This window comes from Camellia sinensis, chromosome 12, assembly GCF_055761805.1.
Source record: "Camellia sinensis isolate YWXY chromosome 12, ASM5576180v1, whole genome shotgun sequence".
NCBI lineage: Eukaryota > Viridiplantae > Streptophyta > Magnoliopsida > Ericales > Theaceae > Camellia > Camellia sinensis.
The window spans coordinates 131,910,398-131,982,486 of NC_138972.1; the positions used below are offsets into that span (position 1 = coordinate 131,910,398).

Below are 72,089 nucleotides of genomic sequence, written 5' to 3' on the forward strand. Positions count from 1 at the left end.
TATTATTTTCTACTCTGACATGTTTTAAGTTTTTCTCAATTTATTCAAAAAATTATTTTATGTCCAAAATTATACTAAAAAATAATATATTGATAATCACGTGACATAACAATATTTTATTATATATATATATATATATATTTTTTTTTTGATTCATTTAGAAAATAAACAAATAGAGCAGAGTTTAAACAATATATATTTTATTAGGGTAATGTTTAAGTGTGCAACCCCCTTAAGGTTGCACACCATATGCAAGGTGTAAATGTAAAAAATATCATATAGCCCAATACATGGAAGGTGTAAATGCAAGGTCGTAAATGCCTTGCATACCATATGCAAGGCACACTTAAGAAAAATCCATTTTATTATATATATTTGCACCTTTAACCTATACCCAAATTCAAATCTAATACAAGCCGCTACTCTATCAACTTGAACGACACTTAAGGTGGGACTATTAGACCATTGAGTCAAATCCTAATGTCTGGAAGAAAAAAGAAAAAAAAAAAAAGAAATGCTTCGGTGTGCGATACATATCGTATGCAACCATATACAAAATTATAAAAGTTTTCACGAATTTACATAAATGATCACACAAAAATATATAAGTTGAATAAAAATTTACATAAATTCATGAAAACTTATGTGATTATGCAAATTTGTGTTGAACTTACATATTTTTATAAGATTACTTATATAAATTCGTAAAAATTTACATAATTTTATATAGAGTTACATACGGTGAAAAATGTAATTTATGAAAGTCGTCTGAAAAAATTTGCAACCTCCATGAATGGTGCAAAAAATAACCAAACATGGCGTTGTTTGGAAAATTAATTATTTTAGTTGTTTATTTAACTTTTTAATTAAAATAGTTATATTTGAGAAATTAATTGATTTTTTAAAATAATTAATTTGATAATTATTAAAAAATAATTATAAATTAAATATAATATTTTATTTTATTAATTATTTGGACCAATGTTACACCTCTTCCCAAACGAGGCCAAAGGGGGAAAGTGTAATTTATGGTTAAAATAAAGACATTACAAACCAAGCCGGGAGACAAACACAAGTATCCACAGCGCCCCCTTCACCTTTTTCTAGTAGTTATGCAAGCTCTACTGTTGCCGGCAGGTCGGTCCGGCGGCGCACCGCTAGCTCCGCCGTCATCACTGGCGGCGAAACCCTCCTTACCCCCGCCTTACCTTCACCGCCACCGTATATTCTTTTCTCCTCTCCACTCCCCGTCTCTTCCATCATCCCTTAACACTCATCTGTCTCTCTCTTCTTCTTCTTCTCTCTCTTCATCTCATACTACGCTCAGCAAGAGAACTACTTCTCTCGCCTCTGCCCCCATTTCTACGGCCTATTCTTCCCCAAATGACGATTCCGAGAAAGCCAAACTCGCTCAGGTCCTCTCTCTCTCTCTGTACCCTAATTATTGACAAGATGTGAATTTGTAGAAACGACTAAGAGAATTGTTTGTTAGGGTTTTCAGTTCACGATTACTGCAATTATAATGCATTGCATCTGCAAGGCCATCTTCAGCCCTTAATCAAATTTGAGTAATGAAAAGAGTAAAACTTTATTTGATATGAAGCATTAGTTGTAAATTTGAAGGCTCCAAAATGATTTTGAAAATTTTGAGTAAACATTTCAGTCCTTTTGATTTGGGTAAAAAATGGATAAACTCAATTTGATATGAGTTTGAGTCAAAAAGTGGAGAGGTTTTTCAGTGATTTTTACCCCAATTTGAATTTGATATAGGAGATGCCCTAAACTAAACCTCTTACCCAAATCTTGTCTCAAACTTAAATTTGAGTAAAAAGCCACTAAGGTGCTGTTTGGTGCAGCCTATTGTAAGGTAAAAGTTGATAATTAGAAAGCAGAAACCAAAAGCACTATTTTCCCAACTTCTAAATAATAAGTTTTTCTTAACTTATTTAAACTATTTTTGCCTAAAAAACTGTAAGCAAAAGCTGTACCAAATAGTCTGACAGACATTCCCAAATTAAAATAAGCTATAATCACCCCCCTATAATCCACACCAAACACCCCCTAAAATACCCTCCACTCCTTTTCTGAAATCTATGCCAAATTGAGTTTTACTCAAATTTTGTCTCAAATGAAGGGGAACCATTTCATTTACTCTAACTTCTACTCAATTTGAGTTAAAGTATAAGTTAGGTTAGGGTTTGGAGATGGCATCTGAAATTCAAAAACTGTTTTTTGGGTGGTCACAATGAGTCAACTCATAGTCATATCATATCTACAATTCAATTAACAAGTTTACAAATTTCATCAATTAGTCATTTTTAGTCTGTCCTTGATGGGTTGAAAATGCAACGCGTGTGCAATGTGTGCTTTTAAGTGGAAAGGCTGTCACTCAAGGGGCCCTAAATGATTTAGCTCATGGTACGAACTTGAATTCCCCACCAATTAGGATTATGAACTTTATTAGATGAATTTAGAAATGCCAATTTTTTGTTGAAAGTGAACATGGTTGTTTGAGTGGTGGTGTTGATGCAATTTGTGAGTTAATTCATTGGTAGAGGTAGATATCGAAGAATTAGTTCTTTTTTTTTTTTTTTTTTTTTTAGTGCATTATGCTTTTAAAGTTGAAGATTGTAGTTTCAATGTTAGCGCAGGTTGCGAAGAGGCTAGCGAGTACTGCGAGGTACTTCAAGAGGTTGGGTAGTTTTGGGTTTTGGGGACAGCTAGTGTGCACTGTTGTGGCTGCCGTGATCCTTTCCTTTTCTGTTGTTATTACCGGGAAGATCACTTCACCTGTTACATTTTATTCAACTGCTGGTGGAATTGCAGCCGCATTCATTTCAGTGTTTTGGTCATTTGGGTACATCCGTCTGTCAGACAGGCTCCGGAGAACTGCCAATGACCCTTCAAAGGTATGTTAATTTTTAAAAATTTTATTCCAATTTTGGGATAAACATTTGCCAAATTTTTTCTTCAGAATATAACGTCGTTACTCTTCCATTTTTTAAAAAAAAAAAATTGGATTATATATAAAAGTGTGGAAGAACAGTGCACTTGTAACAGAGTTGTAAATGGCTTGTAAGTCAATCTTGTGTTTTGATTGAATGTGACTGTAAATGAATTGAATTGATAAATCTCGGTGTATGTTAGATAATTTATATGTCTATGATAATGGTTGCCCAAATTTCCATAATTCTTGGAAATGAATCATCCATTAGGGCTGATTAGTACATGAGTCCCTTTTTGGATCCTACATTGAGAATTGCTACACTAATTGACTGATAGCATTCTTGTCTTATGTCATAAACAGACATGTTGTCGAACCTTATTACTAGCATTGTATTACATTAAAGGAAATTTTTTACGTTGTATGTTCTTTCATGTACTAAGCTTCTTCTTTGTCTTTTTGTCTTCTTTTTTTTTTTTTTGTTTTTTTCCCCTTGTATAATTTTAATTGAGCTTTTTAACTTCTTGCAATGCAAGCTGATGTTACATGGACTTTTATAAATTTATGAAGTACCCATGTCACTATCAAACACTTGACACTTGGGTAAAGGACACTTAGCGCTAGGGTAAATGTATTGGGATATGTGTCTGATATGCCTAGTTGGAGATGCATGCCCAACATGTGTGTACAAGTAGTTGAGTTTATTATATAACTATGCATAAGACTTCCATATACTATATTTTAGTTTTTGAACATCATTTCACTCTTAGAATATTAAAATAGTATTTTAGAAGTATGAAATATAATCGTATCTAGGTGTTCTTGATGTGAGAATTAAGTGAATAAAACACTTAGACACATCCCTGCATCTGACACCTATGCAAGCAACTTCACAAGAGGGACGCTTATGAACATCTGTTGATGAGAATCTCTTGAATTCTAAAATTAAATGGGCATTGTTCTGAATAAGAAATGCATGACTTATTAAAAAATAAAGCTAAAGAAAATTAGTACCAAAAAGTACATATATCTTCATTCCTTTAAGTTTCACCACTACAATAACTATTACAACCCTTCACCTCCGCCATCATTACATCACCGCTCCACCGTCACCACAGCCACTATCCCTCTACCTTCAACACCATTACCATTGGTGCCATAGCTGCCGCCACCACACCACTACCACATCATCCTCACCATCACAATATTAAAATTAGAAGATACAATTTGAAAATAATAAATTTCAAATTTGATCTTGTACATATCAAGTAACTTGTTTTAGTTCAATACTTAAATTGTTATCAAACGACTTTTTAGCTTAAAAAATTTAGGGTAAATTACAAATACACATCCTGAAATTTGCTTAAAATTTAGGGTATTTTAGGGGATGTATTGGAGTCAGTATCATTATTATTAATTTTCTTGTCGGCTTTGTTTTTCTTGTGTTTTTTTTTTTATTTTCCCTTCTCCCTTCTTTAATTCTCTGGAATAATTGTAAAACTATGGATGCAGTGCCCCAACATTTTTGTCACATACATATTTTGGCAAGATTAGTATTAGGTGACCACCCAATATTAGAGCTTTTGTTGCCAAAAATGATCTTTTAATTATTTGCTTTCGATGCTTATTTGTCTGGCTCATAAATATAGATTATGTCCTTGACCAAGGCATTGTATCAGATAACTTCAGGTACAGTGATAAATCTGACTGGTTGTGTTTTAGGCTCCTCCTCGAGCTGATGTTGTGAAAAGCTTGAAAAATGGCATAGCATTGAACCTTCTGGGAATGGGTGCTGCTATCCTCGGCATGCAAGCCACGGTGGGATTGTTGGTTGCAAAAGCCCTAACTACTTCAGCTAATCCTTATTACCAGGGGCCTGGGTCCAGCCCTGTTCTTGCTTTGGATGTATTCTTGGTACAGGTATTCATCTAGATTTACTTTAAATAATTCCTTCTGCAGTCTGTATGAAGTCAAAACTCAATATTGGGCAATTTCAAAATCTCTAGATAGGATTCTTTCCTAATTTTTTCAAGTGGTTTCAGTTCAATGTTTCACATCATGGAAAGATTTACCTTTTCCATAGTTTGTAAAATTCCTTCCTTTGCTTTTATTGCATCTTATGGCACCAATTAACAACATGATAGAATATAGTGTAAATTACACCGATAGTCCTTATAAATTTAGCTAAATTTTACTTTGGCCCTCTCAATTTTAACTCCGTACTTCCAATTGCATTTTGATGTGATCCGTTCGTTAGGATATGTTAAAAGTTAAAACTAATAGAAATACATGTTGTGTGGCTAAAACCATATATACTCACGTGCGCACACAAAAATAAACTTTATTGTATATTGCTGCAGGGCGAGGGGAGGCAGTGTGTGAGGGGGCTACAATAGGGCAGGGAGGAGGAGAGGTGGCAGGTGAGAAGGGAAGGGGCCTGTGATGGGGAAGGGAGGATGAGGGGAGGAGACTGGGCATGGGAGGGCTGCAAACGGCGGCAGTTGCCAAAGTTGTGTTCGACAATCAACAGAAAGAGAAAAGAGAACCAGTTTGGTGTGAAAATACAAAAGTGCTGTAAAAAACACGTGTGGCACGCACATGTTCTGTCCATCTATAATTTGTATGATGGAGGGACCAAATTGAAACACAATTGGAAGCGTGAGGATTAAAGTGAAATTTTGCTAAAACAATTGGGACTCATGGTGTAATTTACACTAGAATATAGAAGATTTGAGAGCCAAATGGAGTGATCCCTTGTTTGAGAAAAAAGAATAGGTTTGGAAAGAAGATATTAAAAGAGGATGTAGACTTAAACCAAATTGTTTACTTTTCCTTCCTATCGTGAGCTTAAGAGATCTTTTGAAACTCGGAAAAAGCAGGAATAAGGCTATCAATCACAAGTACTCCGCAAAAAGTGGGAATAAGGCTATCAACCTACTACCTCGTAAGCAGGAGTGATTTTTTTAGCAATTATTTAAGACTAGCAGTCTAACATGTAGTCCCAAGTAGGGGTGCAACTAGTGTTGTGAAAAGCGCGCCTAGGCGCCAGGCGAGGCGAGGCGCATCCTTTGCGCCTGTACAGGTCCCAGGCGAGGCGACTTGAGCCAGGCGAGCGCCTTAGCCGCAACTTGAGCCAGGCGACAGAGGCGCAAGGCGCACGACTAGGCGCGCTTGATGTATTAGCAGCTTGATCTGATCTAACGACTTCGACTGTGGACCTCGATTCCTCGATTCGACTTCGACTTCGCAGCGACTTTGACTGTGGACCTCGATTCGACTTCGCACAGGTATGCTTCGATTCGACTTCGATTGTGGACCTCGATTCCTCGATTGGACTTCGACTGTGGACCTCGATTCCTCTTCGACCTCTTTTGGTCTCCTCGATTTGACTTCGTTTTTTTTTTTTTGCTTCGACCTCTTTTGGTCTTCTTCTGATCTCACTCTCTCTCTCTCTCCCCTTCTTCCTCTTCTTATGGCTTCCATTTGACTCTGTTTTATTTTTTTTTTTTATTTTTTTTTCAATTATGTTAGGAAAAAAAATACAAAAAAATACAAATACAAAATAAATAAATAAATATAAATACAAATACAAAATAATAAATAAATAAATACAATGCTACTGGTCTTTTTTTCCCCTTTATCTGTTAGGGGAAAAAAATAAATTCTGTATTTATTAAATTCTGTATTTATCTGTATTTATTAAATTCTGTATTTAATAAATTCTATATTTATCTATTAGGGGGAAAAAATAAATTCTGTAGTTATCAGTATTTAATAAATTTTGTATTTATCTGTATTTATTAAATTCTGAATTTAATAAATTCTGTATTTATCTGTTAGGGGAAAAAAATAAATTCTGTATTTATCTGTATTTAATAAATTCTGTATTAAATGTGGATTATTTTATTTTTTAAATTCTGTCTTTATTTTATTTATTAAATTCTGCTTTTCTTATTTTTATTTTTATTTTATTGAATGTGGATTATTTTATGTTTGAAAATTGAAATGTTATGTAATATGCACTTTCATGGCTTTGAAAGTTATCCTATATTTTGTCTTGAATCTTGAATCTTGATTATTTTTTATTTTTAAAAAAATTGTCTTAGTACTACGAATGATTAGTCTATGTTAATTTTTTTTATTTTTTACTAAAACTGTGCGCCTTACTTCAATAAAGCCCGCGCCTCGCCTTGCGCCTAGGCCCCGAGAGACCTTCAGCGCCTTAGTGCGCCTTGAGCCTTTAAAAACACTGGGTGCAACTCAAGTGGGTTCAGATGGATTGAGAGGTTGGTAAAGCCCAACCCGAGTTGTGTTGAGAGTTGCCCAAGCTTGATTTGCAACTCGAACTCGTCTGTCCAACCCTGACTTGAGCATAATAAATTAAACTTGGGCTAGGCCTGAATTGCCCACAAATTCTTTTATTTTTATTTTTATTTTTTGTAGCTAGGCTGATTAATTTGTTTAAATTAGACCATATTAACATTTTTTTGGTAATATTCATTAATAACATCAAAATAAATAATTTATATGATGTGAGAGAGAAGAGAAGAGAGATGAGGATCAAGAAACTGATACACTATTATGATAATCTTTACCATTTCTATGTGAGAAAAGAAAATAGTAGGATTTTTGTGTTGTATTATTTGTGTATATGATATATATAATGAATATGATACAACGGTCCAAATTATTTTAACATTATCCAATGTTTAATTAGTTATATGTATATTTATATTTACATTTCAGGTTAGTTGCCTAGTGTCTCTGCGTAAGCCCAACCCGAATTAATTAGGTTTATGAATTTCTGCCCAAGCCTGCACGAGCTGAGCTTAGGTTAAGCCCACCCAAGTTGCACCACTAGTCCTAAGTGAGGGAAAACCTACCCTAGTTAGTTTGTGGGTTATTTGATTATTTTCTCAGGCATCTATTTTGTTGCAGGCATCAGCGAACACTATCCTTTCCCATTTCTTGGGGCTTGTTTCCTCGCTGGAGCTGTTACGGTCAGTGACTTTGCCACCATCAGAAAGCAATCCAGTTCCGAGGATTGCGTAGCCTGGTTCCACTGGATGGTAAGCAAATACTAGTTTGAGAATTTCAGGTGAAATCCATGTTTTTCAGATCATCATTGTTGACAGGAGAGGGGAGGGGATGTTCACATCTCTGCATATGATTGTTACAAACTTCAAGCTGTGTATTTTTATTCTGGGATTTTACAACCCCCCATTTCATTGTTCAGTTTAATACAGATTTATGAGTGCAATTATCCGAACTTCCAGTGAAATTAAAATGCTCTAGGAGAATGAAAATTAGCCTGTCTTTTGCCAGTTTGTTTTGTTTTGTTTTTCTTCTCTTACTGATAATGAGATTCGCTGTAGTTGGTCCAGTTGAGGAGAGTGAAATTTTACACTTTCTTAAAATGCGTTTGCTCTCTCATCCTCTAGTCCTAATTGTAGAGCAGCAAAGCCTCTTTTCCTTGGCAAACATGGTGATGAGCGTGTACTGTATGATCATAAATATTTTACACTTGAAGTGTATGCCAAACAAGCTCCTTTTGTAGATGGCCAAAATTGTTGTTTTTCCACGTTTTTGTAAAATAGCAGCATGTAATGTGTAAACGCCATGATAATGAACAACTCTCTCTCTCTTTTCCTCTGAAGATTCACTAATGACATTCGTCATTTATCATATCCGATCAGCTCCATGGAAGTATTATTTTATGGAATTGGTACGGTACTTGGTGAAGTTGATGTCAGCTATGCGTGATTAAAAAGCGCAACTGAGCAATATGGTAGAAACATATGCAAAGTGTGCAATGAGGATCTTTCTAGGTATCCAGTCTTTACTAAACTCGGCCTCAATCTCAGCTCTCACTCAGCCTCAATCTCAGATTGAGCTCTCACTTGGCCTCAATCCAGCTCTATGACAATCGAATCGCATCCATTATATGATTATGAACGATTTGTGTCTTGAATTTGGATTTGTTAAAAAGAAGAGCGAAGGAATAAGGAAGATAAATGAGAGACTAATTTCTTTTGTTTGTTTGGAATGAAAAATAAGAAAGAAATAGACATTTATCAAAAAATAATATATATATTTTTTAATTTGGTTGCTCATTAAAAAGTAAATTTCATATTCCTTTCCAAGACAGTGCAAAACACGATAATACTTTCACAATAGTCAATCATTATTCAATTTAATGGATTTTTTTTTTAATAAAAAACTCTAGTAATCATTGACCTTTTCTTTTTATTTACTAATTTATTACTTTGATGGTTGAACTGGACAGCCAACAACTTTCACCTTCCTTGTGGGCAGGTTAGTACAGCTTGAACATTAGTGATTAGAAAACCAAAGTTCAAAATACTTTATTCAACTTTCGGTTAATTAATTTTTTTACAATTTATTTAAATTATTTTTGCTCTATAAACTACAAAGATAAGTTGAACCAAACACTCCACAAAATTTTAAAATATAAGGTAAATTATGATGATAGTCTTTGTACTTTACCTCATGTGTCATTTTAATTCATATGCTTTCAATTGATTCAATTTTCACCATGAATTTATAATTTTATCTTAATTTGATCCAATTAATTACAATTCTTTAACATTTTTTTTTTATGAAAAATACGCATACAAGTATTACGTGCCATATTTTTAAAAACAAAATTATAAACTTACTCAACTCATTTAGTTAACCTCAACTAATTTAATAATAATTTTTCTTAAAAAACGCTAATGACATTATTAATTAAACCAAATTAAAACAAAATTTAAAACTAATGATCAAAATTGAACTAATTGACAATATAAAGACCAAGACGACACATGAGGTAAAATATAGAGACCATCGATATAATTTTCCTAAAATATATAAAATTGTCTCCAATAAACTGCACCACAGATGTACAGTAAGAGAAAGGGAAACATTTCAGTTCTCTGTGTCGAATCATAAATTATTGAGAATTTTTCTCAACAAATTCAAAATCTAAGCTAGGGTTTTACATGGAAAGAAGAAAAAAAAAAAAAAAAATCTTTAGACCAAAGTTCTGAGACTTGGTTTTTTTGTTTTACGTTTCAAGAATTTTGATGCTTGAATCGATCTCAGACTAACCGTAAAATTTATTGCTTTTAGAAAGTAGAATCAAAATGTTGAATCATTTCAAAAGCATTAGATCAAAAGAAACAATAAAATTGGAAACCAATAAAACCAAAACCAAAACCAAAACCAAAACCAAAACTTACAATATTGAAGTGTATGTATATAGCTAAAATCCATGAAGAGACTCACTCCGCAGAAGAATACACTCCAGAGAAGCACATTAAATAATCAAATGAAACTACTCTGCAACAAATATATAACCTTTTGAGTTTCATACCAAAACCAAGCTCGCCTCGAAGCATTTCATTAGTGGAAGAAAACCAAAACCTATCAAGAAGGCAAGAAATGAATCCTTCCTAAAAAGTGTCCAAGCAAGTGGAGGTCAGTCCGCTCCTGATGATTTACCATAGTTGATATTACGCATCAAGCAAACAGCAGCCTGAAAATACCGAACAAAAATTACAAAACTTTCAAAAAAGCCATAATCTCAATTACATGTTGCTACATAGGGGCATGAATGAAATTATGTGCTTCACCATACTGAAGAATGCAAATTCGAAAGAATCTATTTGTACAAAACCACTGAGTATAATCAAACCGGAAAAGAAAGTCCAATAAAAAACAGCAAAATATGGCTCGACATTATACAAAGATAAATCTCCAAAACAAACAAGTGGCATGTGTAACTTGAAAATATATGACAAAATGAAAAGTTCACTAGCTGCATTGCAGAATTGATCTACCGCCTTACTTGAGAAATAATTTGACACTAAATGTCATTTTGAAAGTACACAGTTTACTTATTAAAAAGTACTTGCACACGGTTTACAAGAAAAACATAATAATATACTCTTCTGCATGACAAATTCTTCTAGCAAAATTCTGCTTGACATCATCCAGAGAGACTTCCCTCAAATTGGTGTGCCTGTATGTGTAATGAGACACTCAGTTTCAGTCGTAATAGCCAAATCTTAGTATATATATTCAAAATTAAGGTAACAAATGCAACCTCAACTCGACTCAACTTAGCATTAATCCCAATTATTTGGGGTCTCAATTGGTTCTATCCCAAATCATAACCTCAATTAAGTCCAAGGCAATTATATCCTTTCTCATTACCTCAACCCATGCCTTTCTCAGCCGTCTTGTTTTTATTTTGGCATCTTATACCTGCATCACATAATTCCTTAGCGGTTCATTTATTTGTTCTAACTTGCACATGGCAAAAAAAACCTCAATCTATTCTCTTATCTTCTCTTTGATTGGTACCATTTGTAATTTGCACTGAATGTATTTTCATTTCTATCTTTTCTTATAACCACCTCAGTATATAGCAATCCCAAAAAACAGAAATTTTACTTATAGTTCAAACATCATCACATGCAGCAGAAAGTTGGATTTGGCAGGTCAATCTGTTCAAAATATCAATGTCTATTAACTCAATGTGAGAGTGAGAATACCAATTAAGCACATAAACAGGTGGACACATATATACATGTAAACGTATAACAAACTAAATTACACTTAAAACTTTATGTCTTAGAAAAGAAGCATCAACACAAAGATGTTTCTAGATAACAACGACTCAAATGAAGCCGGCCGGAAGCATCTTTTTTAAGGGCAAGAGGCAAACAAGTAGATGAATATTCATGGCTTAATATCTATGAAGCACGGATACTTCAAAAAGGGTGACGTATCCGTATCGGATACTTATCGGATACCGATACTCCTCGGATACTCGCGGATACGTATCAGATACTTCTTAAAAGTATCGGATACTTCTTAATTAATTTTTTATTAATTTTGAAGTATCGGATAGTTAATTTTGAAGTATCGGATACTCGAAATTACATATTACTTATAATATTTTGTTTAGTTCTTTCATAAGAGGAATATAGTGAGAGCTTAAGTAATAGAATTTGTCAAATTGATGTATCCTTGTTGTCTCTCTCACTTCTCTCTCGCTTTCTCACTCTCTCACGTTTCTTCTCTCTGCTCTCATTCTTTTTTTGGTGTTGGCATGTAAGGATGATATTTAATTTGTATTTTTTTTTGCTTTTAGTTTTGGATGTTTTATGAATGTTTGAGCACTTTTAGGTTAATAGGAATCCCTCTCTTTATTTATTAATTTACTTTAAGTTTTATTTTCATGCATATTACATTATTAAAATCACAAAAAAAAAAAAAAATTATGAATGTATCCCCGCTGTACCCGTATCATATTTTTTCAAATTTTGACATATTACCATATCCACATCCCCATATCACCATATTCGTATCCGTGCTTCCTAGGCTATCATTGATGACTTAAAAAAGTATATTTGCTGAAATTTTTATTTAAGAATGGTTTTTTGGCTTGGGCTTTAGCTAAGGTCTTGTGATATTCACTGATGAAGGGAAACAAGTTGAAGCTATTAACCTTGAAGACTCTTAGTTTTGTAGGAATCTTTCTTCTTTATCAAGTTGTCTTTTGCTTTAAGTTTTATTTTTATGCATACTGCATTACTAAAAATTGTTAAAATAATATTTTTTACGAACGTATCCCCGCCGTACCCGTATCCTAGTTTTTCAAATTTTGTCGTATCGCCGTATCGTATCGTATCCGTATCCGTATCCGTGCTTCCTAGCTTAATATGCTGAGAATCTATTTCAACATAAACAACTCTGATTCGTGTTAACACAAAATAACCCAAAATCATCCATGGAAAACAAACCAACATAAAAAAATATCAAAATCGTAGAACAATAAAAAAATCATGAACTAAGATAAACATCAAGAAAAAAAATTTGACCGTAAATCCAAAAGGAAAACCAAAAAAAAAAAAAAATGACAAATTTTCCATAGTACTCGTGATCCCAACTCTCAATTAACTAGCAAAATTGTCCATTGAAACTCCAGTCACTTTAGATAAATCTATTGGGAGTATAACTTCATTACCAGTACTTATACTTAAATTGTTTACAGAAGTGCAATTATTAATTGTGATAATAAAATATAAATTAAACATGGTTAAAAACAAGATTGAAAACATTGTCATTTGCATGCACAATGATTAAAAAGGGCACCTTTTTCAAGCATGCATGTTGTGTACAGTGTATACACACAAACAGAGAGGGAGAGGGGGGTTACACTTGGCCTATTGAGTTTTCTTTTCCTTGTTAAGAGGCAGTGGAAGCTTTCTCAGGATATTATCATCAATTTTCCTGAACTGCGTCTGAATGATCTTATGAGCTACAATTAGCTTCTCGTCAATTTGATCCTGATACTTCTCATAAAGCACAGGGACCGACAGACTAAGAAGAACCCCTATGGGAAAATCAAAGTAGATAATCAAATTGAATTAAAATATTCTCTAGAAAGGCTTGTGCACTTATATACAGGGAAAGGCCACGAAGAAACTCACCAACATAGACCAAAGTAAGGAAGTTGAAGAAACTACCAATGTAAGAAATTATCCACAAGACCAATGCAACCTGAAGACCAAAGCCACATTACATTGGCACATTCAACTATTGATATGCAAGATGAGTATACAAAACCCTATTGCATTGAGAAGGAAGTTACATAAACTAATCATACCTGGATAAAAATTTTCAAATTTCCCTCAACTGCAATGTCACGTGCAACCGACAATGCATGATTGATCCACACTCTGGCTTCATCGGCAGCTCTCAAAACAGATTCCTCAGAAACTTCCAGATCAGGAAGGGGAGGCAGAGGTCTGCATGTTTTATTATTAAATTTTGTAAATACCATCATTTGCACTAAGTAAAGAATCTCTCCTACAATACAAGTAACAGTACCACAAAGTGTTTAAAACTGCTGCCAAAGACCAAATAAACATTTGTGGGTCTTAAATAGGATGGACCGCTTATTTATATTTATAGATGTTCTCAAAGAATTCATTTCACTTTTGTCCTCTAAACTATTCCCATTTTTTTCTATTGCATCTCTAAACGATTATTTTCATTTATTTAGTCCTTAAAGTTTATAATTTCAGCTAATATGGTCCAATTGGAAATGATTGTTCAAATCAATAACCGTTAAAGCCTAATCTGATGAATAAAGAGGTCATTTCAAAACTTGAACAACTTATGATTTTGGTTGTCTAAATTGCAAAATTACAAATTTTGCTCATTATGTCAGGTTTACACATTTGGGCATACTCTCTCCAATTGGACCATATGACCATATGAACTAAAATAGATGAAATAGATAATGATTTAAGGGTATATAAAGGTGATATTTAATTTAACCCTCTTTCTCAAATTATGGACAAGAATTGAGCACATCAATTGGTTACATACAGAGATTATAATGATGCAAAAACACAAAAACCCACCTATTGAGTAATGAAGCAGATTTACCCCAGAAGAAGAGGACGGCAACTAGAAGCAATAGAACATTTGCGGCGAAAGACAAGAGATTGTAACCGGCCCGCTCAAAGAGGATCCACAGGGACGTAGAACCCACTAGCAGAACAACACCTCCGCACCATCTCCTCCACAACAACACATCAGCAACTGCACCCCAAAAAAAAAATGCCAAAACTACGAATGATCTCTCAAATCATAACCCCATAATTACAATTGAATAACAGAGGAGAGGATCAATTTGAATATCGATTGGTACGTACACACACATACAACGAATTTGAGAGTGCTTATATAAATCAAACGGAAGTAAATGCATACATATACATATATAAGTATAGAGAGAGATAGAGAGAACCTGCACCACCGCCAAGAGATTGATGAACAGAAATCCGACGAGAATCTACCATGGCGATTAGGGTTTCTGTTAGAGAGAGAGAAAGAGAGAGAACAGGGGGATGGCGATCAACGTAACCAAAAAAAAAAAAATTAATGTTGGTTTCTCAAACGTAACCTTAAAGTATAAACAACTTTTTTTTTTTTTTTTTTTTTTTTTTAACGTAACTATAAGTACAAATTAGCTGTTTTTGTTAATGGATATTATTATCTTTTGTTAATGGATATTAGTACAAATTAAAATTTTGACTTCTCTAGCATTATTTTTTAAAAATTTTTTCTCTTTCATATTATTTTGCTTGACAAATTTTAAAACAAAATAAAATGTTAAAAAAATATTAAGGAAGAGAGGGAGATAAATGATTTCTTTTATCTATTTTTGTAATTTTTTTTAGATTAGTTGCCTTGACTATTGCTGACATTTAGGAAAAATAGAACGGATTTTATAAATTAAAATAATTATATTAATATTTCTTTTAGTAGAGTTAAAGTAAAACTAATGTAACTAGTTTGTAAACATAGAGATAAACAAATAAAATCTAATTCTCAATATCTCTTTTAGTTATCTAGTTGAATTGTATAGTACGTAATTCCCTTGTTCATGATTATTTTGTAATCAATGTGGAAATACATAATCTTAAATATATGTTTGTTTTGCATTATTAGTTGTAAAATTAAAATATCTACTAATTTTATTAGATAAAATATCTATCGAAATCTAATCTAATCTAAATAATAACAAAAACTGCAACAAGAATGTAAGTGTCATAAATTAATAATCCTAACCTTAAAATCTACTTAATCAAACCGGCCAAAAAGCAGAAGTTACAAAATATCTTTCCAATAACCAGTAATTTTTTTTTTCCATCTAAAAAGAATTAATATTTTTCAACTAATTTATTTCTAATAAATTGTAACTAGAAACCCAAGAATAAATAAAATGAAGCAGCTTCTTCATTATATAAAAACAATCCCAATTCACAGATCACGTGCAGTAGTAGCATGAGGGAGCATTGCAACATCTCTTCTAATTCTGGTTCCAATTAAAGTAGTGCCATTAGGTGAGAGGATCGACCAGACCACAGACCACACACCACACCACCTTTTTTATTTTATTTTATTTTTTATTCTTTTGTACATACACCACCACCATCACCCACCCACCCACCCACCATTGTAACATTTTTACAGATTTTAAAAATCTTTTTAATAGTTTCCACCTATTTTCAAAACAACAGCAGGTAGGTGGAATTCAGGTTCATGCAGTTTTCTGCACTACAGAATAAAGTCGATAGTCTCACCAGAAAAGAGTTGTCATCTTCCATAGGAATCCATCAGTAAAATTGAGCTTGAAAATCCACACACAAAAAAAAGTGAAGCAAAATTCTTACTCTAAAATCTATTTCATTTCCCCTATCCCTCAAGTATTTCACTTCACAAATTTCACTAAAGGAAAAATGCCTTGCTAGGTGAGAAAAACGCGGTTACAGAACCTAAAACATAGACTAATGAGTTTAGAATTACAATTTTCAATAAAATCTCATTCTTTAACCTTGTCACCACCATCGGAGTCCCCATCGTCCTCTGAAGATTCTTCTTTTTGATGCTCTTCTCCACCGGTATTCAATTTTCTTTTCTTTTCTTTCTTCCTCTGCTTTTTCTTCAGGCGTTTTAACCGTTTCTTTTCTGACTGTTCCTCAGCAGCTTTCATTCTTTCCTCCCTTCTCATGTTGAATTCTGCCACTTCTTTTCTTTTCTGGTAATCAGCGTCCATCCTTGCAAGCCGGTCTTGTTCTTTCCGTCTCATTTGCCGATACTGCACACAGAAAATGTTCAATGAAACTGTACACAGAAAATTTTCAATGAAACTGAACTCAACATATATGGTTTAACTTTAACAATCCCTAATGCATCCAAACCAATCAGAAGTCCCAATAGAATCAACAAACTGGAGCTAAATTGCCATTTTGGACAGCTATTCAAAAGGTTTCTTTAAAGAATAAGCATGAAGCATGATACTGCTTGGAGTATCATGCACTACATTCTCTTGGCAACAAATGCCATGCACTAGATTCTCTAGGCAACAAATGAATGTGGAAAGCACACAATGATATCATATAAAAAATCTCACCTAGCTTGCAACTAACAGTGAAATTGTATTCCAATCTCAGTTAAGTACAAATGGGAACCCAGCTAAATAGCATAAATGAATTAGTACATGCCATGAAGCACAGAAATATAAATGTAATAACCAATTGGTTCCCTGAGTTTGCCAATAAGATCTTATCAATAACAATGTAAGCACTATAGATAATATTTTTTCCACGGGAAATCTACAGATCCATTTTATAGAAAAGAGTCCAGATCCTAGAAACCACATTGTCAACACCAAGAATCACGACCACTCAAATATTTAAAAGTACAAACTATATCCCAACAAACCAAATGATCTTTTTGTCATCCTCAACACAAGATCACTTATATTTCACATTCTTCTCTGCCCCAAGACACAGCATACCCAGAATTTTAATCATGAAAAGATATTATATGGCAAGGTTAGATCATGTATGGTGTACATAACAATTCATTTTAAAAAGGCCCCATTGCAATTCTGTTGATATTTCTCACTGACGGTTGAATGTACTACACATAAAAACTCTATTAACCATGTGTATCAAGATTTGGGCATAAATTGCATGCCCCTCGGGCAGCTGTTGAAATGCCATTATCAGAATAATACATTTAAAACAAGAATGCAGAGTCACAATTGGCATCACTGGAAACAAACAAGCTGGTCTAAGATGCTTGGCTAAATTGCATTACAGCAGCAGTGCATGGCTTCATCTACCTAAAGCAATGCAAACAGATAATGCTGTCTTAGGACTCTTAACCCAACTCAATTAATTCAGGTAATATATCATTGTGGCCAAAAACCTTGAAGAAAAATTACTTCAAATTTTCTTCCCAATCGCATAATTCTAGGGTCTTGCACCTAACATTGTGTTATCAAAGGTTTCACTTCTTCACGGCAGGGTATGAATGGGTTACACCAATAGCCCTCGCATTGCATCACTTTCCATGGGTTGACTTCCACTTCCACTACCTCCATTAGATTTAGTGACCTGACCTGATCTCATAAATGGTTATCAGTGGAACAAGACCAGCTGCTAATCAACAGCTTCTCCAGAACAATTGCAAGCTAGCGAATTCTATTTCTACAAAGGTTACCCATTTAGACTATTATATGTGACCAATAATGAAACAAAATCTTGCATATAGTCCTTTTACTGCCTTCGGCCCTTCTATACCTTGATGCAATTATCCAGAGGTTGACTACTTCTCCCCCAATGCCTAGCAACGGCTACACTTAGGGTGCTGAGACTCTCATCAGGCCCATGCTACTCCATCTACAGAGCTCCTTCTCTCCGACCTCATTCTTGTTATGGTTACTCGTAATAGCCCAACTTTTCCTTAACACACCCCTATAAAACCAGCAATATTGATCACAATCAATCCATGACACTTTGGCATTGACCGTAAATCTCCACATCCAAATTCTTGATCAGCAGGTATTGATGATATGACCACATTAGTCATCCTTCTACCATCTATTTTAGCATATTCCCTTAACGTAGGTCACACAAATGCTGCGTCTTGGGCAATTCGTTATAGATTACGTCTGCCTCTGTCTTGCAAATATAAGATCAGCTAAGTGAGATTGATTCACCTTTTCTTAATCATGCAGAGAATGAACATGTAAGTGGTAGCATTTACCAATCCTATATGCCAGCACAAATTACATTTACTCATTTGATCAAGTCACTACCAAGCTTAGCCAACATGTGTCCAATCAAGATGTAGCTTATAAAGCATCTGCAGCTACTGTTAGTACCATAAGGTGTACCTACATAAAACAACTTCTTCTTTTGTCTCTCCCTTTCAGTGAGCTGACATCCATGAGTACATTAGATGACTTTTCTCCATGAATCTCTGCTAATATAGCCCTAATGCTACAAAGCTACCTACCCATAGGCAAATGTATACAAGTGGAACAAAGCAAAATGAAGCTTGGCACAAAACAATAGAGTGACTATTGATGAATATTGATAAGAAATTTTAAACAACAGGTTTGGATAACAAGTGCCCCTAAGGAACAAGAAAAGAACAGAAAAAGGGAAAAATACAAGACATTTTACAAATTTCGAAACACTTTGCACCTACTTCAAAACAATATTTAACCTCTTCACTACAACCTTGATGCAAACCAGTGCCTTCGGGCATTGATTAGCATTTGCCTTGAACAATGCAGATTAACTTCATTTGGGTAAAGTTACTTGGATATTTGGGTTGAAACAAAGTATGAAATAACCAAATGGTTAGACAATCTAAACAGTTCACAGCTTGATTTAGGGCCTACTAGTATAACTTGCTTCACAATAAGAATATCTAGCACATAGTGAGAGTTGGCGCTTATTAAATTCCTAATAAAATTGCCTGAAATTTGCAATCTTATGACGTTCAAGAGATAGTGAACATGTGAATTGGTTAGAATAAATTCAAATAAGAAAGTCAAAAGGAAGTCACAGATATCAAAAGAATACGGGCAAGAATAGTAATGATAAAGCATGGTATGGGAAGCAAGAAATCAACATGTTTGTCACATATGCATGCAGAAGTAGGCCCCTGACTAGACCAAGATGATGGAATCTCGCAGAAAATGTTTTGGCAATATGAAAAAGAGTACAGTGACTCTCAAAGAAAAACCCATTTGGTTTAGACTGAATCAGATACAAAGACAATCAGTAACCAAGTAATCTGCGACAATGTGACACAAGAACAAAATGCTACACATAAGACCATCTTCAATCTTTCACCAATTTTTTCATCTAATTTAATTCCAAATTTGACTAATAAACTTGATTTGATATAAACTAATCCAATCATTTCATCAAATTTTCATCAAAATCTTTTTAAAAATTTCCGTCTTATCCCGAATTTCCTTTTTCATCAAATTTGATGGGAAAAAAAATATATCTTCAATGTTTCATCTTTTCAAATTTTCATCAAATTTAAATTTGATGAAGGATTTGACAAGTTCTCAATTTGATGAAAAAAAATGACACTGCTGATTTGATGAACATTTGATGAAAGAAAACGTCAAGGATTGGAGATGCTTAATAGTTGCAAAGATAAAGTCCAGAATAGGAATTTGTATTTGTTGATTTGGGTTGCCATTCCACGGAAATACAGCTACAGAACATTTGTAACTTGAACTCGAGAAAACCATGAGCAGAATTTCTTATAATTATACCTAACAACAAATCACAAATCTGAGAGTACACTGACAGTTACACACTAAATTTGTGTTTCTGTGTAGGTATGTATTTACATACATATATATACATCAATAAATAAATACAACAAATAGTTTGATCAATTACCTGATGAAAGTCGCCGGAGCCCGAACCGGCAGAGCTGCCGGAGGTGTTGCTGACGCGAACGGGAACGTGTTCGAGGATTCGGCGAAGCTTGATCTCAAGGTCTTCTTCTTCGGGATTAGGCCCTGTCGGCACGAACTCGACAAGCGCGTTAGATCCTCCGGCTGACGAAGGAGGCCGCGGCGGCAGGGCAGGAGTCAGCCTCTCCGGTACCACCGCCACCATCCGCATGTCTCCGTCGGAGGCGGACGGCGGTCTTCCCGATGACATTTGCCAAGAAAAAAAAACCCTAAACCCTAATCTCGAAATTGGATTGCGAGGCTCGCAATAGTTACAGGGGTGTGAGGTTAGAGTGAGGATTGAAGCTCGATGAATCTACACGTTTTAGCAGGCGAATTTGAAGCGCCACTGGGAATTTGCCGACGATGAGTATCCCAGAGACAGAAGAGACTCTCCCCCAATCACAGAATCAGCGACAATAATTCACGTTTGTTTCGGGAAAATTCTATTTACACGTCATTATTTCTCTCGCTTCACACCATTATCCTATATTTATTAAGGCCAAGTTTGCGGGGACTAAATAAGTGTATTTTTTGGTTTTTTATAAAATATGAATTGAATTTGGATTGGGTTTGAAGTGATGTGTTAGAGAGGTGATGTGACTTAAATAAAATGATGTAACTTAAATAGAATAGTAACTTTTTGACTTTTTAAATTTTTTGAAAGATGTCAAACTTGGCCTAACTACTACTATTATGCCCTCAATGAAATTACCTTTTAGGCAAAACCCTAAGGCCTGTTTGATTAGGGGATATGAAGACTTGGATTGGATATTATATTCGATGAAGTTCATATATTTCATGTTTGTAATTTTTTTTTTGAAGGGCATATAATATCCGGTGGGATTGTATATCTCCCAAAAGTGGAAGATATACAATACCACCCCCCATTATATCATATCCCCTTAGTTGAGATATGATGTAAAAAATTCAATTTACCCTTTTGTCTATCTAACATAATATAATTTAATATATTTTTTTGAATTTAATATAATATAATTATTGAATTTAATTTAATATTATTGAATTTAATATAATATAAATATTATTGATTTTAATATAATATAATATTATTTAATTTAATTTAATATAATATAATTTAAAACAAATTTTGAAGCAACATGCCTCCTTGTAAGCTAAGGATGAAATTAAGGCCTAAGATGAAAGGATGATTCTGTCGGGTATTGCCAATCCAAATCTGAGGTAAAAGGAACCATTCTATATGCTGATCTGGAGAACCTAGATGATGAAAACTAATTTGTGCTCCATTGATGCAATGTGTGTATATCTGTTTAGTGCCGTCTGCTATACTAACTAAAGCTGGGGTTGTTAAAGTCGTGCTCCATCCTGGGGGAACTACTTGTTGTTCAATATATGATTTACTAGCTCCGGTATCTATCATGGCATCTATACTAAGGGTTTTTGCTGCAAACTTGATTACACAAGAGATCTCGACTAAATTTGGTTTAGGTATAACCGGATAATTAAATGGTAAGGATGTAGTATCTGGTTGGGCTTTAGAGTATTGACTAAAGGGTTGAGAATCAACTAAGTTGACTAATTCTAATGAATTCATATGTTCTTCAATCAGTTTGTCTTTTAACGGGTACTTATTGTGAAATTGTTCTAGCTTCTGTTTGAGCTGTCTATTTTCTGATTCTAAACATTCTATGTCAAAACTAGTCTTAGTTTCTATCTCGTGTATTTGTATCTTAAGTTCTCTTACTTGCAGTTCTAATTCTCTAATGGTTAAATATAGTTCTCTGCTTTCTAGACTATGATCTTCCTTAGTATTTCCTAAGGCTATCTTATGTGTCGTATTTAATTTTTCTAGACAGACTATACAATAGGTTATACTGCATAATAAACATTGAGCTCGTTTATCTTTAGCTGGAAACCAATTACAATAGCTGCATCTAGTGGTATCAAATCCTAGTCCTATTTGAAAGTTATGCTGACATTCAGTATCTGCATTACATTCCATCATAAAGAAAGTTTCTTGGGAAGGTGTTAGTCCTATTTCTTGGTTGAGTTGTCCTAAAAGATTATCTATATTAGTATCACTTTCTGAATCACTATCTGAACTTATGGCTTCTATTTGATATTCATAATCGCTGACTATACTATATACTTCTGAATCATCACTAGTTATGCTAACTATATCTTCTTCTAAGTCTTCTATAATATGTAGTCTTTCTATCTGTTTATTATTATTTGGTCTTTGTCTTTTTGGGCAGTTTTTTGCAAAATGATTGGGTTCTCCACATATAAAACAATTGCATTTTTTACTGCTGGGTTTTCTAACATATCTTTGTTTTCTTTTATCTTTTTCTTCTCTGGGTAATTTCTTATAATTTGACCTATTAAAAGTTCTACTTTTCCTAATGAATTTTTGTTTTTTCCATGGTTTTCTATACTTTTTCTTCCAGTATTTTTCTTTTCTATATTTTCCATATTTTTTGTATTTTTTCCTATTATGTTCATCTTCATATTGCTGAGGAGTATATATTACACTACTACAAAAGCCGTAACTTTGTTTTTTCAAGTCTTTCTGTATTTTAACTTCTATACATTTTTCTTTGAGCTTATAAAATGTAAAAATTATTCTAGGTCCTATTCCTAAAGTTCCTCTTATTCTTAATTCTCCAGTGGCTATTCTTGCTGGTAAACTTGCATAATAAACTGACCATTTGTTTTCTATCTCTCTTCCTAATTCTCCTGGTAATTTTCTAAAATATTTATTTCCTATCTCTTCATCAAAGCTTTTTCCAGTTCTTGCTGCTATGGCTAAGTATTCTCTACTAAACGGTACAATATATTTCCAACTTCCCAATGTCATTTGGTCTAACTCAGTTAATGCTATGCTTTGAGCGGAGTCATTTCCTCTAGAAGGATCATATCCTATAAGTATTTCTTTAATAAAATTTGTAAAATTCCACGGGTTATTTCCTAATTCTTTGAGCTGTTTAATTGTTTCTTCATATTTTCCCTTGAAAGTTAAATAAATATTATAAGCTGAATCTCCTAGAAGTGTCTCCATGTATTCCCACATATCTGTTGATTCATAGGGACTAGTCATCCATGCTTTTACTGCATCTTTTTCCCATCTTTCTATTACTTCCTGCCATATCTGAGGGTCGAATCTAGCTAAATCTAAAAGGGTTCCTTGATTATGGACTGGCTGTAATTGTATACTCATATCTAGTTGTCTACGCTTTCCATGAAATTTATAGCTTTTATCTGGGTCTGCTTGACTACGTCCTGAGCTGGCTAATGGTCTTCTTCCTCCTAGTGCATACTGCATTGGTTCTATTGGATCTTCTACAGTTGGTTGTGGATTATTGGTTCCTGAGCTTTCTGTAGTCATATAAAAAGTTTCTTCTAGGTGGTTGGGTTGTTCTGGTATTCTAAATATTTTGCTGGGATGTATATTATCTTCTATGATATCATCTACATATTCCGTATGAAATTCCTGATCCAAAAATGAAACTGCTTCGTCATGGGTATCTCCTCTGGCTAAGTATTCATAATATCTGGCATCTAGTATTTTATTCATGTCTTCTAAGGTGAATTTTTCTAAATTTATCTCATCAATATTATATATCTTATTTTGTGATATAGTTTTTTCTTTTGTCATTACGTAAAGCTGATTTATTTCACTACGATTATCTTGATTTTCTTCCCTATCTATACTGCTAAATTCATCATCTTCAGATTTTTCTGGTGCTACATAAGTATACTGAGTAAATCTTACTGCATAATTTCCGTCTGCTGTTTGGTATAATAAATTATCTTGAGGGGCTAATCTCTTTTGTCCTAGAAAATCTCCTAGTTTCCAATCTAGTGCTGCATTATCTTCAGAATTAAATTTTTTAGCTGGTAATGCTTTTATTCCTTTTGCGCCTAATAATTTAACTATCTGATCATTAGTAAGTCAATAGTGAGTATTGCTTTCTGAGACTGCTAGACCTAAAAATCCTGTGCAAACTAACTTTTCTCCCTTTTTCATTTTATATCCTCTACTTTTTATTCCTATTTTTATCTTTTTATGAAAGGTCGAGGTTGGTAGTAAAAAGTCTGGTGTAAAATAAACTATTCCTCCTTTTGAATTCATATCTAGTTCATAACTTCCTAAAATACTTTGTCCGACATCATTAAATCTATCATCATAGAGACATATAAATACTTTAGTTCCTAAATTTTCTCTGGTTAAAGCCTTAACTCCTACCACTACTAATCCTAAATGAGTCATTTTAAGGTGTTCATTTACTGCATATTTATAGCTTTCTCTTTCTATTAAATTTAGCTCTATTTTCTCATCTTTTTGAGTCACACTAATCATTCGTTCACCATAGTGTTTAAATAAATATTGTTTTTTATGAATCTTACCTAGCTTATACACATATTTAGCTGGAATTAATTCTAACTTTTCTTTTTTAAATTTTTCTATCTGCTGTTCTACATCTATAAATTCTTCCACTTTAACATCTTCATCTTCATTACGCTTTTTACTACTACTTCCTTTTATTAGCTGTTTGAACATTTTTATTTTCTGTAAATTCTACACGCTGGTTTCCTAGGTAATTTAAGTTTTTCAAAATATCTAGCTATATCTTCTTCGTTTACTTGAGATTGAGGTTTGTTGGATTGTCCTTCTATTCCTTTTTCTTTCTGAAGTACTATTTTTTCTAAAGACGCTAGACGATTTTCTAAACTATGTAGTTGTTCTGATAGGTATTCAAGTTTTTCGCACAATCGAATTAAAAATAAAATTTCTATATTATTTTGTCTTACTGATATTTTATCTGATTGATTTATTCCTTGATAAGTACTAATTCCTTCCGGATTATTATGAAAATCTTTTGCTTGTTTTAAAATAGTCTGGTAATCTCTATTAGCTTTCTTATCACTACTCATAAACTAGGACCTTACAAGTTGTTCTAAAATTTTTAATTTTTGTTTTAAATTATCTTGAAATTGATTAATTTGTTCTATTTGTTTAGCTATTTGATTTGTAGCTGAAATTAATGTTTCTATTTCTAGCTTAGTAGGAAATTTTTCTAAATTTAAATCTATTCTTTTTTGTAGGATAGAACTACACTGATCTTGGATATAATCTAATTTTTTTATCTTGATCTTTAATTATACTACGATTATTACGGAGATGATCTATAGATGAAATAAAAAGATTACTAATTTTATCTATATCTTTTTTAATATTTTCTGTAAAATTAATCTGATAATCTATGATGCTATTTAGCTGAGGATTATGTTCACTATGAAGCTGATGTGTAAAAGTTTCTTCAAAATTACAACGGAAATTATTTTTATTTATGCTAAAGCGACGGTTATGGCTGCTGAGTTCTAAATCTAGATACTCTACTTTTTTCATATACAAAATTAACTCCTACTATAAAATTATTACAAGCTACTATAATATGAAATTTATAACTAAAATCTCCAAAAATAAAAACTACTCTATTACCATAAGCAAAATGCATAAACTAATTTAAATTGTCCTAAAACCGAACACTACTCTGATACCAAATTTTTGTGAGTGGGGTTGAGTTAGTGGTTTACCACTATTTTGAAATTGGGCTGAGAATTATCTGACTAATTCTACAGTTATAGATCTTCAAGCTGTTGTATAGCTATTTTTAAGGCTTCTTGTTTTTCAGTTAGCTGTCTATTTATTTGAGAAATTTTTAAACTGTAATTTTCTAGGGATCTGCCAGGAGCTAATGATAAAAGAAACTGATTTTTTAAACTGTAATTTTCTAGAGATCTGTTAGAAGCTAATGTTAAAAGAAACTGATATCTGAATTTTTGATCTTCTAATTCTTGTATTAGTTCAATACTAATTTTAATTTTATTCCTAAGGTCTTCGTCTAAGGGCATATACTTTTCTAAATTTTTAAAATTTAATTTTTATTTCTAAAGTCTACGTTTTAAGGGCATACAAATTTTGATTTTTTGAAATTCTTATATGGACAATATTTCCTTAATATTTCTACTCGGGTTGTACTCCTTTTGTTCTAAAATTCTTTTCTATGGTAAAAACTATTTTTAAGAAATGTTTGTTTTCATTACATGTACTCCCACCTTGAGACTAAGCCTCGTTCAACATAGTATATTTTTATTTTCCATTTTTTACTTTTACTTTTCCCTTTCTGCCTACAATTCGCCCTCCAACGCCTAACCACGGCTCACACGGGCTTTTCAGCTAAGGTCACTCAGTAACAAAATAGAAAACTGAAGATACTACGAAGGTTCAAAGCATGTAATATAAATGAGCAAACAAGCATTCCATAAACATAGTTTTTCCAAAAAGAAAATAAATTTTTGGAATAAAAGAGTTACCCTTTCGAAATATTTAAGGAAAAAGAGAAACTACTTACGCTTCATATTAATAAGAAATATACTTACAGAGATTATATTACAGACTCTGAAACTCTGAAAAACTTAGTACACTTAGAGGTTTTTTGAGAGGGGTTGGAAAATTTACAACGCAGAGTGAAGTGGTGTTTTTCATTCTGCTTTCTTCGTTGGCATAGAAGCCAATTTATACAACTTAAAAGAAAGATAAAAACAAAAACAAAAATCCTAATCTATGTCCTATGACTATCTTTCTAGACTTTAGGCTTTTTAGGCTTTTTGAAAACTTTTCCAAACTTATGCCATCTTTGACGGAGAATTGAAAATTGTATGCATATAAAGACAAGACCTATATGTATACAATTATATGCTTGACTCAAATCACTATTCTGGATATAGATAAATTTTATCAATAAAAGATTAGGATAATGATATCGGGTATTACTTTGGGCCCCATCGCATATCATTCAATCCTTCTTTTTTGACAAAATTTTGACACTATAATTTGTATAAAGATTTTCACAGCTTTTCTTTAATAAAGTAGGATAAGAGATATCTACTTTATTAAAGTAGTGATTGAAAGAAAATCTTTATTACTGACAGACTCACAAAATATCTACAAAAATCTTTTTTGTCTTTTCTTGGCGTGCATTTTTATGATATCTGAGGAGAATCTCTATCTTCTATGGATTTTGTCTTCTTTTGACGGAGAGCCAATTATTGATGCTGACCCATGGAGTGATGCTTGTAGGCGGATTCTTGAATGTTATGCAAGATTGAAAGAGTCACGTAGTGATACTACAAGATTATATTATATTATATTATATTAATATAATATAATATTATTGAATTGAATTTAATTTAATATAATATAATTTAATATAAATTTTGAATTTAATATAATATAATTATTGAATTTAATTTAATATAAATATTATTGAATTTAATTTAATATAATATAATTATTGAATTTAATTTAATATAAATATTATTGAATTTAATTTAATATAATATAATATTATTTAATTTAATACAAATTTTGAATTTAATACAATATAATATTATTTAATTTAATTTAATATAATATAATTTAATATAAATTTTGAATTTAATATAATATAATATTATTTAATTTAATTTAATATAATATAATATTATGAGGACAATCTTAAAAATTACTTGTTATATTCCACAATATATTTTGTAAAACAAACATGCATAACATATATCCAATCTTATATATTAAGTTAACAAACATGACTTGGGAGATATACACTATCCAATATCTATATCCTATTTATTATATATCCTGATTAAATCCCACATCGTATTATATCTTCCATTTTATATTCAGCGAAACAAACGGGGCGTAAATCCCCAAAACACACACCAGACACCGGTGCCATCAATTCCAACAACCCTCAGCCCCATTGTTGCCGAATTTGGATCATCGGCCGCCCTACCCGGCAGCCCCCAAAACAACGTCGTTTTGGGGGTTTTTTTTTTTTTTTTTTCTTTCTTCTTCTTCCTTCTTATTTTTTCTCTCTCTCTCTTCGATGATCCAAAACCAGAGGGGAGGGGAGGGGGAGAAGAGGGAGGGGGAGGTCCGATCGTCGCCGTCGCAGCTCGTCTCCTCGCCGCCGGCCGTCGCAGCTCGTCGCCTCGCCACCGGCCGTCGCAGCACCGCCGCACCGCCGTCTCCTCCGCCTCCTCCTCCTCCTCCTCCTCCCCCTCCCCCTCCCCCACTGGTTATGGCCCCCTCCAGTCCGGCCCACCGGCGGCTCTTCTTCCCCTTCCCTCCCCCTCTCTCTCCTTCCCCTCCCCTCCCTTCTGGTTCTGTCGAGCTCGACGAGGAAGAAGAAAAGAAAAAAAATCAAAAAACCCCCAAAACGACGTCGTTTTGGGGGGCTGATGGAACGGCTGCCGAAAACGGCGGCCGAGGATCCTTGCTCCCATTGTTGCCACTGCCCCGGTCTTTCCAGTCCCATCACTACCTCCACCTTCTCGCAACAACCATCCTCAATGACCTACCACTATCATGTCTGTATACTCTAACGATCCACCACCATCGCACAGTTTACACAAGAATTTCAATAACCAGGCAGTTTTGTTTCCTTCAAATCGATTGAATGCTCGAAGGTCTGCGATGACGAACTTTTTATGCACCAACCAATTGATCAGACGCAGAAAGAAAGAGAGAAAGCTGTGTTTGAAGAGAGAGAGAGAGAGATCATGCGACAACGAGATCGCAATGGGTAGGGTTGCGGCGGTTGTGTCACGACAGTGGGGGGCTGCGACGGCGGTGGAGCAGCAGCACTAGGGGGCTGATGGTAGTAAAGCAACCGGGGTGAGAGGTGGTGAACAGAGGGGCTGGGTAGGAGGTACCGGAGGAGTGTTGAAACGAGGAAGGGAGAGGAGTGGCGGTGGCTGGTAGACAAGTGTTGGGGTTAGGGTTAGGGTTTCTTAGAAGATATGTGGGTAATTTGGTATTAAATGAAAATTAGTAGGGTATGTTAGGACAAAATAAACATATTCTTGTGGTATGAACTGGGTAAATGATGTATATTGACATAAATGATGGTGCGTAAATAGAATTTTCCTTGTTTCGGAGGTATAAATGTTAATTTACATATATATCCCTATATTGCTGTCATATAATAGATATTCACCCCCCAAAAGTTTATATACTGTTATATGGAAAACTCTGCAATTCTCAAAACGGAAGTGATTGAGGGCCCTAAATTTCGGGGCTCGAATGCCCCGAAATTCCACTTTAGGTAAAAAAAAAAAAAAAAAAAAAAAGGAAAAAAGAAAGAAAAAAAGAAAACAGTTTCCAAAATTGGAAATTAGGGGCATTAGGGGTAAATTTTTTAGGGCCACCAATCATTTTCCTTCTCAAAATAAGAGTCAGATTTTATGTCAGTACGTGGAGGGAAGATTAAGTTCATAAATTTTAGAGTTCATAAATAAAATAAATTTGTATCATTAATTATTATTTTTAAATATATAATTATGAATTTATAGTATTATTCCAACTATATTGAATACTTGGCAAACTTTATAAATTTAGATTTCATATAAGATTTGGGGAAAAAAAAATTATTTCAGAAAATTGAGGCCACTTTTCATAATATTGAATTTTTTTTTTGTATTTTTTTTAATCAAAAATTGTAATATTTAAAAAAATATTTTTTAAATGTACCTAACATAGATACACTTAAAAAAATATCAAATTTATATAAAAAATCTTTAATAAATTCACAAGAATATGAAAATATAATATATATATATATATATATAGATATTTGGTTGTATTTGATGAATTTCTTAAAGATTTTTAAATATTTTTTCATAAATATTTTATTTTTGAAGTACATTTAAGTTATGTGCATCTATAAATTAAAAAACAATGATTTAAAATATTAAAAAAATCACAAAAAACAAAAAACATGAAAATTTAAAATAAAATAAAAAAACAAATTTTAAAAAATCAATCAAAATCAAATAAGGTGGTTAGTTTTACACTTTGTAGTTAATTTAATTTTTATTTGCTTAAAAAAATCAACTAATAATGTTGTTGCAATTTTAAATTACAACTTATCTAACTCTTTAAATTTATTTGGCCCGAAAAAGGTAAATTTTCTTAAACTACAATTTGTAACTATTTTCAACTTATTTTGAACTCTTAAATACATATGGACGTAAAAATCTCGTATCTTTTGTCATATAATTATAATTTTTGAGGGCATTTGGCGGTGTTTGGGAAGTTTATTTTTTGGTTTTTTTTGGTTTTTTTTTATTAAAAGACAAATTGGTTACAAAATAAAAAAAAACAAATCCAAATAAAATATCACATCAAACCCCATAATCATTTCACTTTTTCTCTCACAAACTCACATCCAACCACAAAAAAATCCAACTATCTTTCCAAACACAAAATTTTTTTTCTCTAATAATATCTTACAACTAAAAAAACCTACAAAAAAAACTCACTTCTCAAACACCCATATATTTGCACAATAAAAAAAGTTACGTAATAACTTATTTAACTAAATATGTTCAATTTTTTTATATATAGATTATGAAAAATTGTACCAAACATATTTACAACTTGCTTAAAGTGTTTTAAGCTAATAGCATAAAAAACTATAATCATAAAAGGTAATTTATAAGTGATACCTAACAAACCCTAAAACTAACATAGATAATAGATAGATACTAAAATAAACAAATATATTTTAGTTGAAAATAAATGATAAAATTATTATTTTTTTATTTATATGATTAACGAATTATTAATAAAAAATAATCTAACTGCTGTGTAAATCTAAATTTGAGAGAGATGAACGTAAATATATTAAAAATGTGAAATTAGCTATATATTTTAAAATTTTAAGAGAAATGAATGTAATTTATCAACATACGTAAGATTATTTTGATGGGTGAAACTAACATGGTGAAAAAGAGTGAAAAAGATTTGAAAGTTTATAAAATGAAGTTAATAAGAAATGTATAAAAATTTTAAATTTAATTAATATGTGTTTTAAAAACATACATTAATAAAAATTCATTGTCCAATCAAATTAAAAAAACCATATTCAAATTTAAAGAAAATTACACTTTCACTATTATTAAAGTATTAGTATTTATTTTTGGAAAAATTAGTGAAATAGAGCTCTCCAACTTTGGGTAATAAGAGAGATCTAATATGTTTTTGTTTTATTAGTTAAAGTCTTTCGATGAAATTTCTCCGTAATCATACCAAATAAATTTTGAAATTTCTCTGCGATCATATCAAAGAAATTTTCCTGTAAAAATTGAAATTTCTCCGTGCGGGGCAAATTTTTTCAGTGTCAAATTTTTTTAATAAAAATATTAAAAGATTTCAACTACTATAAAAATATTATATATTTTTATCTTATAAAATTTTAACATCAGAACGATAAAAAAAAAAATTTCTCCAAACACTTTATTCTTAACGACGGCTCATATTTTTGAATTGTGTTAAAGCGGCCTGAGACCCCATAGCTTGGGTTTATTTATTTTGGGTCGACCTTATTGAAACTAGCAGCCCACTCAATCTAGGATCGGGTCTCTGCTTAATAGTCCCGTTTGAAAATAGGCTATTTTTGCTAATGTTTGGAAACCTATTTTTGAGGCTAAAAGTTTCAAACATTAAAAAAGTCAGAAGGTCTCAAAAATTTTAAATTAATAATTTATATTTAAAAAATAAATAAAAATAAAGGGGTAAAGCCGGCAGCAGTGGGCAGCCCTACACTGTCATGACAGTGTGTAGGCACAAAATTGTGACAGCCTAGTCTTTGAGGTTAAAATGGCGATTTTGCCCCTTTAGATTAATTTTGAAAATGTGAGGTTAGGGACAAAATTGTCATTTTAACTTCAAACACCATTTCAACATCTATATAATAAGGGAGAAAGGTTTTTGAATCTTGATGGGACTTTTGTCTATGTGTCAAAATATGCACCATTAAATTGATTCAATCCAATGGTTGAAAATGTCTCACTTCTATTTGGACTTTTGTTCCTTTATCAAAATATAGACCATTAGATTGATTCAATCCAAAGGCTGAAAATTCAATCCAAAATGTAATCACCCTCTCCTTCTCTCCTTCACCCACAACCCCTTTCATCTCTTTCTGATTTCAAAATTTGAACACACGTCTCTCTCTCTCTCTCTCTCTCTCTCTCTCCATCGGAGCCCATTCCGGTGCTTCCCTATCGAAGCCCAACCCTTGCCGGCGACCGAACCCCAAACCCCTATTACTTTCTTCATCTCCTCTCTTCTTCCCTCCCTCCCTCCCTCCCTCTGCCATCCCAATCATCATCAACAGTGGAAGCCCCAAACCCGCTTCAATATTGACGAATGGAGCCACTGTGCAAGGGTGATTTTTAATTGGGGATGAGACTGATATCTATTAAAGAATCTGGGCTTTGATTTTTCAGGTGAGCAATGGGGACTGATTTTTCAAATGGAACATGGGCTTTGATTAAATAATGTTTATCTATACAATGGGGACTGATATATATATATATATATGCATTTGTGTGGGCTTTGATTCAATAATGTTTATCTATACAATGGGGACTGAAGGCATTCTAAATGTTTATCTATATGCATTTATGTGTATTATATATATACATCTGTGCAGGGAAATTACGGATTTGTGTGTATTTTATGCATTTATACATATATATATATATATATATATATATGTGTGTATTTGTGTGTATTTTATGGATGTACAGGGATGGCTCCATGGTTTTTTTCAATTAGGTCAAAAAAACTTACATAGAATCTTACATGAAAAGTCAGAAACAAAAGAAAAGTGTTTCTCTTAGTTCATATCATCTATTTGGATTAGTGAATAGGGGAGACATGGTTTCTTCTAAAACCCTCTTTTTGAATTTTGGAGAAAAAATAAAAAACTCTGACACTTATAAAATTTTGTTTTGATGATATCGTTTCTTTTCTCTTATCCAAGGGTTTGCTTAGAAATTGTTTATTTTATTTTATTTTTGTGACTTTTTAATTATTTACGAAAAGACTTATATAAAATAAATAGAGAAAATGGATTGATTTTTTGTGTTAGCTTTTGGCTTTTTAGCTAATTTCCAATTCGGCAACAAATTTAACTTAATAGGTTGATAGAGTAATCTATTTTGTTTACTTATTGATGTGACACTTAGGGCATGTTTGATTAGTAGTATTATAGCATAGGATTGTGATTATTAGTTCATCGACTCACAATCCTATGTTTGATTGCAAATTTTATTAACCGAATTCAATCTAATGAAATTAGCGAATATTGAGAGGGGTTGGGATCATAATTTCAAATATAAAAGAAAATAAAATAAAACAAAATTCAATGAATACATAATAAATGGTTATGTCATGAATTTGATTGGATAATGAATCCTTCACTAATTCATGGGATTGTTAATCATTTTATTATTAATAGGCCTTATTACGTTATTAAAGTGGTACTATTTCAAATTTTGAGTTTTATTTATTGCATAAAACACCCATTCATAAAATATTGGTAAGATTTATTAGTTTGTAAAATTGGTAACATTGGTAACATTCGAATTTGATTTACAAATAACATGCTATTAAATGTCATTAATTACACAACCAACCAATCATTAATTACTGTTTTACTCCACAAAGGAAGAATCTGGTAGAAATACTGTTTAGGTGAGCAAACGATGGAGAAAATGGAAACCTGGGCTTTGATTTTTATTAAGTATTTCAATAATGTTTCAATAATCTTTACTCTAATTTTTAGATATCTTTTGTTTCAATAATCTTTAATTTCCCGCATGTTTCAAAAATCTTTTGTTTCAATAATATTGACAACAGGTTTGTCCAATTTAATTGCTTTATTGATGTTTACAGTTTGTGATTGAAACATTGTGTCTGAAGCATTGTGGACTTCCTTAAGACCTTTCATATCGAAACAAGGTAGAGATGTGGTAAGTATGGAAACCTGGGCTTTGATTTGATCATTATTATTCTGTGATTATTTATTTGGTTCGTTGTGTAGGAAATTTATATAAGTCGGCTTTTTTTTTGTTTTTTTGTTTTTTTCCTTACAATTATCATTATTTGGATTTATTAAAATCAAATTGGGATGGGTGGGGTAGGGGGAGCAACAAATCAACTATATTATATGTTTTTTTTTTTTTAAACATTTTGTCTCAATTAAATCTAAAGCACATTTCATTTTTCTATTTCAACAAATAGGCCCTTATCAGAATTATAGAATTCATGAGTTAATTTTTTAAATTAATTGATTTTTAAATTCATACTATGGTATCATACTGTTTGGTTTCTTAAATTCATACTTTGGTTTGAATTTGTGGTATTATATATTGTTCAATCTTTAATTAATCTCATTAGCAAAAGTCTTTGTATTTTCATTGTTCTCTGATTGGTTGTTGACAGTTTTGTTGTTCTAGATTAGTTTAACCGGATATCTTTATGTATTCAGATTCAAATTATTATTTACTAAATTTGATATTTTCAATTAAAGTGGGTCATAATTTATAAATTTGACGAAAATGGGTTAGAGAGATGAAAATTGATAAGACAACTCTATTTTTCAATCCTGATAAGACATGTGAGTTAGGTGGCAATAGATTTAAAGGCTGAGATTAATTTCAGATTTAGTGTCTTTTTATATTCACCGTTGGATATAAGCTTGAAAGTTGAAAACATTTCATACCCATCTCAATGTTGCTCTCACTTCACCTCCCAAAATTTCATCATCATTGTTTCTCTCTCTTTTATTGCTACTGTGGTTGTATTCAAACCCATTCATCATCACTGCTTCGGTGGTTCTTCGTTGCTTCACTAGCTCTTCGTTGCTTTGGTGGTTGTCGTCGGTAGCAGCAATATTGTTCACCTCCAGGTAACACCTCTCTCTTCCCCTCAAGGTCTCAGTCCCTCCATCTTCCCAACCCCACCTGAAACTCCCCACTCTCAATGTCTTCATGTTTTTTAAATCATTTATGGAAATTTTCTTTGTTGTTTAATCATTTATAAATTGATTGATTTTCTTTGTTATTTTCTCTCATCTTATCAAGTGGATTAATCAATAAATCGGAATTTTTTTTTGGGTCAAACAGTTTTTCGAGATTAATCATGAAATCAGATAGTTTTTGGCCAATAAAGGGCTATTTTTGGCTAGTAATGGCCTTCATATGTGTTTGTGTTTGTGTTTCTATGGGTTTGAAAAAATTTCTATTCTGTTTTGTAAAAAACCTAGGAAATCTTTTATTTTATTTTATTTATCAGCGCAAGAAATCGGATAGTTTCACTACAATTTTTTTATTTTTTTTATACAGTTTGGTTTGTATCCACCGTATTGGTTTCTATTGTTTGTCTCATGTCTTAGATGTGTTCCAAGCCTTACATTTTCTATAAGATGTGTTCCGGGTCTTAGATAACGTGTGTTGGATCTCAATTAGTTTGATTGAAATGTGTCAAGTTCTAGAATTAATTAGCTTCATTACAGGAATTCACTCAATTTTGATTCGAGTCTGATTGTGTTGGAAGTGTCGTTAAAACCTTTGGTAAATATAAGATATATCTTTGGGGATTGGCTTTATATATTGTTGTTCATGATTAAGACGTTTTCCTATGGTAAACATAAGATATCTTTGGGGATTTATATGGTTTCAATTGCCTCATCTTTGCCTTCCTTTACCTTCAGTTATATATTTCTTAGATCTCGCTCTCTCTCTCTCTCTCTCTCTCTCTATCTCTTGTCTTTTCTCCCCTACAAATCATGTTGCGCATGGGTTTGCTTAGTTGGTGAACTTATAAAGTAGTGAAAATGTTTACTTCTTTTCACCTATAAAATTGTATGAACATGGCAAAGCATTATTTAAAATTGTATGAACATAACAACATTCTTCTCCTCTGCTTTGGCCAGAAGGCCAATGGAAACAGGAGCAAATATGGCTATTTGCCATCTTCTTGAAGGGATGATTAGATAGAGCACTGAGCAGATAACCTGTGTAATGAGGTGTTATTTATAATTTATTGCCCATTATAAACCCAGCTAAATAAATTTAGAAAATTTAAGAATCATCGTTCTTGCGTTTTTGTTAGATAACCTGTCATCATTTTTCAACTTATAATAAAACCTTGCAGTATGATCAGCTTCTCTTTTTTTTTCTTTTTTTGTTTTGTTTTGTTTTTTTTTTTTTTCATATGCTTAGACTTGAATAAAATTTTAATTGGCAACCTCATCCCTACTCAAGATTTTCTTGGTTTTGTTTAAGAAAATGTAATCTATTAAGGGTTTTAGCTAGAGATTTGGAAAGATAAAATAAAAAAAGTGAGTAAAATATGAATGAAATGTAATTTAAATTTTTTCTTCTTTTTCATTTTTATTTCGTTTTTCAAATCCATATTCAAGTTCATGATCCAAACACAGTTTAAAAGAATTAAATTGTTGGTGTTTAGTTTCTCGCACAAGATCATAATGAGCAAGACATTATTTGCAATTTATCAATGCCTGAAGTAGTGTATCATAACTTTTCTTAAATTGAGGAAGCAAAACCAATTTATAGAATAAAAAAATAAATTAAGCAAACCAATTTATTTTTTTTTATCTTTTCCTTTTTTTTTTCCCTCCCAAAAATGAAACAATCTTGGAAAGTCAATTCTTAGATCTTTTAAGGTTAATAATTCAATAATGTTAGCTTAGTTATATCTTGGAGACGTTTTAGTGGTTGACCGCCCGGTGGAAATATTTTGTGAAATATTGAAATATTTCTTTATCATATCTATCTTTTGTGAAAAAAATGTTAGCTTAGTTATATCTTGGAGACATTTTAGTGGTTGACCGCCCGGTGAATGAATTATTTTTTATGAAATTATTTGTTGGCTTTTTGACTTTAGCTGTTGAATTTATGAAATATATACTTTTTGTTTGCTTTTCTATCTATTTGTCCACTTTAAGTGCAGAAGCATATATTTCCACCCTTTGCTAGGTTGGGGTAATGTGGCATATCTAAAAATTGTATGATTTTTTAATTTGTAAGAAAAATAGTAACATTCATTAATATTTTCTTTAATGTTGTTTGGAGTTAGATTGTGTTACCAATCCCTGAAAATGTCAATATTTCTTTGATGTTGTTTGCAAACATCCATTTGTAAATAGGTCAAAGAAAGTTCGAGATTGGTTTTTGGGCTCCAACATTATCATTCAAATTCAAAATACTATGTATAATTTTTTATTAGAGGGATAATTCTTCTACCTTCTCTACTCTTCTTTCTCTTTTTTTTTTTTTTTTTTTTTTTTTTTTCTCATCTCATATGCAAAATAAGCAACCACCTCAAACTGAAATCCTATTGTTGAAGCATATCATATAGTCCAATCCTATTGGTGAGTTGGCTTTAAAATAAAGTGCTAACCACTATCTTCCCAACTTTGTCGATCTACTCTAGCCTTACTTGATCTCCCTCCCTAAAGCTACAACTCCCTCTTCTCTTTCAGGCACAATTTTTGTTCTTTGTGGTATCATTGTTTGTATAATTTTGAATATTTTTTACGTGGTTCATGAAATCTATTTGTATTTTTTGTAACCATTCCCATTACTGATATAATTTTTTTATCTATTTTTTTTATTTAATTTGTATTACAGGAGAATTTGTAATGTCTCTTGGTTCTTCGATTGTAAAATGGTGAAGCTATGTCAAAGGTATGCCAATTTTGGTATAGATTTTTTCTAAATCAATTTCTGAAATTTTCACATTCAAAAGCTATTGTAAATAATTGATGATCTACAATGGAATTCCCTCTAGATGATCTTTTGCATTATTCTGCAGAAAATAATTAAACTAACTCTGATTATGCTTTTATGAGATCATCCAAATAATTGAAGATATTCATTGACATCTACTTTTCATATTATGCTTAATGAATTATTATTTTTGTTAGTTGTTGATTTTGATATTTTTGATTTTTTATTAGTTGATGCGCTTTTAAAATTTTTTAGCACATTAGTTGGTTTACTTTGGTTTTATTGAATTTCTCTCTTTATGGGTTTGGTAAGTTGTTGGTGAGGTAGAGAAGGTGTGCGGTAGAGGAGGGAAAGACAAAGAAGGTGGTGGCAATGTGATGGGGGAATAAATTTGAAAAAAAAAAAAATATTTAGTTTTAGAGAAAATTCTATATAACAAGGAAAGGTAGTATTTGATCCAATGGCTAGGATTGCTTCTCCCTTTCATCCAAAGTCCATTTCTGACACTGATTTTGAAAATGTATTGTCCTATGTGGCAATTTGGATGGTCTAGATTAATTTAATCCAATGGTCTATTTTTTAACACTTCACCCATCTCAGATTCTAGATATCTCTCAACTTCTCCTCAGCTTTGCCCCTTCCTCCTACTCACCACCTTATCAAAGTCTAATTTTTGTTGTCTAGGTTTTCTAATTTTTGCTTTCACTATTTTTGTGCCTCTTTCATTACAAAATGAGCTTTTCATTTTTTGGTTTTTTCCTTTTCCCATTATGTCAACTAATAGATCTCTAAAAACATTTCTATTTTCAACTCAAGCTGTGATGAGATCCTTATGTGCCTTTGTTCTCTAATTGGATTTTGATTTGGTATATGTTTACAATTCTATTTTGGGTTTGTTTTTAAACATTTGTATTCCTAGCATTGTTGTTTAGATCATATGAGAGCTCCTTTATTTAGATTTGTATTTGTCTGCTTGCTTTTCTTTTCTTTTATTTATTTATTTTATTCTTTGTTTTGGATTTTGTTGTTAACCATTTAGAGTGAACTTTGTGACACCCTAAACGTTTAATTAAATACCACATAAATATTTATAGCTATATATAATTATGGTTGCATGTGATGATAGATTATTAAATAAATAAATATATAAATCTAATTTGGCATTGGGTTATCAAATATGGGATCAATTAGGGATTATTATTTGGGGCCAAATTAACACATTTATGGAATTATAATACTAGTTGGGTCAAATTAAAGTTAAAAATAGTAAATAAATAATAATATTGATAACAAGAATAATAATTATAATCGGTAAAGTAAAATAAAATAATTAATTTTACGATGATAAATGATAAGGTGTAATTTAATTTACATTAGGAACACTGGAAAATTTAGCACCAAAACAATAAATAAATAAATAAAAAGAAAAGAAAATTTGTAATCTATTGTTGGCCCAGCAAATGTTTAGTAATATCTGTTGGAAATGGTTATAAATTCTGGGTAAAATTGGAATTTTATCCTAAGTTCGGTCTATATTTTAGGTGGGCCCCGTGCGTCGATTTTCACGGGTCAAAGTGGTAACGCGTTCTTTGCCGCGTTGTGATTCACGTGGTATATTTGGTTGCTCAAAACCATAACCGAGTGAATGAGAAATTGAAGCCAAAGTGTGCTCCATGGGAATGGAGTTTTGGTGAAAATTCTTTAAGGTTGTAAAATGGCTTGTCCCACATTAATTTGGTGGGAGGTTTTGAATGGGTTTATAAGGCTTGGGTTTGGTACTTGGAGTGTGTCCCAAGGGGTACCCAAGTGTTTTAGAGGGAGAGGTTATGGGCGAAATGGGCTAGACCTATTGGACCCAAAAATCACCACACACACGCCGCCGCCGTCCGTCTGGTCGGGCGGGCTGGGCGTGGGTGCGTGGTGTGAGGTTGGGTTAGGCTTGTTCGGCCCAATACTAATTTTTTTGGGAAAAAAATATTTGAATTTAATTTTATTTTTTGGTAAAATAAAATCCATAATTCAAAATTAAACTGGTTTGGTTTTACTGTACATCCAAACTTCCCGTTTTGTTATCTGTTTGAAATATAACCCAACAGATTCAAATCTGTTTGAATTCAAAACCAACAGGTTTCATACCTGTTCAATTCAAAACCAATAGCCACCTTTACATCTATAAATAGACTAGCCTCCCATTTGGATTTAACTCCAATTTTCGTACTCTATCCTCTGATATAAATCTCTGTATTTTGCTGCATTTATTTTCTGAAAGAAAGAGTGTAAACACTTAGTGTGTTCGTAAGGCAAACAATTTGTAGTGCTGATATTGTTTGTAATAGATCATTTCATCCTAGGAGATAGACGTCCAATTTCTGAAAGCACCGTGGAGAGGACGAATCTGTCTTAAGGACACAGTGTCAAACACTGGACTTGATCAGATTATAATTCGAAGAAATTAAATCAAGTAAGTTATTTAATTTATTTTCAGTGTTTTATTATTTATTTAAATCATATTTTAATTTTATTTTTGTAACAAAATAAAATCTGTTTTTATTTATTTATTTTTATTTTATTTCGAGTTTGATTTTTGTAATCAAACAAATTCTCTCATTTTCTTTATTTCTTTATATTCTGGTTGTTGTTTAGTACACAACAAAATTTAATTAATTTAAATACAGTGAAGTTTGTCCAACAATATCGGCCCAAACAAATGGCCCAAGTATTATATTTATTTGAGAGATCTGTACTTATCCAAAAAAGATTCAAATCTCTAATTTGAATCTATAATTAAAACTTAATCTATTAGCCCTCTATAGAGAGGTTACGTGTCACTCAATCAAGGCTCAGTTAGTAATATATAAGGAGCAAGAGTGTTGTGAATGAAGGAAGGAAAAACGAAAGAAAAAAAAGAAAGAAAGAAAGAAAAAGAGAGAGAGGTACGTAAATATTGAAAGTAAGGAGCTTATAAGGTTGTGATAGTGGAGTAAGGTTAAGGGTCAATAGTAAGGTGAGTTATATTATACTTTGATTTACTATTATATGTTTTACGAATGTTTGGAGTTACCATAGCTTATTTTATGCAAGTTATATTAATAAAAGTTATGTTTTACAAATATTTCAGTTATGTGGGTTACTTTCTAAACTCTATTTACTTAAAAGGAAATCCATGGATATGTTTGTTTAAATTTTAGTATATATTTGACTATAATCTTATAAACAATTATGTTTTGTAAGTACCACCACGGGAGTTCCACGTCTTAGGGGACTTAAATAACCATGGGCCTCTGTTTGGCCACTTTGTGGTCCTCTATTTGTCATGGATTCATTGACCTCTGTTCTGACTGTCACTTCTGTGACGTCTGTTCTGTTCTGTTTTATACCGTGGTTATGGTTATTTATTTACTTGATTTCTGTATTCTGCCACGTTAAATAAATTGCTATTCCAAATTAAATTATGTAAATATTTTAGCCTAACTAATTATCTATGGTTATTTTGTATTCCCTACACTCTTAGCATAATATTTTTCACTCTGCTGCGTGTTTATAGCTGTTATTCTTTTAGGTGACGAGATGTAGGGGAAACCCATAACCCCACAAAATGGAACCCGCACATGGATTGTTGTTGAACCACTTTTTTTTTTTTATATCTTTTTAGTTTTGCTTCCTTTTTGTCCTACTCGGGGCCGGTCACTAACTAATAAAATAACTAAAGCCCTAGAGATGTATTTTCTTTTTCTTAAATAGTAAAATGAAGTAAATTTTCTGTTTCATTATTTTATTTCCGCTTGCACAGTTTGCTACAAATAACATAAGTTAGTAAATTGCGATTCCAACCCTAAGCCCTGGGGTTAGATCATGACAAACTTTGTTGCATTAATATCCTTAATTTGATTTTCTTGAGAAAATTGAATCTTTGAGGACTATTGAGGTTTAAAAATGGAGTGTGAGCCTAACAGTGAGTTTAAGGAATATCAAATGTTGATAATATACGTTTCATTTTGGTTGGGGAGTGCCTTTAGGCACAGGTCCTTCGCTAGATTAGTTTAAGGACTATTTTGATATATTCTTCTTTTGATAATTTACGCATCTTTCTTGCTTATTTTTTCTTTTTTGGTGAGATGCTTTTTTATTTAGTCACAAAATTTATTTATTTTTTTTAAAAGTGGTTCAACAACTTTCAAAGTGTTGACATTGCAGTTTTTTTTAGTCCCAAGATGGTTCTTGAATAAAATTCTTATCAACTGGTATAGTTCTTGAATTTTTTTTAATTATTTATTTATTTAACAATTCAAATATTAGTATGATTCAAGACTATAAAACAATTGATGCTTCATAATATTAGTATTGTTGTTAAATTTTTACTTGATGTTGCCTATAGGTTGTGTTTTGTCAAGTTTATATGTGGCTCATAAGCTAGTTTTTTGACTTTTTACGAAAAAATGTACAGAAAGTAGAGAGGTGGTGTGATCCAAATAAGCCAATAAGTCAATGTTTGGGTTGATCCAGATGTTTTGGCTGTTGTAGATTTTGTGAATGATTTGATTTCTTAGCTTTGTTATCCCTTTGGGGGCTGAATTTTTGTATGCTTTGCATCATGTTGATACTTTTTAATAAAGTCTTCTTATTTATGAAGTAGAGAAAAAAAAAATCATGTTGAAAGCTCCTCATGTTCGAATAATTGAATGCAACATTGTGGTCTTTTTTTTAATTCCGACACTGATACATACTTAGGAATGTAGTAATTGGTGTAATATCAGTTTTGCCATGAACTACTAGATTTGTTATGTTCATCACAAACAAAAAATTTAAATTTGTTCTTGCATGCAGGATTTTTTTTTTTTTGATTTGCATATTCCGAATTTGTTTTCCAATGAAAAACTGGATAAGTGAATATTGACCTAAGGGCATAACAAGATGGTTGCTTTGATAGCCATGGATCTCATGGATTTTTTTAATTAGTTTAAATACATTCGTAATTTCTAAGCTTATTTCTTTTAATGGGATTAAGTGAGAAACAGGGGATAATGTACTATTAATGATTGTGTAAGATCTTAGATTTGAAATATTCAAGTAGTCTCATCACTGTCTAATGAAATCATGCATGATGTAGTCAATAATTTTGTTCAATTGACTTTTATTTCAATGCCTATTTATTTAGTAAACATGCTTACTTCAATTAACTTTTCTTATGTGGCTTTATGTGAACAAACTGTAATGGTTCTTTAGATCAGGGAAGTCGAAGGAATTGAACCAATCTTTTATAATACTAATTCACAGATTGTAGTGATGGATACATTTGGTAATTCTCAAAGGCATTTGGAAATATTGTCCTTTTTTTTAAACTCTACGGACGTAAAAGGAAGTACAAGACTTCATATTGCTTTTCTTATTTAATTCTATAATACTCCATTACAACTTAAGGCAAATTTTTTTGAAGGGAATAAACCAATTATCTACAATACACTTTCATACTTATGAAGGTGAGGAACCTTGACTAGGTGTCCTGTCTTTTTAGTTTTAATACAATAGTTTGTTTTGCCTCTTAGCTTTTGTCGGCAACAGTTAGTTTCGATTGTTTGGATTTTCTCAAGTGTTACATTTTTTAATGGTTATTTTTTTTTTTAAATGGGGAGGAGGGGGGGAAAGGTGGGGGGGGGGGGAGGGGGTTAGCCTTCTAAGGAATCATGTATTTTGATCACATACTTATGAATGTGATAATTGCTATTATTTAGTTTGATAATTGCGGGTAAATTGGGGAAAACACTGGTGCTTTTATCAAGAAGAGCTATGTTAGAAATTTTTTTTTTATGTTTAATTTCTCTTAATTCATAATTATTGATTTTCCTGTTTCTCATAAATATTTTGAATGAGTTTTCCTGTTATGATTTCTTTTAGCTAATTTTTTAAAATCGAATTCAAGTGTTGGAGTGCTTTGTTACAAGTAATTGATCAGCATTAGAAACGTTGTGGTTGTGTTGCTTTTTTCTTTGTGTGTTAATGACTAGTCTTTCATTCTTAACTGAATGATTTGTTTTTTTGTTTTTTAATAAGCTATAATGATTATTTTTTTGTACCAAAATGTTCATTCACCATTCCTCTTATGCATGGAGTATGTCATTTCGAATTGATTTGTTATAATTGAGTTCTATGCAGTGAAATTGTTGTCATTCTGAATTGATTTATTTTAATTGAGTTCTATAGTGCAATGAAATTGTTGTCATTCTGAATTAATTCATTTTAATTGAGTTTTGTAGAGTGTGAGGTAGCAAAAAAATTGTTGAGAGTGCCTTTAGGCACAAGTTATAAATTTTTATTTTTTTTACTTTACAGTTTACTATTTTGATTTGCAGTAAGGCTGGGGAGAGTTGTTATTTTAATTAAGTTCTATAGAGCGTGTCGTACAAGTAAAATTGTTGAAAATTCTTTAAGAAGAATAAAAAAATGTTAGACACCACAAATTTTAACATGATACGTTTAAATTACAATTATATTTTAATCACAATATTATTTACACCGTGCCTTTAGGCACGGGCATACACTATTTTTCAATACAACAATTCAAATAAAAATTCATCCCATCTTCCCAAATACAAAAACTAAAATAGCCTACTAAAATAGCCAAAAAGCCTCTAAAATAGTTACTTCCCAAGCACTCACAATATTAAGATTTTTTTTAAGGTTTCTGGTATTAAAATCATATAGGATAAAGGATATATAATATTTTCATAATGGTTGGGGTTCCTCAATATCTTTTCAGATAAATTTGGATACAAATTTTTCAGTATTTTAAAATTTCTCTGGTTTGCTAAATTTTTTTAATTTTCTCTGTGTCTTGAAATTTTCTTTATGTTTGAAATTTCTCTAGGTTGAAATTTCTGTGATTTGTTCATAATTTTCTCTGTATTTTGACCAATTTTATCTAATTTACTCACAATTTTCTTTATATTTTGACAAAATAAGAGAAGATTATATTTTGACTCAACCAGAGAAAATTAAAAACCGAATATACAAAGCAACCTTCGTTTACATAATCTTCTCTTAAAAATTCATTTCCTATCTTTGTGTTCCATACATTAATTGAAATTGCTCTGACCAATAACATCACTGTGAACAGTATTAATTGCTAATCTTAAAAACTCATGGTTCTCGTTGAGCAAAGGCGATGTCACTATGTACCCGACCTGTAGCAATTGGTAGCATGATAGAGGTTAGATTAATTGGTAGAGTCATAAACCCTTTTCCAAACACAGGAAGTGAATTTTTATTTTGTAGCATATATAAGCACTGCCAAATAAAGCACCATGTACATATCCTTTAACTATAAATCGCATTCTCAAACTATAATGATATAATATATAATTTCAATTTCAATTTCAACTTCCACATTTATGTTTTACAATATATTTCTTTAAATTGGGATTATTATCCAGTATTCTAATAGAAAAAGCATACACAAAATTCATCAAAATACTGTAATGGCAACTGTGATTCCAACAACAACAAGTTCAGGCGTTAGCGACACGTCCTATGACGCTACATACCTATGGCGGCGGAGGGTTCATGAATGTGTTGTTGTACGTAGGCGATCTTGACAGGTTGAACAGGCTGCGCCAACTTCTAGATTTCCGGCGACAGTGGTGGTAGAAGAGGAGAGATAAATTATTGTTTTGGAGAAATTAGAAACCATAGAGGGAAGAGGAATAGACAGGGGAGAGGAGGAGAGAGAATGAAAAAGTGAGTGTGATATATGAGTGTAGGTGAAGGACTTTAATTTATAAAGAAAAATATTATAGACTTCTCTAATTATTAAAAGTTTAAAAGAGATATTAGACATATCCCTTTATCTATTTTAGATAATAGATAGACACTAAAATAAACACACACACACATATATATATATATATATATATATATTAGTTGAAAGTAAATGACAATATTATTATTTTTTATTTATATAATTAATGAATTATTGATAAAAAATAATCTAATTGCTACGTAAATTTAAATTAAAGAGATCAATGAAAATATATTAAAAATGTGAACTTAACTATATATTTTTAAATTTTAAGAGAAATGAATGTAATTTATCAATATAGGTAAGATTATTTTGTTGGGTGAAAGTAGCAGTGTGAAAAAGATTTGAAAGTTTGTAAAATGAACCATTTTTTTAACACTTAGGTTGAAATGGTTAAAAGTATTATTGTATATTTAATATAAAATGAAGTTAATAAGAATTGTAATTTTTAAATTTAATTAATATGTGTTTTAAAAACATACATTAATAAAAATTTATTGTCCAATCAAATAAAAGAACCCTATTCAAATTTAAAGAAAATTACACTTTCGCTATTATGAAAATATTTGTATTTATTTTTGAAAAAATTAGTAAAACACTGCTCTTCAACTTTGGATAACAAGAGAAATCCAATTACTATGCTTGGTTATCATTTTTCAAAAATACTTTTCAGAAAATTCTACTTTCTTATTTTTCGTATTTTTTTGTTTTTACTGAATTTTTTTAATATTTTGAACAATTTTTTTAATTTTTAGACATACCTAACATAAATATACCTAAAAAGTAAAAAAAAAAAATTGAAAAAAACCTTTTAAAAATTCACTAAATACCAAAAATACAAAAAAAAAATATGACATATTTTTTTTTTGTATTTTTATGTATTTATTAATTTTTAAAAATATTTTTTCACAATTTTTTTACTTTTTAGAAACATCTAAGTAAGGTGCATCTAAAAAAGTAAAAAAAAATGTTTAAAATTTAAAAAATATTCACTAAAAACAAAAAAATACGAAAACCAAAAAACTTAATTTTCAAAAAATTTAATTCAAAAAACTCAAACCAAACACACTGAATATATTTTTGTTTTATTTGTTAATGTCCTTCGATGAAATTTCTCTGCGATCACATCAGATAAATTTTCCTGTAAAAATTAAAATTTCTCTATACATGACAAAAAAAATTTATATCAATTTTTTTTTGCGAAAATATTGAGAGATTGCAACTATTCTGAAAATTTTATGGCCTCGTTTGGGAAGTGACTATTTTAGTAGGTTATTTGGATTTTTGGTTATTTTAGTAGGCTATTTAGTTGTGTTTGGGAAGATGAGATAAATTTTTAGTTGAGTTGTTGTATTGGAAAGTGTGTTGAAATGATGTTTAAATTTAAAATGATAAATTTGTCCCTAAAAATATATTTTTTTAAATTGATATCAAAGGGTAAAATCATAATTTACTTATTGATGGAACAAGTGCTGTAGCTGACAGTGTAGGTTGTGCCTACACTGCCGGCTGTGCAGCCTATATATATATATATATATATATTTTTTAAAAAGCTTCCAATAGTGTTGTTTTTAGACTTTTTTCTCAAAATAGGTTATAATAACCTCATTTCTGACTTCCCAAACAGCACCTATATATCATTATAAAATTTTAATATCATAAACTTTTAAACAAATTCCCCAGTCCATGTTATTCTTAATGACGATTCATTAACCGGCCTCAGATCTCATAGCTTGGGTTTGTTTATTTTGGACAGACCTCATTGAAACTAGCAACCCACTCAATCTGAGATCGGGTCTTTGCGTATAGTCCCGTTTAAAAATAGTCTATTTTAGCTGACTTCTTAGGTCTCGTTTGGGAACAAATTATTTTAATAATTTTTTAACTTTTTATGAAAAGATATGCAGAAAAGTAGAGAAGTGATGTGACTAGTTTTAGTTGACTTTTTGGCTAAAATAGTCAGTCCCCAAACGAGGCCTTAATATTGAATTTTTTTTTATAGTATTAAATTTTTATATGATAAAAATTTTATAATATTTTTTTAGTGATTGGAGTCTTTTAATATTTTTTCAAAGAAATTCCGATCAAGAGAAATTTTGATATAAATTTCTCTGTGCTTTAAAATTTCTTTGGTTTGTTTAATTTCTTTAATTTTCTTCGTGTCTTTAAATTTTCTCTGTATTTTGAAAAATTTTCAAGTTGAATTTTTTTTGATTTGTTCACAATTTTTTCTATGTTTTGACCAATTTTATCTAGTTTGCTTACAATTTTTTTTGTGTTTTGATTAAACCAAAAAAGATTATGTTTTAACTCAACAAGAAAAAATTACAAACTGAACATACAGAGCAACCCTCATTCACATAATCTTCTCTTAAAAATTCATTTCCTATTTTTGTTTTCCATACATTAATTGAAATTGCTCCGACCAATAATATCATTGTGAACAGTATTAATTGCTAATCTAAAAAACTATGGTTCTGGGTGAGCAAAGACGGTGTCACCCAACCTGCAGCAATTGGTAGCATGATAGAAGTTAGATTAATTGATAAACAGTCATAAACCCTTGTTTTTTTTTTTTGCTTTTTTTTTAGCATATATAAGCACAGCCAAATAAAACACCATGCACGTATCCTTTACTATAAATCGTATTCCCAAACTATAATGATATAATGGCTTCGTTTAATAGAGTTGTGAGAAAGTGATTATAGATTATAACTTAACATATTATAACTTACAACTGTGAACACATGCTGAGTAACCTGTTTGGTGTAACTATGAGATTATAAATTTAAGTATCAAAGTAGCGTTTGGTAAATAACATGTAAAATAATTTTTCACTGTATAATTGTCATTTTTGACCGCATAAGATATAAAATTTGTGATTTTATTTATAATACATTTTCTTCTTCTTTTTTTTCATTTTATTTTCTTTTCTTTTCTTTTTCACCTTATTTTCTTTTCTTTTTTTTCTTCTCTTCTTTTTTTTGTTAATTTTGTTAAATTTATTAATTCATTAAAATTAATATTCATGTTCTAATTTATATTAATGTTGTGATTTCATTACATGTTATTTTTTATATATTCATTTTAATTATTTATATCTGTATTTCTTTTCTTTAGTATTATCGTTAATTTTGATTTTAGTATAAAAATTATCAATTTGCTCATCAATTATTAAAATTAGTATCAATTATTAATTATTATTATTATTATTATTATTAATTTGTTCATCAATTATAGCTTTCCGCTTAATACTTCAAATTAATAAAGGGCATTTAAGTAATTTGGCAATACTTCAAATTAACAAAGGGCATTTAAGTAATTTTGCACCTCAAGTTTTAGTTTTCTGTTTAAGCTGAATGAATAAGCACCCCGGAAGCTACTCAGCCAAAAATCACTTTTTGGCTTAATTTAAGTTACAGAAAGTGATTTTAAGCTCTATCAAACACACCAATTGTAACTTAAATTAAGTTAAAAGTTGAAATAAACAGCTTTTAAGCTGCACCAAACAGGCCTAATATCTAATTTCAATTTCAACTTTCCACATTTTATATTTTACAATATTCAATTTGGGATTATCATTCAGTATTCTAATAGAAAAAAACATACACAAAATTCATCATAACACTGTAATGGCGACTGTGATTTTGACTTCCGACGCAACAAGAAGTTTAGGCGTTGGCGACGCGTCCTATGACGCCGCATACCGGCTGCGGAGGAGGGTTTGTGAATGCGTTGTTGTACGTGGGCGATTTTGACAGGTTGAGCAAACTTCACCGACTTTTGGATTCTCGACAACAATGGTGGTAGAGGAGGATATAAAGATGATTGTTTTGGAGAAATTTGAAACCCTAGAGTGGAGAGGAAGAGAGAGGGGGGAGAGAGAGAGAAAGAATGAGAGAGTGAGTGTGATTAGGACTGTGCAAAATACCGTCCAATCCGTTAAAATCGCACCGATCCGCATCAATCCGCACTGCTCTAACCGCTAACTGCGATTTAAACTTTAAAATTTATAATCCGCCAACCGAACCGCTCCGCTCCGCCATAGTTAATACATACATATTTGTTAATTTCTAATAAAATATCAATGTAAAAATAAGTGTGAAAGAGATTTAAGATATGAAATTTATTACAAATTAGTGGTTATATATATGAAACATATTATATAAAATTACTTTGTGTTATATATCTAAAAAATATTATACAAATTAGTGTTATATATTATGCAAATGTATGATAATTAGTTAAAATATTGTTCAATCTGCCAATCCGCCAAAACCGCCCAAATCGCAATTTGTCAATCCGCTAACCTGCCATTCGGTTTATAATTTTACTCTCAAACCGTCCGAACCGCACTGCGTACACCTCTAAAGCTCCGTTTGGGAAGTGGGTTGGCTTTTTGATTTTTTTTGCTATTTTAGCCTGGGTTAAAAAGCTTGGTTTGGGAAGGTTTTTTTTGACTTTTGACTCTTTTGACTTTTATGTGAGAGAAGAGTGTAATGATTATGGATTGGATGTGATGTTTTGTTTGTTGTGGCTAAAATAGCCTATTTTATTTTTTGTGACTATTTTAACTCCAAAACCACTTGTCAAACACCACCTTAGTGTGATGTATGAATGTGGGTAAGAGACTTTAGTTTACAAAATAAATATTATAGACATCTCTCGTTACTAAAAGTTTGAAAGGGATGTTAAACTAAATATCTATTTTATCTATTTTAGTTTGGCCATTTTTTTTGTTAGGGGGATGATAATTGATATATATATTTTTGTAATTGATTTAATAATTGTAAAAGAAAAGAAAAGAAATTATAATTTAAATATAACATTTTATCTTATTAATTATTTTAAGGGTAAATTATAAATATATATTCTGAGATTTGATTAAAATACGAATTACCCCATGTGATTTTAAAAATTACATTCCACCCCTTAAGGTTTCTAATTTTATAATAAATCGTCTATTTTATTAATAAATCATTAAGACAATTAACAGTTTTTAAAGATGTTAAAAATATGTTTCAATTAATAATTTAGATAATTTTATTATTGTATAGAAGAATAATTATAAATTTTATTTTTTTAGTTAATTTTGTTAAATAAAAAATTATAATAAGAAGATATTTATAATTTTTTAAATCAAAAAAATAATTTATATTTTAAACAAATTTCAAAAAATATATTTATAATTTACCTGATTTTAATTTATTTTATGTTTATTAATTATTTTAATCCAAACCCAGCCTCCAACAAGGCCATAACATTATTACATTAGCGTTACCGGAAAATAGAGAGAGTGAGAGAGGAGAGAGAGAGAGGAGTCCCCGTTAATATACGCATCGTTACCAGCGAGAGAGAGAGAGGGATAGCTCAGAGCTGTGAAATTCAACAGATCTTCGATCCAAGAATTGTCGAAGAAGAAGAAGAAATGCTGCCCACCGCGTCAAAAGGCCGTACGGCCTCCAACGTTCGAGCCAATCCCGTCTTCCCTCAGTACCTCCGAAGAATCGTCAAGGTTCCAATTCTCCTCTCTCTCTCTCTCTCTCTCTCTCTCTCTCTCTCTATATATATATATATATATGCATACATATATATTTATATATATGGCTATAACAAATTTCAGGAGTCGAACTAGATCTGATCTCCACCTTAATCATTTTTTTAAATATTTAAATTCAGACAAGAATTGAATTTTTTCTCCCTTTTTTTACTGCTAATTTTCCATTACTGACAACACATTATATAGGAAGAAGTGATATATCTATTTGCAGTGCGGTAATCAGCTAAGGGATTCTGATACTGAGTTTAGGAGCTCAATTCTGTGATCTAAATTTTGGGGTTTTGGGGTTTTCTGTAACGTGTGATGCTTTAACTAGTTTTGTGAAGTAATTTAGATCTCCAGGCGGAATTTGAGTGTGTTCATATGATGGAATATCCATGAAAGATTTCTCATTTTTTTTGGTTGTATCTAGTGATGATTAAATGAATTTTTATTGTTAAATTAAAAAACTGTATACGTAAGAGTTTAAATAAAAAGAAAATAAATTATTATCACAAAAAGGCAATTGAATAAGTGGAAAATCTTTGAAGGATTAAAATTAGTATAGCTCAGTACTTGACTGTTAGCCCCTCCCAAACCCAAAAAAAAAATTAGAATTGATGAGGTGATAATTAAAATGGGTGTAATTATGGTGTAGCTTTTGTTGTTTCCTTTGGCGGTATAACTCACCCCTGCTTCACTTTTTAAATAGTATTACCTTGGTGAGAGAGGTTATGCTATGAATAGTGTATGTTGTTACACAAACATTTTAATTTATATATCTTAAAACAGAATATAATGATACATTGAGGAATTTCATCTTTGGAAGGGTGGGAGAACCTATCTTCACTAGATCACTTCAGCATTGTGAATTGGAGACTGTAGGTGAGTTTTTGAACTTCTTTATGGGATTGCAGTTGATAGGAATGGGGTGGATTGGTTGAGGTGGAATCATGGCAGTGAGATATTCTCAGTGAAATCCTATCAATGTCTAGTTTCCATTCCTTCAAAGAGAATTGAAAGTTTGGAGTACCAAGTAAGTGGCAATTTCTATATGGATAATGGATAACTACTTTAGACGCCATTCTTACTATGGATAACTTCTAAGAGAAGAGGCTTCAAACTCAGTTGTTGATTATTTGTGATGTAGTAAAACGAGTAGTGGAGCTTGCTCTTGGCCGTTTTTGAGGTTCAGTGAATGATGCCAACTTCTGTCTTTATGCTCGTAAAGTGTTTGGGGGGAGTGTGCATGGTGAAGAGGAAGAAGAAAGAATGAATGGTGGCACTTTTGTATATCATGTGGTGCTTGTGGCAAGAGAGGAATTGTGCACTTTTGAGGATATGGAGTGGGGGATGCAAAATATAAAGATGTGTTTATTGCACAGTTTTTTTTTTTTGGGTGGAAAGGGTTTATTTAGTTATTTATTTTTTGCGAATCCTCTCTTGCTCTTGTTGATTTTATAGGAGAGCTCAATTTTTGTGTTGAGCTTTTTTAAGTTTTATAGGATTTTTGTAATTATACATGTGTAAAAAGGTTGCACCCCTTTTGACTTTTTTAATAGAATTTTTATTTATTGGAGGAAGAAAAAAAAAAATAAAAAAAATCACCTTGTTTGGTTTAGTTTTTGAAAACTGTTTTTTTGTGTTTTTTTTTAATTTGTGTTTTTTGGTCTTTTAGTGAATGTTTTGTTTGTGAAAAAAATCTGAAAACATTTCACTAAAAACAAAAAAAATGGAAATCTGCTACCTTTTGCCTTCCAATGAATATTTCTGGGTGTTAAAAATTTAATTGAAATCATACACAACTTGTTTTCTCACGTGAAATCTCATGCATTCACATGTATATCAAAAGTGTTCAATTACACCTATTTTTCTTTTTTATTTTCTCCCTTCTTAATTTATTTCTTTCGGCTGGTTATTTGTAGTGGCAACAAATGGATATCGAATATACTTTTTGGCAAATGCTTCATTTGTGCACCTCGCCTAAAGTTGTGTATGTATCCATCCTTTTCTACCTTTTTTATTATTGTTGTTATTTTGGTTTAATTGTATTAGTTGTGGCGGTGGTAGTAGTTATTCTTATTGTGAATGTTTATACATATAAGAGTTGCCTTGTGGATGGTAGAGAGAGAATCAAATCAAATTTTTTTTTTTTTAATCGTTGGGTCAGATTATTGTATCTGTTAGAAAGGTAGCATAATCCTTGGACTCTAAAGTACTGGCTTGTGGTGATCATATAGCATTGACTGGACCACCTTTTACTTTGAATAAGTTACACCAATATGTTGGTTGGACAAGTGCATATCTTGCTCTTTAACGTGAGCAGAATCAAATTTATAAGCCTTTAAAGGCTCAACTTTCGGTTTTGTGTGACCACACTGTCATGTATACTCCATCTTGGTTAGGGATACATATCACCTATCTCAAGTTGTCTAGAATATACTGGTCATCATTATTTAAAGTGAAAAAGTCTGCCATTGGCAACACCTTGTTTACCTGATAGGCTGTTACTTGGGCTTGTGGGTAGTTGCAGGTATCTGGGGTTTACCCTGGTGGGGTGCATCCAAATAGTGGCCGTGTCTTAGAAGGGTTCCACGTTGTCAAAAAAATTAAAATAAAAAAAAAGAGAGAAAAAAAAAGTGAAAAAGTCCGAAGTATGTGTGCTTTGACATACTAAACAGTTTATATCATTCAAATGGATCTTCAAGGAATAGGGTCATGATTTTTGAAACGGATATATATCATTTGGAGGATTTGTGGTCAATAGGTAATGGACCATCTACTTTGGTTATTTATTATGATGTTAGTAAATTCTGAGTAACTGTTTGAAAATTTACAGAGAAAACATTTCAAATCTGTCTAAGCATATTGATTTGATATTGCCCCTTTGTTTAGGTGGCACTGGCACCCGACCATGCCGCCCAATGGCGGGTTTTTATCCACTGTACAACTGCAATGTGCTTGTTATAGTTTTTGTTGAAGAAGATAGACCTCTCTCTAGTCACACTTGCTAATGGAAAATGTGGACTTCATTACCCAATTGAAGTAAGAGGCTGGAGGTCCATTATCTCCATCAACATATATAAGTTCTGTTAGTCTCTAATTTTTATTTATGTCTCCAATTGTTGCCAAATTGAAGAATTGGGCATATTGAGCTACCACTGGAGCTATTTCTCTTTCCCCAAGGTGTATATCTCTGTTATACCGGCATAGGGACCATCTTATTCCGCATGCATAGGGGAGTCGACAACACCAACAACCCCTCCCTCCTCCCTCCCCGTGTTACCCTTTAAAAAAGAAAAAGTTATGAAAAAATGCTTGCCTCGATGTTGGTTTAACATCACTGTTTCACTCTCAGATGATTTCTTTACTGCCATTTAAACAGTGGAAAGCATTGTTTAAGTGATGTAGGTTTACAATATTTTCTATTTTGAATTTTGATTTAATTTTTTAATCAAACTGTAGGATAGAAAAGATTGTAACAGAAGTAATAATAGTTTAATTTTTACCCTCTGTGGTTCGTTTTATTCCTTTGATAGGTTACTGGACTCATTGCAACAGAAATAATAATTAAAAAGTTTTTTTCTTTTTGCTTGTTTATATACTCCCTTCTTGTTCCTTTATAACATACAACATTGTTGAGAATGTTACACCTAAAAAAAAAACATTGTTGACAATGAGAGCTTTTACTAGTGTTTGTTTAGCTATGAAGCATGGGTACTTTGACAAACATGCCTTACTGTACCGCGTACTTATCAGCGTATGGTACTTCGTATGGTATTTTTGCATACGTACTAAGTACACGAAATATGTATCTAAATTTTTTCTTCTTAATTTTTGACGTGCCCAGACGTACCTAGTATATATCCAAGCCATACCGTATCTCGGTCGAAACAATATTTTCTCCTACTACTGAAATAAAATTCCTTTCACTAGACTTATTTTTTATTTTTAGTTTTATGCTTATCATGATTTAAAAATTAGGCTATGGTTTGCAAGTTATTTGGTATAATGACATTTAATTTTGATTTATACCTTTACTTTTGGCATTAAATGTTAATTGTAGGTTAGATCTTAACAAATTAAATCATTTAATTAATTTTTGCATTACTCCAAATTAAAAATAAATATTTTTGTTACAAATGTACCAAGCCATACCTGTACCTTACTTTTTTTTGAATTTTGCGGTATCGGCGTATCCGTATTGTATCAATATTAGTATTCATATTTACCCGTACCCATGCTTCATAGATGTTGAGGTAGCAAAGCTATCCCATTGATTTTTATTTCTAAGTTTATCACCATCAATCTTGAATCTTGAAAGATTTTAAATTTTGTGAGAAGTGATGGGTACTTCATTCTGCAGTTGTAGTTATCGCTTAAGCCATCATTGCTGAATGCAGTTATGGTAATTTCTACTAGGATTGTAAGTTCTTGTTAGGTTACTTTGACCTCTGTTGAATCAAAATCATATGGAGACTCATTCAGTGTTTAACTGAATGTTGTCTGGAGAATTCTAATTGTATTGGTTCTGATTTTTTGCATGTGGAATTATATGACTATACAATGGATGCAGCTATCAGCACACTAAGTACCATAAGCGTAAGTCTGCCTTTGATCTTCTAGCTGTCATTTAGTTTGTTTTGATGAATGCTTTAAAGTGAAATTTTAATATGTTGAAATCCTAACAATTGCAATTAGATGCTTCAAGATAAAATTATTTTAAATGCTTAAATAAAATACAATAGCCAAATCAAACACAAAAACAAGAGTCTCCTCGTTGGAAAGCTCTGACATTGGGCCAACCAAGCAAGATTCTACATGCAAAGTGAGCATGCTCTTTCTTACTGTTAAGTGAAGTTTACTTTTTAAAGCAGGCATTTTTATCCTGTAAAAGTTAGCCTTGAAGAGATTGACTACCTGTAAATTCATTGAAACTGTGAACTTCTTTATAATTTTTCAAATATATACACATATGGTACTATGATTTTATTTAGACTTAATTATAAATATATTTGAATAATGCAAGAGCTAACAGTTCCTACCCATTCTTTTGATAATATCCATCAATATTATTACTTTCGGAAAATTATGGTAAAGTTTTTTTAAAACACTTTGAAATTCGTAATTTAAGCTGAATTTGTAATCTTGTTAGTTTGTCGATTTTGTCTTCTTTGTTTTTTTGCCTAAGTTGGCATAGCTTCTGGTGAGTTAAGTCAAGTCTCTTTTATGCAACTTCTTCACTTGATTTTTGCTTGCACCAGAACTTGAGGATTTAGGTGACAACTCATTTGTCAAACTCTGTGGACTAAATTTTCTGCTTGAGTTTGCTCCTGAGTGTTATGTGTCTCTATAAACTAATTGAATGTGGAAATTCTAATTTTTTTTTTTTTTTTGTATGAGTTGGCATTAAATAGTTTTTCACCCTTTTTTTTTTGTCTCAGAAACTAAGAATCAATGGGCACGTGATGATCCAGCCTTCATTGTAATCTGCAGTTTTCTTTTGGCCGTTTCTACTTTGTCTTATTGTGCTGCGTAAGTTTCCCATATATTCACCAATCATTGCTAATTTCCGTAAAATTGATGTTTAAGAATCACAAAGTACAATAACCCTGGTATGTTTCCTTTAGCCACCGAAATCTGGTTTGCAAGGGAATCCTTGTCAGTTTTAACCATCCAGAGGGATTCGGAAAGTTTAAAGGGTGCTTTATCATCGATCCACTAATTCTTTTCAAATTAAGTTAAATTTGTGACTCAAAATTATCTTTTATTGTACTTTGAGAACTTTCAAATCTGATTTATCCAATTTGTTATATAAGCATTTCCGTGCTAATTTTTATCCCGTTTTGCTGTCTTATATGCATTTCAGGTATGACCATAGCACAACACATGCAGTTTTTGTCATTATTTCAGTATTGCTCATTCATTTTTTACTTATCGGAGTAGTTCTGGCCACATGCTGCTGGTAAGAGCCACGACTAATATAAAATACTTGATTACTGCCTTATAATTGGAGGTACTCTTGTATTGTAGTTAACTACACCAACATAGTCACATTACTCAATGCCAGAGCCAAAATTGTGGGTTTCTAGGAGGGGTAAACTAGGTATTAGGATTTAGGCCTAACCTTGATACTGTTTGCACATGTTCATGCATTATATATAATTGTAAACTATTATGACGCGTTTTCCTTTAATCGAAAAGAAAGAATTTTATGACAAGAGAGAAAATTACCAATTTGTTTGTGGACTGGTAAGAAAAAAAAATTCTGACAAAAGAAAAAATTGCAAGTTTAGGGCCTCTTCTGACGAGGAGGGCATACCTTCACCTTACACCATGCCCAGAACGGAAACAAAGCAACAATTTTGATAAATCACATCCCAGTAGCTAAAGAAAACCTTATGAAAATAAATTCACTTGAACCTTGAATTTTATCAGCTATACAAGGTCATTCAAGCTTCCAGTGTACTGACAGATTCCACTAATTTTATCAGCAAGTGAAGGGGGAGTAGAGTACATCAATGCCAATACCACACATAATGCTATCCTTATCCTTGTAGTCATTCTGAAAAAATTCTGTTTGCCAATGTGTATGCAGGTTCCTGACAAATAATTATCTTCGAGAGGAAGCTCCAAATAGTCATGTGGTGGAGCAACGAGTTGAATGGCAAGTTCAGAACTTTTAACTTCCCATGTTCAGAGTTTTTGTTGAAGTTCAAATGAACCTTTTTCTTGTCACTTTTATGCTTGTCTTTGTGTGGGTTTCAGTAATGCAAACTGACTAATGGCAACCCATATCTGTGACAATTTTTAGTTTTAGTTATTTATCAAAAAAATAAAAAATAATAAAAAAAAATCACTTTGTTTGGTTCTAGTTTTCAAAAAATTCTACTCTTTTTTTTTTTTTTTTTTTTTTGTATTTTAATGTTTTCAGTGAATTTTTTTTTAATATTTTAAACATTTTTTTTTTCATTTTTAGACACACCTAACATAAATACACTTAAAAAGTATAATATTTGTGAAAAAAATATTTTAAAAATACACTAAATACCAAAAAATACAATAAGAATATGAAAATTCAGTACATTTTTTTTTATATTTTTATTAATTTTTAAAAATATTTTTTCACAAATATTTTACTATTTAGATACATCTAAATAAGGTGCATCTAAAAAAGTAAAACATTTGTTTAAAATTTAAAAAATATTCACTAAAAACAAAAAAATACGAAAAATGAAAGATACAATTTTCAGAAAACTGAATTTAGAGAAGTGAAACCAAGCACATTGAATAGTCTTAGGCGGTGTTTGGGAAGTTTGTTTTTTGGTTTTTTTTTACTAAAAGATAAATTGGTTACAAAACCAAAAAAAACAAATCCAAACAAAATATCACATCAAACCCCATAATCATTTTATTTTTTCTCTCACAAACATTAAATCCAACCACAAAAAAACCTAACTATCTTCCCAAACACAATTTTTTTTTTCTCTAATAATATCCTACAACTAAAAAAATCAACAAAAAAACCCACTTCCCAAACACCCACTTAGTTTATTAACATGAATTATCTTGCTTTATTTGAGCATTTCTGTTCTAATGATTTTATTTATTTATTTTTTTTGTGCTGATTCACTTTGTTTGGGTCACCCCTCCTGAAGGCTGTATGCTTTTGATGTACACTGCAACTCTTTCTTCCCGATGTTCGTCATGCTTTATGGTAATTGTTGCTTGCACCTGTTTTTTCAATTGCAATTTGTGCACCAGAATGTTACTGATGTCTTTAAATTTTGTGGCAGTGATACATTATTTTCTATCACCACTTCTGGTTGCTCATGGTTTCATCCCAGTTTTGCTATCAAATTTGCTTTTTATGGTGGCTGCATCGTACTATCATTACCTTAACTTCTTAGGTTATGATGGTAAGTTCAATTTAATCTCGCATGATATTGCTTCCTTTATAAATGAAATGAGGAATACTTGGGTTTGTATGATTGGATTGAGCATTCCCATGTACATTTGGCATGGCAAGCATGTGAATTTAGAAGTTCCGTGATGGGTTCTGTTACTTTTACATTCTAAAAATCCCAGTGAGATTATGCTAGTCGATTGACATGTAATTTTCAGTTTTCATTTTAATTTTTAATTTTTTTAATTTAATTTTGCTGACAAAAAGAATACATGCTTTTATTTATTTGGACCGAAATTTATCATGGCTACTTCATTGACAAGGATCCTCAAACATGGCTACAAACAGTGTCTTTTATCCATAGAGAAGCCTGACAACTGTATGGTGAATATGATCTAGACTTGGCTAGTATGGTTAGGGTGCAGATGTTGAAAGATCTGAATTTCATTTGTATAAACACACATTAATGTGTACTAATTGGGCGTTGTAAAAAACTTGTGACAATATTCAAGTTCGAATCTCAATTTGACAGATCCAACCCAAACCTTACAGAGTTCAAATTCAATAATATCCCTGGAAATCCAAATTGATCAGTCTAGACAAATATAAAGAATAAGGATTTAACATACAAGTTAATACTAGAGTTATATCAAATTATATATAGCTTGTTATATCCTCACAACATACAGTGATTGGATCTTAATCAAATTGAATATATATGTAGATTTGAGTTCGATTCTGTTATAGCTGGATCTCTTCAACTGGATTCTGATTTGAACCAAACGCTCTAAATTTTTGCCACCAGATTTGGATTCAGGATTGGATATTGATTCTCAACCACTGCCCTGTTTGGTTTATTTTACTGATGGCCTTTCTCATCTTGTATTTCCTTCTGCAGTATTGCCCTTTCTAGAGCGAACCACTTTTTTCTTGTATCCCATTGGCGTTGTCATTGTCCTTTCACCTATCTGTGAGTGTTACATGCTAGCCCTGATTCTGTTTTTCACTTTGTGAATTGTCACCACGGAAAATCATCTTCTTGTTTTACTTTTGCAGTGATTTTGAGTGGTTTCAATCCGTCAAGATACTTCATGAACATGTACTTCAGTCAATGGCAATGATTCACCATGGCTAATGCAGGAACACAAGATGGCACATATAATGATGACGTGGGGGTGGAATTAGTTGAGACAGTGCAGGAACGCAAATAGGCTTTAGTGAATGTATGATTGGTTCTCTTATCCGTGTAAACGGAAAGCAAGATGACCATGCGGTTTGTTGTTATTGTCTATAGTCCTTTTAATTGCTGCGAACGAAAATCCAAAACAAAGTGATGTCGTAGGCCTAAATTGTTTTTCCCTGTGGCCGAGAAAATCAATCAAGTAGTTTGTTGAATGTAATGATTTTGCCTCTTCTCATCAAATATATATTTTTTCTCTTTCGTTTTTCACCCATTTAGGAAAGATTAAAGTCTTACTATCCCAGTTAGAAAATTTTTAACTCTCAGATCAACCTTTAAATGCCATGGTTTATTTTGGTATTTACATTGTCTTTCATTTTACAATTTATGCTTTGGACTGAACCAATTTTTGATGAGACCATAAAGCTGGTATTGCTTTATGTTAGTACCCAAATCTTGCTAAACGGCCCAGCTAAGCTGTCAGGTTGAGAATTTGTTTGTTTGTTAGTTTTTGTTTTCGTTTGTGTGTATATACATATATAATATATTGCATTGCTATGGCAATTGTATCTTAAGGTAGTGTTTGGTTCACGTAGAATGGAATGATCATTTTAAAATGTTTATTCTCACATTTGGTTCACTAAAAAATTATAGAAATGCATTACACATGAAATTATCATTTACCATTGTAATATTGTGTTTGGTTTACTGAAATGAAAATGAAAATGAAAATGAAAATAAAAATGGAATGGAATGGAATGTTTATCCTTTAGCCTCCTGATGAATGACCATTCACTTATAATGGTAAATGATAATTCTATTATAAAGTGTGTTTTTTTAATCATTTTTTAGTGAAACAAATGCGATAATGGATATTATAATGAAATGATCATTCTATCTTACTTTTATTTCAATGAATCAAACAAAAATAATGATTTCATAAGAAAGGCTATAAAATTTAACCAATCTGTTTTCATTCCAATAATTTTACTACCTTCTTATTTTCATTTTAACAAGCTCAAGGAACATGGCTCCCACCGAATGGTAGTTAATTAGGCTAATTCAATTAGTTAATCATGTACATTAGGGTTTAAATTCCGACTATGGACAAAAATTGATACTTTTTTTTTCTTATTTTGTTAAGTTGATTATTGGCCTTCCATAATTGTTAAATTATAATTAACCATATGTAATTATTTACATAATTGTAAATAATTTTTTTTTAATTAACCAAAAAAATAAAAAAATAAGATAAACGAATGGTTCTAAAAATGCGTGTTACAAAAGAAAGTAGGACATACATATTAGATATTATTTAAAATTTGATTATTATAATATTATTGTTTTGGCTGACTCAAAATTCTGAATCCGATGATGGAGGAGGAAATGACAATTTGTGGTTGGGTTGGGAGGGGCCATCCCATCATCATGTTGTCCATGTATAGATGCTTTGTTTGAAAAGTTGTTCTGCACAAGTGGTTATCCAAAATAATAAAAATAAATAAATTCAAAGGTTGGTGGAAGAGAAAGTGAAAGGTGACACTGTGTTGTTGATGATTCATACCTAAAATTTCAATTTTTTCCACTGAGTGCTATGAGTGGATCCATCTAGGGTTGATGATGATTCATACCTTAAGGTTGGTGGAAGAGAGTGAAAGGTAACAATGGGTCCATTACTATTTTCTTTAATTTAGAAAGCAAAATTGCATATAAAAATCTTTTGGATTTGCTTGGGTAGCATTTTTCTATAATAATATTATAATGTGAAGAGAGTTGGTGAGAATTTCCCGTCTCCAGTAAGGTTATTTTATTTAGCTGATATTTTATTAAGGGTCCTATCAATTAAAGATTAAATAATGCTAACAAAATTTGAACAATAGTACACATTTTATATGCTTATCAATTACCGTCCATTGTTGCCAGTGACTTCTTATATTTATTACCGTCAACTCGTTGAAAAAATTACTGAAGAATACGGACAACATGAACAAATAAATAGATAGATAAATAATAATACTAACAATAACAATAATATAATCTTCCAAAAAAATAGATAAATAGGGGCTATCGTCTCAAAATTTTAAATTTGAATTTATTGTTGGGTGTCTCATTTTATTTGTCAACATAATGAATTTCACTTGGTTACGTATATATCTCCAATACATCAAAAAAAAAAAAAAAAAAATACAAATAAAACAAAATAATAAAAATAAATCATCATTGCTTGATCTAAACTCACCAACCATGCATTGCAAAAGGTGTGAAAACTTCAATATCAATTACATTTTGTACTGGGTCTTCAATGTAGCCCCTGTTTTGATGGAGACAAGTGATCCAAAACACACCATGGAAAAAGATGTGAATTCTGAAGTACTATACAGTCAAAGAACAAGGAAGAGGCTTCCATTAATCAACCATGTTTGGTATCTTTCATTTTCATTCTCAAAGCCCAATAGCATAGATCACAACAACAAAAACAAAAACAAAAACAAAATATTAATAATGTTATCTAAAATATTACATCATCACCACCACCACCACCTCATTTGTCTTATTGAGAAAGAAAGGACACATAGCTCTCATTCCTCATTAGAAGATTTAAAAATTCATCACAAAGTTTGAAACTCACATAATCGGCCACAACCCATGAGGTGAGTCGTGTCCAGTTCTATAATAAGTATTGCGTGTTCTTAAACTTTTTCAAATTAGGGTTTTTACTGATCAAGTTTGCTGGCAACAACATCGACGACAAATCTGTATCGGACATCATTCTTCTCAAGCCGCTCAACAGCGGTGTTGATGTAATCCATCTTCACCACTTCGATCTGAGAAGTAAGACCCTTTTCTCTGCAGAACTCAAGCACCTCCTCTGTCTCCTTCATGCTCCCTATGAAGCTCCCTGTTATGATCTTCCTCCCTTCATTCAAAATTCAAACAAAACAAAAACCCACCATCATTTACCACAATCCCACTCCAAAAATCTCATTATTCACTCAATTTTTGGGGAAAGCATACATTTTTGTTCAATTTTATACAATTAGTGAAGATAAAAGATGTAAATTTATAGCAAACTAAGAAAGATGGAAAAAAATACAATTAACCCTATATTTTTTCAATATAACATCTTTTTTGGGTGGCTTGTGATGTTCTAAATTAACGCACTTTCTAACTTTTTATAAAAAAAAAATGTGTAGAATAGTAGAGAAAGTGAGAAAAAAAAATAAAGAAGAGATGTTGATACATGTGATCCAAATAAGCATATACAAAAACGGTACATTTTTTTAATGCATGCCAAACAAGCACTTAAGACTAAAGCCACTAAAAACTAAACTAATGCAACGGTGTGTAAATATTGAAATAAATACAGATAAATATATATTTTACTTCAAAATATATGACTATTATTTTTTTATTCATATGACTTACAAATTACAAATTGCCGTTAAAAATAACCAAACGATTATGTGAACTAAAAAAAAGATGTCAGTGTAATTATGTCAAAAAGCATAGAATAATTATTTTCTCTCTAAATCTCATGAGAGGTAAGTGCAATTTACCCTAAATTAAATTTGAACAAGTGCAAATACATTCATGTTTATATTATATGAGAGAGAGAGAGAGAGAGAGAGTGGGGCTCACCAAGCATGACCACAGGGGTGAGAAATTGGAGTGGAGTGTTAATAACACCCGTCAAGATCAACTTCCCATCAAGCTTCAACAAAGAAAGGTATGGCTCAAGTGGGTGGAACACTGGCACCGTGTCGATTATGTAATCCAGTGAGTCAGCGATTTCTTGCATCCGAGTCGCGTCAGAGCTAATCACGTAATCGTCTGCACCGAGGTCTTCCAGAGCCTCCTCTCTCTTCCTATCAGATGAGCTTATCACTGTCACGTGATGTCCCATAGCCTTTGCTATCTTCACCCCCATGTGTCCCACCCCACCCAGGCCCAATATGCCTCCTCTCAGCCCACTCTCTTTCAGCCCAAAGTGAACCATTGGGCTGTACACTGTCACCCCGGCGCATAGTAGTGGCGCCGCCTGTTCTACTGCCATCCCTTCTGGAATGTGCACCACAAACCTACCCACCAAAAAAATCAAAATCATTGGAAATTATTTAGTATTAAATAACCTAAATTTTAAATTTTATTTGAACAAATATTGAAAATAATAACTAGAGAAAGTCTATCAATAGATAAATGGATAAAATTTTGTTCATATAAATATTCGGCATTCTATTCTGTAATTAATTTGCATCAAAAGAGTGGTGATTGAGAATTCTAAAAATAGAGGTAGCAATGAGAAAAAATTAAAAAAAAACTAAAACATCACATTAATGATGGGCCCATTCATTGAAACTTTTTTAGAGCCCTTAATTTAAAACTCTCAAACATTTTTGTTATTGTAAAACCCTTTTAAATTTATGTAACTATAAAAGCAAATGTTCCTTATACATTTTTAATGTGATTCATCTTTAAAAAAATAAAATGAAATTAATTTGAAGGGTAAGTATGTCCTTTTAGTGTATTTAGATAATGGTAATTATATAATTACATAAACATGACATTCAATTTGTGAAAATTTTCATAGAAAAATCACTCTTTAAAGTAACCGAATTTTTTAAAGAACATGTGCACAAGAATTTTGGTGCAATGTGGCTTGAATGAAAAGATCTTGGGTATTCGCAGGAAAACGGGTTTAATTGTATGCATCGCAGACACATGATGAAGCATGGAGGTTAAATTGGGGAAGCGTTAGATTACTTTTGATCAGTGACCATGGAGCCAGCAAAGCCACCTTGGGTGGGTTTACCATCGGTGTAGATATCATTGTAGGACCAGATCTTCTTGTTGCAGTATTGCTCTTTGTCTGATTTGCAAGGTCTACAGTTTCTGCAGCATCCAACGATGCATCCAACTCCCACTGTGTCTCCTATCTTGAACTTGCTCACATTGGATCCCACCTCTATCACTTCACCAACCACTTCATGCCTTAAGTTACAAAAATAAAACCAAACGTTATTATAGATAAACAAATGTAGAACTTTTTGGGTGATTAGATTATTTAGAATATATATTAATAATATTTGATTAACTTAATTTTTTAAATAAAATCTTTTTTTATGGATAGTACAAAATAAATGGTGAGCTCACTGGACACGAGGATTTTTTTAAAAAAATATTAATTTATTAATAAAATTAGATTATAATTAAGATATCGTTTGACAAGTAATTTTTTTAGCTAAAAAGTTATTAATAAGATAAAAAAACCAACAACTTATATAAAAAAATCAAAAAAAAATTTCTCCCTAATTTTTACATAACTTTTCGTAAAAAACTTATAAATCATTCCAAACATACTAATTTTTTTATATTATATTTTAGCAAAAAAAATTAAAAAATTACTTAAAAAAACTATTCCCAAATGAGGCCTTAGTCGTCATTGCTTCTATCAACTCTAATCCAAAAAAAAAATAAAACTCTAATCCTCAACTATTCTCCACCATATTTTGTAAGGTGGGACTACATCTGCACGGGCCCAAATCCAAGGTCTGCCACAAGAGGCCCTTATGCTCCCTAAATACTTTTTATTTCTTATTCCTTTTTTGAATTTATATATATATATATATATATATATTTTTTTTTTGAGTTATGTATGCTTGACATGTGAAGTAAAAATTATTTTAATTATAAAAAGATAAAATAAATTAAAAATTAATAAAATAAAATATTATATTTAAATTATAATTATTTTATTTCTTTTTTTAAAAATTAAAAAAATGAAAAAATTCATCCAGAGATTTTTTAACATAAATTAAAACAGTTAAAAAGCTAAAAAAAATCAAAATCACTTTCCAAACCAACACACTATTATATACAGAGAGAAAGAGAGATGGGGCGAGAGAGAGAGAGAGAGAGAGAGAAATACCCAGGAACCATGGGGTAATTGGACATGCCAAGATCATTCTTGATCTGATGAATATCAGAATGGCAGATTCCACAACAAATCACCTTGATGAAAACATCTTCCGGACCAGTGTTCCTAACATATATATAGCCACACACATATACTTTTTCATATCAGGGATTTGATGAGAAAGATGATCAGTGCATGCAATATACATCAATCACATAAAATTAAAAAAACAAAAAACAAAAAACAAAAAATAAATGGAAAGATCGATCTGTTTCCAAATCACTTTGTCCTAATACAGTTTCAACGATTATGTCTCAAAATTCTTATATCTGGAGATTCTCATCAGAATACACAACAAAGAAAGTGAGAAATTCGACAAGAGAAGGACTTGGATTACCTGAGAGTGTAAGTATAAGGAGAGAGTACCCCAGAAGGGTCTGTTGCAGCCCATCCTGTTGTTGTTCTTTCGTCCTCCAAGCTACCCATCTGCTCTTACTTTGCCAAGAAAAGTTGCGTCTAGAGGAAGAGAGAGAAAAAGAGGGTCTGTTGGGTAGCAAGAGAGAAGAGACCACTGCTTACTTAAAACAGAGAGACCACTGCTTCATATATGTACAAAGGAAAGGAGGAGGACACTGTTGTTAAAGAAGAAAATTATTAAATATTTCGAGAGTTTTATTAGAATTATTTATTTGGTATTATTTCCATTGCTTATCACTATTACCGAAATCACCATTGACTAAGATCTCCTCCGGTCACCACATCGGTATTCGGTAACCTTCTAACCATTATTATTATTATTATTATTATTATTATTTTAGAATCATTTTCGATTATCATTATTTTTAATTCTCGATATTCATCTTCAATCACCACCAACTACTTCGGTCCTGTTTGGTAGAGCTGTGGGAAAGTGCTTATAACTTATGCCTAAACAGCTTATAGCTTATAACTTTCAGCTTAAGCTGATTTCCAGCTTATTCTTAAAGCATCTCCTGCCCCACTTAAAGAATAAGCTGTTTTCTGACTTCCACAAAGCTATAAGCTATAAGCTATAAGCTAAACCAAACATATCAAAATAGCTTAAATTAAGCTGAAAGCTGAAATAAGTTGAAATTAAGCGGTACCAAACAGGACCTTCGTAGAGTTGACAATCACCTCCCAACAAACACCTTCGTCTATCATTTGTAACAGCCAATAATCACATTTTACGGGGCCATCCATTTCCCTTTCTTTTTTTAAAAAATACAAATTTAAAATACATGTACCAAATATGTTTACGTTCTTTTTCTTTTTTTTTTTTTTTTTTTTGATAAAAATATATATAAACGTATTTAGAATTTTTTGTAAATTAAAAAAAAAAAAACTACAAACGCTACCAAATAACACTCAGTACTGTCATTTTTTTGCCTCGTAGTCGTAGCATGCCTCTAATTTTTTAATTTTTTTAATTAATTTAATTTTAAATCTAAGTAAAAAACTTAATTTGATATAAATTATTCCAATCATTTTATCACATTTTTATCAAAATCTTTTTAAATTTTTTTTTCTTATCTCAAATTTTCCTTTTCATCAAAATTAATAGGAAAAAAAAAATCTAAATAATGCTTCATATTTTAAATTTTTCATCAAATTTAAATTTGATCAGTTTTCAATTTGAATTATTTCAAAATTTTCATCAATTTGATTGAATGAACATTTGATGAAAGAATTAAAAAAAAATTGAACAGTTTTTTGTCAATTTTTTTTTTTAGATTAAAAAGAAAATATTCATTGTAAAATCGATAAAAGATCAAATAATTAGACGGAAGAAAATGTGAATGATTAGACATACTCTTAATTACTTAATAACAATGAATAAGAATGTTTTGGTTATAAATTTTTTATTACTCTTATATAATTGATATAAAAAAATTGTTAGATAATGTCTCAATGGGACCACATAATTAAATGTGGTGTTATCATTTTTAAGAAGTCTACAATTTAAGTGATTCAATTTAGTTAATAGGCTTAAGGGTATATGTGTTATGAACCTAATGTGTAGATACTAGTTGTATAATTTCTATTTCTATGAGGGGCAGAAATAGAAATTAAAACATATTGGTTAAAGTTGGTTTTCATTCCTTTTGAACTTTCACAACCTTTCAGTTTTGAAAACCAATAAATAGAAATTAAAACCAATAATGGTTAAAGTTGGTTTTCATTCCTTTTGAACTTCCACAACCTTTCAGTTTTGAAAACCAATTACAACCTTTAAAAGGTTATGGTCCCTAAGTGGAAAAGAACACTGCCATTTTTCTTTCTAAATCCTCTCAAGGAGAAACATAAGGCACCAAAGGGGAAAGGATTAGAAGGCAATAACATAATCAATAACAAAGAGTTCATTGATAATCACACTTCCGTTTAACCGTTCATCAATGGATTCAGGTATGTCATTTTGTCTTGATTTCTTGATAATACACATGGTAAATGATCCAAAGTGTAAGGTTTATATTCTGAAATTTATGTTAACAAAAACTACATAAGTAATGATCCTATGAGTTTATAAAATAATAACAAATTTAAATTTGTTCACATATTTTAAGAGCATGTAAACAAAATATAAAGCCTATGTTTGAGATATGGGTTGATTTTTTTATTTTTTGGCTATTGGGATTAAAAAATCTTAATTGGGATAAGTTTTTTGACTTTTATGGGAAAAAAATGAAATGATTATGATTTGGATGCGATATTTTATCTTATTAGCTTTTTAATCTATTTTAGATTGTTTTGAAAATATGGTTAAAAGTTAATTTTTTTAATTTTTTTGACTTTTTAAAAAAATATGTAAAAAAATGTGACAGATAATGTGACTAAAAATTAGTAAAATGCTCTCAAAATAGCCGTTTGTCTTTTTATGATTAAAATAATAAAAAAAGTTAATGCCAAACATATCCAAAATATAATTGGTTTAAAATTGTAAACTCCTCATCTAAAAAAATTATTAGCTTCATCTAAAATGATAAATTATATATTTTGAATCAATCAAAACTTATATGTATTAAAATTTTAATAATGTCCGAATAAAATCGAAATCGAATAAACTAATGAAAGAAATAAAAGAAAGATAAGAGAAAGCTGGACACCTAAATAAAAGTGACATTTCAGCTAAAGGACAAGGCATGGGGTAGGCAGGCCAGCATCTTCCATATATACTTTGCCTCCGTTTGGGAAGTGGGTTGGCTTTTTAGTTTTTTGGCTTTTTTGGCTATTTTAGTCTGGGCTAAAAAGTTTGGTTTGGGAAGGGCTTTTTGACTTTTTGGCTTTTTTGATTTTTTTTGTGAGAGAAGAGTGTAATGATTATGGGTTGAATGTGATGTTTTGTTTGTTGTGGCTAAAATAGCCTGTTTTGTCTTTTGTGACTATTTTAGCCCCAACCCAACTTGCCAAACACTCTCTCCCCAATTCCATATCTTGTCTCATAATGGACGACTTTAAATAATAGCTTTAAACCAAAAAAAAAGCGAAAAAAATCGGTCTAGGGTCTCCCTCTCACTTTTCGTAATGAAAGAAATTTATAAAAGTATTTTTTGATGTCTAAGATTCCTAAACATATATCAGAGAAATTTTAATCCTTTATACTATCTTCATCATCTGACCCGCGTCGATGACCACCTCCGTGAAAACGCAGAGGCCACCATGGACGTCCCCTCCGACCATATTCCTTACCTGAAGAAAGCCTTCGACAGACTCGAGATTGTGGTTGGCTGGCTTCCTTCAAGCTTCCGCACCTGATTGGATCATTTACGACTTTGCTCCTCACTGGTTGCCCCTTATCGCCACCAAACTCGGCATGGATGATGATGATAAGGACAGAGTCGATCCAGCGATTACCGAGTCGAGCTGGACATTCGGTGCTGACTTGGACAGTGTTTACTTCTTCGGCAACGATAGAGACAACAGTATACTAAGCGAATTTGGTTGGAATCTTCGACCCGAGTCGGCTGTTAGACGAAGCTTTGCATTTGTGTAGAAAATGAAGTCAGGTATGAGGATCTGGTTTTGCATGGTATTTTTTGAATAGAGAAGATGGCCAGTGATGCCATTTGCTAGGTTCTCCTCCTCCTGGTAAGAGACTAGTCATGTTTGAGGTTTGATTACTCAGATTTTCTTCAACGAGAAATTATTTGGTGGATTAAGCAAGCTCCTGGATTTTCTCTGGATTGTGGAGTCTAGAGAAATTCTCTGGATTGAGAGAATTTCTCTGGAAATATGTTTGGGAATTTTCTCTGGGTTGTGGAGTCCAGAGAAATTCTCTGGGTGAGAGAATCTCTGAAAATAAAGGGCAATGTACTTGATTGACTTTGGGTTACCAGTTGATTGAGATGATGACAATGACTTGGCAAATGGTCATGATCCGGTGCTGAAGAAGTTGCAGAACTCTCCCATTAATGGAAGACTGAAGCGGAAATTTAGGCCACGAATTGGATACGAAACACAATGATAGAAAGAATTTTGAATTTTGTGCTTTCAGAGACCCTGTTTTATTTGTTGGACATCTTTCAAAAAAATATGTGTTGATCGTAGACAAACCATGGATGGAAGTGGTTAAAACTTTTGATGCCCCACCTGTTCACAGACATATTCATGGGACATAACTGTTTGTTGAAGGTGGTTTTCTAACAGCTTAGGTGGAAGAGAGAGAGTTCAAATGTAGGAGTTGAAGATCCCATTTGTCTGAGAATTTCTCTGGGTCTGGGGAGGCCAAAGAAATTCAAAATTTCTCTGGACCAATTTTCTCTGACTTGAATTTTCTCCGAACCAATTTTCTCTGGATTGATGTTGAGGGACCTTAGACATCATGAAAATATTTGATATCCTTTATACTATAAAATCATAATATCATAGACCTTAAAAAAAATACTCTAAAAAAAAAAAGAAATCAAAAACAAAAAGCCCTAAAACATAAAGGTTGTCAAAAAAATTGTGAAGGTTGGTAAATGCTAACAAAAAGAATTTAAATAGCCACACACATCTGATAAATAAATAAATAAATAAACCACATATGAAAACAAAAACAAAAAATTGTAATCAAACTGAATCTAAGATTATTAAGAAGAATATTGTTATTGGTAGAGCTTTGTTCAGCATTGCCTCTTTCAACTATCAAAGTTTATATATGTCCTTTTATTTTGTCAATTAATTTTGAATTTGGTGCATTCAATAATTTCAACATCCAATTACATTTGAATTTTGAATGATAATTTAAAATTAAGAGATATTTTGAAAAAATGATTAAAAATTACTTTTTAATTTTTTTTATAAAAAAATAAATAAATAAAAAATAAAAAAATAACTTTTAATTCACTTCGCAAAATAATTATAAGCTGACATTGAGTATCTTTCTATCTCTCATCTCGTTGTCAACTCACATGTGATCGAGCGCGTCCACCCATTGCAAATTGCCAATTGACGGACTTAAAAATTAGGTAACATCAATAATGCTTGGGACCCCCTTTTGGGGTCACCCCCTCACCCCCTTTGTCACGTGGCGGGTGGTGATTGGAGGAGCAGGAAAAAAAAGAAAAAGAAAAAGAAAAGGTAACCAATGAGAGAGAGAGGGGGTCAAAGGGGTGGAGAAAAAAGGGGGATGAATCATTGTTGAAAAAACTAATATCTATTTTGTATTTGGTAAAAATATTATTTTTGAAAGTTTCAAGTCATATAGAAAAAAAAAAATATACTGCAAAAGAAAAGTCTTATCAAAACCAACTTTCTTGTTGGTATTGTTGTAAATAAGACAATAAATGAAGTAGGA

General features: G+C 31.6%; 5 protein-coding genes across 13 annotated transcripts; 2 read left to right on the top strand and 3 right to left on the bottom strand.

The window, feature by feature from the left end:
* Positions 1-1,002: 1,002 nt before the first annotated feature.
* On the top strand, positions 1,003-8,268 carry LOC114318881 (protein TIC 21, chloroplastic). The gene is made up of 4 exons (XM_082899886.1): positions 1,003-1,415; positions 2,652-2,909; positions 4,667-4,864; positions 7,883-8,268. Exons 1-4 carry the CDS (start codon positions 1,029-1,031, stop codon positions 7,994-7,996), a joined length of 957 nt encoding a protein of 318 aa, XP_082756012.1. The 5' UTR covers positions 1,003-1,028; the 3' UTR covers positions 7,997-8,268.
* Positions 8,269-10,168: 1,900 nt separating this feature from the next.
* Positions 10,169-14,969, bottom strand: LOC114318882 (Reticulon family protein). Of its 8 annotated transcripts, none has more exons than XR_014347188.1 (8): positions 14,778-14,969; positions 14,389-14,569; positions 13,626-13,767; positions 13,450-13,519; positions 13,176-13,352; positions 11,165-11,215; positions 10,896-10,970; positions 10,169-10,484 (listed from the first exon to the last, which is right to left on the bottom strand). XR_014347188.1 is itself a non-coding variant. In XM_028265851.2 (6 exons), the coding sequence occupies exons 1-5, from the start codon at positions 14,827-14,829 to the stop codon at positions 13,183-13,185; spliced, it is 615 nt and encodes a 204-aa protein (XP_028121652.1). In that variant the 5' UTR covers positions 14,830-14,969; the 3' UTR covers positions 10,169-10,484; positions 13,176-13,182. The 8 variants fall into 8 exon arrangements, 1 of the variants encoding a protein (XP_028121652.1); XR_014347192.1 differs by having other exon boundaries at positions 13,112-13,352; XR_014347189.1 differs by lacking the exon at positions 11,165-11,215.
* A 1,165-nt stretch (positions 14,970-16,134) lies between these two features.
* On the bottom strand, positions 16,135-20,803 carry LOC114318884 (PRKR-interacting protein). The gene is made up of 2 exons (XM_028265852.2): positions 20,257-20,803; positions 16,135-16,631 (listed from the first exon to the last, which is right to left on the bottom strand). The coding sequence occupies exons 1-2, from the start codon at positions 20,521-20,523 to the stop codon at positions 16,356-16,358; spliced, it is 543 nt and encodes a 180-aa protein (XP_028121653.2). The 5' UTR covers positions 20,524-20,803; the 3' UTR covers positions 16,135-16,355.
* Positions 20,804-51,000: 30,197 nt separating this feature from the next.
* On the top strand, positions 51,001-60,648 carry LOC114295853 (uncharacterized). 2 transcript variants are annotated; one of them, XM_028240143.2, is made up of 11 exons: positions 51,005-51,271; positions 53,221-53,288; positions 54,191-54,340; positions 55,872-55,897; positions 56,740-56,830; positions 57,165-57,260; positions 57,894-57,962; positions 58,954-59,012; positions 59,092-59,214; positions 60,100-60,171; positions 60,258-60,648. In XM_028240143.2, exons 3-11 carry the CDS (start codon positions 54,309-54,311, stop codon positions 60,320-60,322), a joined length of 633 nt encoding a protein of 210 aa, XP_028095944.1. In that variant the 5' UTR covers positions 51,005-51,271; positions 53,221-53,288; positions 54,191-54,308; the 3' UTR covers positions 60,323-60,648. The 2 variants fall into 2 exon arrangements, with proteins under 2 accessions (XP_028095943.1, XP_028095944.1); XM_028240142.2 differs by lacking the exon at positions 54,191-54,340 and having other exon boundaries at positions 51,001-51,271.
* A 2,134-nt stretch (positions 60,649-62,782) lies between these two features.
* LOC114295845 (putative cinnamyl alcohol dehydrogenase 1) lies at positions 62,783-67,178 on the bottom strand. The gene is made up of 5 exons (XM_028240135.2): positions 66,693-67,178; positions 66,308-66,421; positions 65,143-65,370; positions 64,021-64,460; positions 62,783-63,298 (listed from the first exon to the last, which is right to left on the bottom strand). Exons 1-5 carry the CDS (start codon positions 66,779-66,781, stop codon positions 63,096-63,098), a joined length of 1,074 nt encoding a protein of 357 aa, XP_028095936.2. The 5' UTR covers positions 66,782-67,178; the 3' UTR covers positions 62,783-63,095.
* Positions 67,179-72,089: the final 4,911 nt, after the last annotated feature.

Coding starts and splice junctions, on each gene's coding strand:
- LOC114318881 (XM_082899886.1), top strand. CDS start 1,029: ATGGTTAAAATAAAGACATTACAAACCAAGCCGGGAGACAAACACAAG. Junction 1,416..2,651: donor AGAAAGCCAAACTCGCTCAG/GTCCTCTCTCTC, acceptor ATGTTAGCGCAG/GTTGCGAAGAGGCTAGCGAG. Junction 4,865..7,882: donor TGGATGTATTCTTGGTACAG/GTATTCATCTAG, acceptor ATTTTGTTGCAG/GCATCAGCGAACACTATCCT.
- LOC114318882 (XM_028265851.2), bottom strand. CDS start 14,829: ATGGTAGATTCTCGTCGGATTTCTGTTCATCAATCTCTTGGCGGTGGT. Junction 14,570..14,777: donor ATCTCTTGGCGGTGGTGCAG/GTTCTCTCTATC, acceptor TTTGGGGTGCAG/TTGCTGATGTGTTGTTGTGG. Junction 13,353..13,449: donor CCTTACTTTGGTCTATGTTG/GTGAGTTTCTTC, acceptor ATTTTCCCATAG/GGGTTCTTCTTAGTCTGTCG.
- LOC114318884 (XM_028265852.2), bottom strand. CDS start 20,523: ATGTCATCGGGAAGACCGCCGTCCGCCTCCGACGGAGACATGCGGATG. Junction 16,632..20,256: donor GCTCCGGCGACTTTCATCAG/GTAATTGATCAA, acceptor TTCTGTGTGCAG/TATCGGCAAATGAGACGGAA.
- LOC114295853 (XM_028240142.2), top strand. CDS start 51,185: ATGCTGCCCACCGCGTCAAAAGGCCGTACGGCCTCCAACGTTCGAGCC. Junction 59,215..60,099: donor TAACTTCTTAGGTTATGATG/GTAAGTTCAATT, acceptor TTCCTTCTGCAG/TATTGCCCTTTCTAGAGCGA. Junction 60,172..60,257: donor CATTGTCCTTTCACCTATCT/GTGAGTGTTACA, acceptor TTACTTTTGCAG/TGATTTTGAGTGGTTTCAAT.
- LOC114295845 (XM_028240135.2), bottom strand. CDS start 66,781: ATGGGTAGCTTGGAGGACGAAAGAACAACAACAGGATGGGCTGCAACA. Junction 64,461..65,142: donor TCCATGGTCACTGATCAAAA/GTAATCTAACGC, acceptor TTTGGTGGGTAG/GTTTGTGGTGCACATTCCAG. Junction 63,299..64,020: donor CACCCCTGTGGTCATGCTTG/GTGAGCCCCACT, acceptor TTTTGAATGAAG/GGAGGAAGATCATAACAGGG.